A 72,089-nucleotide genomic window follows, 5' to 3' on the forward strand; every position below is an offset into this window, starting at 1 on the left:
CTATATGTCCATCAACAGATGAATGGATAAAGAAGATGTGATTCATACATATGATGGAATATTACTCAGCCATAAAAACAAAACTCAACAAAACAGGGTCATAAGATGGAGATGAGATGGACCTAGAGTCTGTCATACGGAGTGAAGTAAGTCAGAAAGAGAAAAGCAAATATCATATATTAACGCATAAATGTAGAATCTAGAAAAAATGGCACAGATGAACCTATTTGCAGGGCAGGAATAGAGACGCAGATGTAGAGAATGGACTGTGGACATAGACGGGAAGGGGAGGGTGGGGTGAACTGGGAGAGAAGGATTGATATACACACAATTTCTCTCTTCTTAACTTTCCTTTTCTTTCACTGCTTTTCCTTCTGAAAGCATTCTCATTCTAGTAAATATATCTATCTTTTCACGATGTTCCTTCTAAGAGATTTCTATTTCCTTGAGACCCAGTGGGAGAATTTGGCCATTCTGAGGCTCCTGCAGTCTTCTTTCATTAACAATAGGTTTTTGGCTTGCAGTAGGATACTTAATTCCATTTTATTTAAATTTTGGCATAGTCCACAATTCATAACAATGTACACAATCCGAATTTAAGGTTTGCAAAAGTGCAATTCAAATACATTTTAATTGCTCCCACCTTGTATAGAACTATATAAATTGGTAATCAAACAACTTAAAAAAAATTGAGGTATGGTTGATTTGCAGTGTCAGGTTAGCTTCAGGTGTAAAGCAAGGTGGTTCAGTTATACATATATCATCTACTCTTTTTCAGCTTCTTTTCCTTTAGGTTATTACAAAATATTTATTATAGTTCCCTGTCCAGTAAGGAACAGTAGGTCCTTACTGGTTATCTATCAAACAATTTCTATTTTACATACATTAACTTGTTGATGGATATGTGTAGGAATTTTTATCACTGGGACCCTCTATTCTTCGGGTTATCTTACTGCTTTTAGACAATTTTGTGTGCAGACTCACTATGCCAATGTCAACGTTATAGGTTGTTTCTTCTGGAACTACTGTCAGGAAAGACGTTGAGTAACAACAACAGTAAAGCTTGTTGAGTAACAAGTTAATGCATTGCAGAAAGCACAGAATGCCACACAGACACTTCAGATGCACATGGTACTGCCACAGTTTTGCTCTATAAACACAAGGATTCTTATAAACTCGTATTTGCATGATTCCCACAAAAAAAAAGAAAGAAACGTATAGAGTATTTAAAATTGTATATTCTGAATTATTTTATCTGTCCCTGACAAAACTCCCATTTGCGTAGGTATTGTAGCGAGCCAAATCGTCCACTAACAATTTTGCTTTGTGGGTCTGATAATTAAAAGAGATTTCTGCAGACTAGCTTCGGTCCATACATCATTTCTCCCACATGACCCACATATCTAGGGCTGAGCGGTTAGGGCACTTTCATGTTGCAGCCTCATCTCTGACCCTACACTTTGTATTACCGTTGGGTGAGTCAGCCTGGTGGACAACGGTGGGTTTCCTGGAAGTCATCTTTATACCTGGACACCTAGCAATAAATAACAATGCGAGAGGAGACCATAAGCTACATAAATATTAAATATACTCCATTAAACCAAAAATATATGCTTCCTTTGCTCAGCTCCCTTTATCTGTATCTCCCAAAAGCTGGGCCATTCTAAAATCCCTGATATCACAGGGCAAGTATGACAAAGGAAAAATGAGTAGAAAGAGACAATTGTCTTAACCAGTGAAACTATCTTACTTTGACATATTTTAGAAAAGCACATGACTAGGTGAACTCATTTCTAGGTTCTCTCCCAGGCCTTGGAAATGGTCCATTAAAAGTGAGGGGCTCTGACATTTTGTCAATTTTATAGTAAACCTGCTTCTGACCCCATCAGCAAATTACATCTGTAAATTACAGTTCATTGATTACTCTTGACGTGTTGCTGAGGACATTATATATACAATGAAGAAAAAACTCAGAATTAGAAACTTATTTAACTCATGATTTAATGGTTTTAGATCAATCATAACAATTAATCATATAATTACAAAATTATTTAATAATAAATGAACAGCAGTAACTAACACATGAAAAGCTCTTTTGCAGGCTGTATGATTTACACTTCAACACTATGAGACAGGTGTACTATTACAGGTATTATCATCCCTGTTTCAGAGATGAGGAAACAGAGGACGGAGAGGATACATGCTTTGTTCACAGTCATATAGTTTTAGTGGAGGATCTGAAACAATTTCTATGAGGAATGCTATGGGACTTCTATGGAGGCTCAGTGGTAAAGAATTTGCCTGCCAATGCAGGAGATGTGGGTTTAATCCCCTGGAGTAGGAATTGGCAACCTACTCCAGTATTTCCAGTAATTCCATGGATAGAGGAACCTGGCAGGCTATAGTCTATAGCTTTGGGGTCCCAAAGAGTCAGACATGACTGAAGCGACCGAGTCCTCATCAGGAATTCTATGACAGGGACCCAAATGTCTTTTTGTCCAGGCAGGAAGGATGCATGGGGAGAGGAGGGGGTATAGTTGTAATGAGACCAGTCGCTCACTCCCTAGGGACTGGTGAGACTGTCTTGAACTGGAAAGCTCAAGGCCATCTAAGGATCAGTAATCAGACCCAAGGGATTGTGGCCCCGTGCTAACACTGGCCCAGACTTTCTGATATTTCAAGAGAATACAAAAACATAAAAGTTTGTGTGTCACTATGTATAATCTCGAAATTGTAAAATACTGAATCCATTTAATTTATTTTTTGTTTGTTTCTGATCTCACTTTTTAATCAACACTAAGGCCTTTTAACATTTAGCTTCCTTCTTTCTTGAATGTTTCTGAAGACATTCAATTCCTAGGGCCCTTGGAATAATAGAATACACCTTCCTTTGTTTCAGTAGTTTAGGAATGATCACCACCCTCGCCCATGTCTTCATTTGTGCCAAAACAACAACCTATATAGAAGTGACGAGAATTTCACCGTCTCTATTCAAAGACCTTACCAGGGTTTGTTCTTACCAGAAAGAACAAAACCAGGGATGACATGTCTTTATCAACAACTGCCAACTCAAAAACTCTTCTGTTTTGGGCAAATATATTAATCTGTGTACTTGCTGAGGCTGCCTTGGACTCTAGCTTCTGGAAATCAGAAGTGCTGATGAGGGGGGTCAGTGTCAAATGGCAGGTGGACCCGGCTGCCTGTTGCAGTTTATTGTTCTTGAATCAATTTTTAAAAATAAAAACAAGTGGGCCAAAAAAAAGGACTGTGCTTCTAGCGCTGCTCCAAGGCCAGGACTATTCAGCTACAGTTAGTTCTTTGCAAAATCGCAGTGTATAATCTGTATTCCTACACTCTTTTTTCCTTTGCTTCCCTTCTGGCTCAGCTGGTAAAGAATTTGCCTGCAACGCGGGAGACCTAGGTTTGATCTCTGGGTTGGGAAGATCCCTTGGAGAAGGGCAAGGCTACCCACTCCCATATTCTGGCCTGGAAAATTCCGTGGACTACAGTCCATGAGGTCACAAAGAGTCGGACACAACTGAGTGACTTTTGCTTTCACTTTCACTTTTTTCCTTTTACTGCTCAAAGTTTTGTAGGTTGCTTTCACTGCTCAGCATTTTGTTTTTCCTAGAGCAGTTGCTTAAATAAGTTGGTTTGTAAGATTCTCTGACTCAGAAGTGGAGCTTGACCTTTCTAATCAGGACGCTTTATGGTAGGGAACACAAGACAAGGTAACATACAGCAACATTCAACCGTTTACCACGGTAGATATGGTGCTATCTACCTGTAAAAAGTATTAATTTTCCCTCTGGTTACTCCTTATTGGTCAAGTATCAGATCAACCTGGGAGTAAAGAAATATAGAGAAGGACATAAAATACTGATCAAAGGGGTGGGCTGGAGTGGGAGGCGGGAGGGAGCTTCAAGAGGCAGGGAACATATACACACCTGTGGCTGACTCATGTTGATGTATGGCAGAAACCAACACAATATTGTAAAGCAATTATCCTCCAATTGAAAACAAATAAATTAAAAATAAAAAAGAATCAGAAGACCTCTGATCTATTACCACTTCCAAAGAAGCATTTAGATATGCTACAGTTAAGTACAACTAAATATTAGTAATTATTAAAGTTAAACATTAGATTGTTCAAGTTTACTTTAAACTGAACTATTATAATAATTGATATAATAACTTTGTGTATAGAATACTGTTTGAAATCAAGTGGGTTATAGATAAGTAAATATGTTTTTGTTATATTTACTTTTTATGCAAATGGTACTGGTAATAAAATTTCATATGTATTTTTTCTACAAAAAAAAATCAGTAATTAGCAGTCATAAACATTTCAGGCGCCAAGGCACCTGTCCCACTTTAATATCCACTGTATGAAATATGGAATTGTTTTCTAAAAGCACACAGCCAGATCATTCAATAGGATCCCCAACAACCTTTGCCCCAGTTATCTTGCAGCCCAGAAATCAACACTGTTAGCAGCAAACCTCAGAAATAAAAGCTTAGTATTCATACTATAAGAAGTGTAAGTCCCTGAAAGCACAGTGAACTCAGTAATGTGATTCTTTCCATTCACTTCATTTTATCTATTATTTTTTATTTTTGATTGTATGTTTCATACTTCCAGTGACCAAATGCTCGTGTCAAGTGATTGAAATTATTGGTCCCAGAAATTCCAGTGAGCTGGCTTTACTGACATCTGCCTGATTTTTGAGCTCATTGTATCTGTGTGTATCACTGGGGTTCACACACATACAGAAAGCCAGCTTTTCCAACATGGAAGACAGAGGGAGACTCACCTCCTGTCCACACGGCCTTGGACATTTGCATTCGGGTCTCTTCTGTTTCTTCAGAAACAGCCCAAGTGTGTGATTATGTACTTCTGGAGCCTCGCCAGCTCACTCAGGAGTTTCTGGCCCTCTGGTGTCTGTCCCCTAAGGCAGCAAACTCGATCGACTCAGAGAGCTGTTAATTAAGTGAATTATGTCTGGTCAGGAATTTATGAACAAAGAAAATAGGACTGGAAATGATAACTGTGCCCTCACAAAAGACTGAGTAAGCGATATGCAAATTAAACAAAAAACCCCAACCCAACCTTATAAAGAATCTCTTTATAAGGATTTTCCTTCTCCTCTGAGTTTAGTTTTTTGCTGTAACCCAATTTGACAGAATACACTTGTTCTTTAGTGAGATTGTTCTCATCCCAAATATGCTTATAATCTTGGGTAAAATGCAGAGAAGAGCTGAGAGGAATATAAACACTGTGTATTCTCTTTACAGAACCGTTGAAGGAAATGCTGTTTACTTGGAAATAGAGTTCCAGAAAGTATGTCTGCCATCTGTAGTCCAGATGATGGTGGCTGTGGTGATGAATTAAACATTTAGAAATAAAAGCTAGTGGTTGTTTCTGTTTTCGAGGATAAGGCAATTGAAATATTGTTTCATTACTCTTAATGCACAAAATAGCTAGAACTTGTTTATGCATTATATATTCATAACTTAGAAGACACTTAAAGAAAGACACAATGATTGTGGATTTTTGAGCGTGTGTCTTGGCACAATTTCTGCATAAGCTCTGATGCAGACGTAATATGCTAAGCCATGGAGACTGCTAGAAATTTGAAAGCACTCTCATTAGCACCATGACTTACTCTTTAATGAGGGCTCCTGCTCTAAGATTGATTGTTTCATATGCTGCCACTCACTAGCACGTATCAATCAGTTCACTGTGAATGTCCCCATTCTTGAAGCTATGAAAGGACATTTAGAAAGCTATCCATGATTCGTTACTAAGTGAGATGCAAAGAAAGCTAAATGGGTATGATTCCTGAGCACTGCCCTTCAAGAACAGGCTGTCTAAAAGGGACTTGTACAAGAACAGGGCAATGAATACAGTACATTCATAAAATATTCATAAAATCAAGGCACATAGAAGAGTTTTGGTTTTTTTTTTTTAAATAAAAAATCCTCTTTGCTTGGAGAAGGCAGAACAAGCAGAGTAATGGTCTTTGTCATCATGCTCAATCACGTCTGACTCTTTGCGACCCCAGGGACTGAGGCCTGTCAGTCTCCTCTGTTTATGGTATTATGTGACCCCAGCAAGAATATTGGAGTGGGTTGCCATTTCTTACTCCAGGGGATCTTCCCGATCCAGGATTCGAACCCGCTAACCGACATCTCTTGTGGCTCCTGCATTGGCAGGTGGATTCTTTACCACTGAACCAAGCCCAGAGTAATGGTAGAGGAATCATTATCTTTCATCCAAAGTCAAGAGACAATTCTGGTATTTAATGAGACTTCAAAGGCTGTTTGTAAAATCAAGAAGATTGGGAAGGAGATATACAAGCCAGAAAATGAACAACTGAAAGCAAGTTGGACTTGGGAGGTGGTGATGTGTAGAAATGGCCAGGATGCAGGGTAGCGGCAGGGGCTGGGGGCAGCCATGGTTGTAATGGGACCAATCATTCACTCCCCAAGAACTGGCAAATTGGAGAGATTGAATTGGAGAGCTCAAGGCCATTTAAGGGTCACTATTCAGACCCAAGGGGTTGTAGTCTTATGGTAATACTGGCCTAGACTTTCAGATTTTTCAAGAGAATATAAAAATATAAAAATGTGTGTGTGTGTGTGTGTGTGTGTATAAACTCTGAATTGTAAGACACTGGGAGGTGGTGAGCCAAATACAAGAATGTGAAATTGAAGCAGGCTGTCTATCTGTAACTCAAGATACTCTTTATGGCCCTATGGACTGCAGCATGCCAGGCTTCCCTGTCCTTCACTGTCTCTTGGAGTTCGCTCAAACTCATGTCCATTGAGTTGGTGATGTCATCCAACCATCATCCAACATCCATCTTCTGTTGCTCTCTTCTCCTCTTGCCCTCAGTCTTTCCCAGCGTTAGAGTCTTTTTCCAATGAGTCAGCTCTTTGAATCAGGTGGCCAAAGTATTAGAGCTTCAGCATCAGTCCTTCTAATGAATATTCAAGGTTGATTTCCTTTAGGATTGACTGATTTGATCTCCTAGCTATCCAAGTGACACTCAAGAGTCTTCTCCAGAACCACAATTTGAAAGCATCAATTCTTCAGTGCTCAGCCTTTTTTTTTGGTCCAACTCTCACATCTGTACATGACTACTGGACAAACCATAGCTTTGACTATATGGACCTTTGTTGGCAAAGTGATGTCTCTGCTTTTAAATACAATGTGTAGGTTTGTCAGACCTCTAGGTAACTAATAAGGACCTAATGTATAGCAGAGGGAACTCTATATAATATTCTGTAATAACTATATGGGAAAAGAATCTAAAAGGGAGGGCAGGATATGTGTATATGTATAACTGATTCATTTTGCTGTACATATGAAATTAACACATCATTGTAAATCAGCTATATTCCAATAAAAATTTTTTAAAGAAAGAAATAAAATTTGGAAAGTAAGAAGAGAAAGGAGATAAGTAAATGCAGGAAGGGGATAGGAAGCATTACTGCTCAGTTCCATTGGTCCCTGAGATGGGTCTGGAGCTCTGAAATGATGATTAAATTCTCATCCAATTCCTGAATAAATGCTTCTAATATCAGGCGACTGAGAAGTAAATTGAAATGACATTATTAGAAATAAGTGTCTATGTATAATTTGCAGTCTCTTTGCCTGAAAGAAGAGATTTCATCATCTGTATTCATTGCTTTTGAGACTACTAAACTGAATCTGATATTTCTTCATGTTAAATTGAAGGCTGTAGTTATCAAAATGCTGACAGGTTGAGTTATTGGCTATTTTCAGGGCCCATGAAAAGAGTCTGCCATTAATAACATTCACTGTGTACATTGGTAGCAGAGAATTACTTAGAGCTATCAAATGTGTTATTACAACTTATCCTGTATGCCCTAAAGAAGACATTTTTGACTTGTGGGGGGAAAAAGGATATTTTCAGGGAGTTGACAAATGACAAAATAGCATGGCCTATAATAGGGGGAAAAATGTAGTAATGCAATTCTATAATAACTCAGTTAGAATCTGCCACTCCTTTTTCGGTTGTTGTTTTTCAACAAGGTTTACAATGCTCATCTCTCTTGTTCTCTCCCTCTCTCTCTCACACACACACACAATGAGATGAAACCAGAAAACAAGAAGTCAGATGAAGAAATTTGTTTAAAATGTTGATTTATCATGTGGGCTTAAAACTCCCTACCAAAAAAATTTGACCATTTCCTTTATTTTCTACTAAAAATATCACAACTGTCAGTTTAAGTATACAATCGTGTATTATATGCCCTTAATGCACATTAAAAAGAGAGAGAGAGAAAAGAAAATCTTTTTAAAAGTTCTGATTTTAAATACAAAAGCAATGGTGTAGGGATAAACATGGGATTATAGCTACAAGGTATGGGTAGCCTTATTTGGCAAATAAGGCTCTCACTCTTCCTTTTCAGGGTGTGATCGCCTGCATAAATAGTTCTCAAGCCTTTTGTATATTTCAGCCCAAGAACTATTTTCACAGATTCTCTATGGACTATTACGGACACACCCTTCATATCCAATGGCTACATGGACATAACCGTATTCCGTACTCCCACAATACAGAAACACACATGCACAACCCAAGAATGAGTGGAGAAATGACGATGCCTTTTGATGCCTCTCATCCATATGATTGACATACATGTTATAATTCCTGTGTCCCATGTACCCTGCTGGGCACTAGGAGAGACCCAGGAATAATATACCCAATTCCTGTCCTCAGCAAGGCATCTTTAAGTAACTGGTGAGAGACATTAAAAAAAAATGGCAAATCACAATATAGTAAGGGAAGTAATTTTGTCATAAAGATATGGAGCACAGTGCTGTGGAATTCCCAGAATGGAGAGATCCACCCTTCCCAAAGTCAGGGAAGACTTCACAGAGAGATGGACCCTTAAAGACATAGGATTTCACCAGACAAGAAAGAGGTCTTGAATGAATAAAGTTCAGTTAATTCTAAAAAGTAAATGCTCTAGAAACACAATCAAAGCTTTTCCCCACGCGGAATCTGCAGCAGGATGGCGGTGCTGCTGCGGGCAGGCTGGTACCCTGCCCGCGGAGATGGTCTGCAGCGGTGCCGCTACCAGCCGAGCGGAGAGCGGACCCTGTCCAAGTTCTGTGCCTCAGGAAACAGAAAAGGCTTTCTCTCCAACTGGCTCGGTAATATCAAACAGGAATTAGCCGAAAAGAAAGAAATGAACTAAAGTATTAAAAAAAAAAAAAAGTTCTGAGATGAGGCCAGGAAGCCAGGAGGAGATACAGAACCATCGAATCAGAAACTCTAAAAACAAGAGAGGCGACCAGGAAAGAAACTGGAGGCGATCACGGGCTCTGGGAAGGTGAGCCTTGACGAAGTCATTCAAAGTGATCTTGGCCGGAAAATCAAGGAGGGTGTGGAAGAAGCAGCCAAGACCACCGAGCCGTCAGCCAACTTGTTGTCCAAAGCCGGGGAGAAGCTCGACTGGACCGCTGCCTTCAAGGCCCCCTGCCAGGGCGTGGAGTCTAGAAGGAGATGGACCAGAGCATCCCGGGGCAGACCGGGCCTACCTGCGGCTGGAGAGAAATTCAAGGAAGAGAAATTTGTTTGAGGCCAAGGAGGAGGCGCTGGGGATAGCTGTACATGGACTCCAAGTGGGACCAGCAGTGGAAGGACTTCAGGGACAGCGACCCGGTGCTCCATCGGTTCTTCAAGGTGAAGATGAAGTGTGCCAAGAGCAACAACGCCTTAGGCTGGGCGTCCCTGCGTGCTGACAGTCAAGATCCAGGACTTGGTGACAGTCAAGGTCACAGCAAAATGATGGATGCAGAGGCCTGGCTAATCACCACCTTCCAGGCCCAGTTGGTGATGGTGATCAAGAATCCCAGAGGCAAGATGGTTGAGAGCGACCTGGACAAGGTACTGCTAAATGTTGTACGTGTGGGTGCTCTGCCCAGACCAGGATGAGCTGAAACCCTCTGTCACCTGGTGGTTCCCGGACATCTCGGCCTCCAGCACAGAGCAGCTCCTTTGAGCAGGGACCTCCGGGGCTGACCCTCACTGAGGACACGTGGGGGACTGGTGTCCACCTGCAGCAACCAGATCTCTGGGGACAGGACCGTCAGCTCTGTCGCTGCCCTACCAGGCTGGCTGCAACACCAGCTGAATGGGGCAGGGAGGGGACGGTCTGCACTGCCGCCCTGCCCCCCGGCAGGCTGGTCCCGGGAGGGCCATAGGCACACAAACCAGCCAGAGCCCAGAGGCCCCCAGCCCTGAGACGCCCTCCCAGGGCAGGGCTGTGGGGGCTGGGCCCATTGGCCACATCAGCCAAGCTGTTTTAGCTCCTTTTTTTTTTTTAAACAGTGCCCTGGTTATCCTGTATATAACTCAGATTTGGAAATAATAAAACACCAAAATGCAAGGGAGCAAAAAAAAAAAAAAAATCTTTTCCTGATACCGGGATGCAGAGCACACAAAAGACCTTTCCAGAACCCTGAGCCTTCCTGCTGAAATCTTGGGTTCTTTCCGCAGCGGAACTTAGATTCTTCCTTCCAGTACATTTATGTGATGGTCTTGCTGGAGTCACAGAACAGTTCACAGTATATGAAGGTGAGGATGGAGTTTCCTCAAAAGGAGAAGCAACTCCTGGAATCAGTCATCTTGGGAAACAGTCAGGCCTGGGATAAGAAATAAGGATTTTGTAAGGCACTTAGGAGAGAAAGTTTTCCTTCTCTCTGGGGCTGAGGGTCTAAGGCAGGGATATTCCTGGAGGTTTTCTGATATTGGGATGAGGGTAGGGCCTCGCTGATGGTTCAGAGGGTAAAGAATCTGCCTGCAATGCAGGAGACCTGGGTTTGATCCCTGGGTCTGGAGGATCCCCTGGAAAAGGGAATGGCTCCCAACTCCAGTATCCTTGCTGGAGAATTCCATGGACAGAGGAAAGAGCCTTCCAGGCTGCAGTCCATGGGCTCACAAAGAGTTGGACCCAACACACACAAGTAAAACTAAGACCCTCAGCACCAGAAGTAGCCTCTGTCGCTGGCCTGCCTTCTCAATCTCAGTGAGTCACAAGCTGCAATTTCATGCTGCAGACGGAAATTTTCCACAAGGGTTACTCGGTAGGAAACACGTCATTCTGTCTGCACGGTTGTCATCAGGTCCTGTTGTGTAACAGCTAGGCTGCAACATTAGCTGCAGTAACAAGCAGCCCAAGAACCTCCATGGCATGAAACGGGGAATGTTTGCTTCTTGTTTATCTACATGTTTAATGCAGGCGTGTGCATTGCATGGCCTCTGCTTAAAGCTGTTCTCTTTTCACGCCCTTAAAACTTCCCCCCAGCAGTGGTGGATGTGACTTCTGCTGGTCCAAAGTGATGCCACACATGAGCAAAGGCAGCAGAATGATGGTGGCCACGGACCCCAACCCCATATTCCAAAGGAAATCTCTCGAGTCCTTGGATGAAGGGTATACAGTTTTAATTAGGAAAATGATGATCAAATTTGAAATGTACTGAGCAGGCAGTTAACTTTCCTGACAAAATAACTCTGTAACAATGGTCTGGTCGTAGGAAGGCGAAGGAAGAGAGATGATGGAATAAGCAGAGAACAGAGGATGAGTGAAGCTTGAGAAGCAAATAGAGACATAAGAGAAATGAAGGCAAGAAGGAGATTCATGACAGTGAGTATTGCCCATGGCCTTGGTACAGCTTTCTCCTCCTCTTCCGATGCTCCATGGTTGTTCAGTTCTCTAGGTTCTGACTACTTAATTGAACCAAGATCTGTAGGTAAGAAGACCTACAGAGACCTGTAGGTAAGAAGAGGCAGAAGGGAAAAGCAGGAAGATGTGGGTACAGTAAGTCTCCTACATGTGAACCTTTAAGTTGCTGACTTTCAAAGATGCGAATGTGCGTCTGGTTCTAGCAAGAAACCAGAACCCGTGTCATCAGTGTCAGGCGTGAGTGAAACGGCAGCTCGCCCTCCGTCTCCTGTTGCTGACGATCCTTCACTCTCCCATCTCCCACCTCCTCTCCCGCCTCTGTTCCGTAGCTTTCTTGCCCGTTCACTGGATGCCAGCCCCTGTGTGCCAGCTATTGTACTTACTACTGTACTTTTCAAGGTACTGTACTATAAGACTAAAGATGTTTTCTTTCCTTTTGTTTTTTATGTATTGTGTGAAAAGTAATATAAATCTATTACAGCACAGTACTATAGTGTGTATGTAATATGCATTGTGTACATAATGTGTATATATGTGCATATTGTGATTGTGTTAGTTGGGTACCTATGGTAACTTTGTTGGACTTATGAACAAACTGGATCTAACAGACATGCACTCAGAATGGAACTCGTTCATATCGCAGGGTCGGGGGGAAGTCGACTCAAAGATGCCTGAGTGTGGACTCTCCAAGATGGGTAACTGGAGAAAGATGAAGGAACAGAAAGGGGCCAAGGAAAATGGAAGTGGCCACGGAGAGTCTAAAATTCAGAATCTGCTTAAGCCGGGAAGACACTGCAGCTGATGAAACTGCTCATCTTCTTGAAATATCAGATTCTTCCTCTGCTGCCCTCTGCCTGACGATGATGCTGAAGTTCACCCTCCCGAGACTGTCTTCTGGGAAGAAGATTACTAATAGGTTGGGAACTGGTCATCCCAGAATAAATCCATGGAGCCCTTGGCCTTGTGGTTTGGGGTTTGAGGATTGCCCTGAATAAGGCAGTCTGGTCATCCTCCAAGGGCAGCCCGCTTCGTCCATCATTAGACACGCCCAGTTGTACTACCTCCATGAGGACCAAGGCTTTGGAGAACTGGCCGGAACTGCTGGGTAGAGGTGGGATGACTGTATTCCAGAGAAAACCTTGCTGTGATCCATGAGAAATCACTAAAGTTTGTTTAAAAAGTAAGAAAAAATTGAAAATAAAGCTTTTACAGCTTCACAAACCTGGTGTTAAAAATATCATTTTAATGCTACAGAGCTGCTTTCTGTAGCACTTTGCTAGCAGAGACCATCAGATTAATAGGCATCTCTATGAAATGTCAAACTGTCTTTTCATATAAAAACCATTAAATTGTTTAATTGAAATCCATTGCAAGAGAGGTTCTGAATTCTCAAAGAGAGGACATGTATTTGCCTAGGAAAGTAACAAGACACTCCTCATGATCTGTTAAGGCCTTGAAGGGGCAGTTGGATTTTGCTCACATAATAGACTCAATTTATCATCTTCTTTCATGACTTAATTGTGGAATTGTTTTTTTTTAATTTACATGAAATAGAAATAGTTTTCCACTCATTGCTCTGTTGAGTATCTCCTCTGTCCTGAAATTAATACTTGCCTTTTCTTCCTCCATCTACAAATATGGTATTTCCTTGGAAGTGGTCATATTTTACAAAGGGCAGCCACAAACCTAATCAATACCTTTGTGTGGCAAAAAGGCAGAAGGGCTCATTCATAGACAACAAATGGATGGTTGCCGGGGTGGGGAGTGCAGGGGAGATTGAAATGGGTGAAAGGGTTTTAAGGTACAAACTTCCAGTTGTAAAGTTAGTCAGCCCAGGGGATATAATGTACAGTATGGTGACTATAGCTGATACAGTGCATATTTGAAAGTTGCTAAGAGAGTAGATCTTAAAAGTTCTCATCACAAGAAAAAAAATTTATAGCTAAGGCAGATATTAACTAGACTGATTGTGGTGCTCATTTCACAAGATATGTAAGTATTACATCCTTACATTTTACACCTGAAACTAACATAATGATATATGTCAATTATAGCTCAATTAAAAAAAAAAAGACCCAACCCAATGGGTGCCCAGCTTGGTAAGTCCCAGTGTCTGAGAGAAATAGAGGGCAACCCTGCCTCTGGGAAGATCTCTGCTCCAGGCTGCGTGGTTTGGTGAGCAGAGTATTGGCTTGATTTCATTCTCACACATCCTTCAGGCAGGCACTTTGTGAAATGCACAAACTGCACAGCCCTGAATATTCATTGGAAGGACTGATGCTGAAGCTCCAATACTTTGGCCACCTGATTCAAAGAGCCAGCCCGTTGGAAAAGACCCTGATACTGGGAGAGATTGAGGGCGGAGGAAAAGAGGGCAATAGAAGATGAGATGTTTGGATGGCATCATCGACTAAAAGGCCATGAGTTTGAGCAAACTCTGGGAGATGGTGAAGGACAGAGAAGCCTGGTGTATACAGTCCATGGGGTCGCAAAGAATCAGACACAACTGAGCAACTGAATAACAAAAACAGCAATACATGTCAGTTCTTACATGTTCTTATGCGATGTGTCTCCTTAGCTACATTTGACCAGTCCAAGGGTGGCTTCTTATATAAGCCAGGCCAATCAGAGCTCTTCAGTGGGATTTTTTTCTGACTAGATCCAAGAGAGTCAGACCTTCTTTGTTGGCAAAAGTCAAATGATGAATTTTGTAAAATACTGGTGACTAGGGTTCCTACCATTTGAAAAAAACCATTGGCAGTGAAAAAAGAATGGAGCCAGTGCACAAGAAAACAAAGGCAAGAGATGACAAACACTCAATGAGCACAGAAGTTCCTGGGTCCAGCGGCTCCTGAGACCAGTGGCATCCTTGTCCTTCTCGTGGTGGGTGGTCTGGCTGTTCAGCCCTCACCTGGATTCCACGAGTCAGAGACATCCTTTTTGCGTCACCTTCTTTGAGTCGGGTTTGCACCATGGCAACTTGAGAGTCATGAAAAAATGCAGCGATGGTGCAAACAGAGCCGTATATCCCGGCAGCCAGTCGTGGCTCCAGCGCCCATCTGTGACCAGCTCCCGTAACCTATGCACAGACAGGTTGTGTTTGTTACATGATCAGGAGCCAACAAGCCCCCATTTCTCACAATGTGACCTGATCCCAGACTCTAGACCTCAGTTTCCACATCTGCAAAGTGGAAAATTCAAGAATTTCTGCTTCATAGTGTTTTTGTGAGGATTAAATGAAGGAATGCATGTAAATATTTAGGACAGTGCCTGGCATCCAGTGCTCAGTAAATGTTAGATCTGATTACTACTGTTTTTCTTATTTCCAGGTCAAATGAGGCTTGACATAGGATAGGCGCTAGTAAGAGTTGCAATGGGTGTGACAATCTCATTTTAGCCTTAACTCCATCGCTAATGTTCTGTGACCTTAGGAAAATTATTTATATTTTTGAATCTCAGTTTTCTTATCTGTAAACGGGAAAAAAATATTTTTGACATGTTAATTAAAAGCTAACACAAAATGATGTGTATAAGCAAATGTCATGAACTCAAACTCTATCCAATTATAAAAGATGAAAGATTAGAAAAGTGAATTTAAGTATGCTTCTATATGGTGATGCTAATATATCAATATTTTAGCAGCTAAAAAAGAAGGGAAACCACGACAGCGAATAATAAAAATATTTTCTTGAATTGTTTCATAAGAAAGGGAGAACTTGTAAACTGATATTCTTCTATTGAATGCAATAGGCACCATATGTCCTAAAAAAAACAGACTTTTTCTCCATGGGGATCAATAAAACTATTTTCATTTTGATTGGGAAATATGTGTTTTTTAAACATTCTTATTTTTCTTAAATTGGCCCTCATGCACAAATTTTGCTTTCCCCTCATGAAGACTGTCTAAGAATTTTGATAGTGTCCCAAGCTTAATCTGGGAAAACAACAATTTTAAAATTTCAAATCAAATCTTGGCATAATGTTTAAAACATTAGCCTGCCTCCAACAAAAGAAGCTTTAGATCAAACCATCTGTTTTCTTAGCATGCTAGCCTTTGGTAAGTGGAGATTTTGAAAATAAAACTGAATATAATCATCTTTGGACCATTTCAGTGAGAGAGGGTAGCTCCACCAAAAAAAAAGAAAAAAAAAGCTCTATTGCTTTTTCTAGCAAGTTTGCAGATTTGATTAAAGAAGATGTTTAGCAGAATAAATTCAAGTTGAAGAATTAAAAATATGAGAAAATATAAAAACAGGCAAGTTCTTATATGTGCAAGTTGAGCACAGTGCTACAACATCTCCTTTCTCTTTTAATTTAGAACATCGCCATTTGATGCTTTCAAACTGTGGTGCTGGCGGTCTCTTGATAGTCTTTTGGACAACAAGGAGGCCAAACCAGTCAATCCTAAAGGAAATAAACCCTGAATATTCATTGGAAGGACTGATGCTGAAGCTGAAGCTACAATACTTTGGCCACTTGATGTGAAGAACTGACTCACTGGAAAATACCTTGATGCTGAGGAAGATTGAGGGCAGGAGGAGAAGGAGTGATAAAGGATGAGATGGTTGGATGGCATCATCAACTCAATGGACATGAGTTTGAGCAAACTCCAGGAGATAGTGAAGGGCAGGGAAGCCTGGTGTGCTGCAGTTCGAGGGGTCGCAAAGAGTCAGACACGACTGACTGAACAACAGCAATCTGTTCTCTGTCACAGCCTCCTCCCCTCTTAACCTGAACATTTGCAAGAAAGGAATGGAGGGAATTAGAGAGAGTCCAGGTGTCTGACTCACCTATTTTCCAGCCTGGCCATAGACCTGATCAGAATAGCTTCTTGGTGATGTGGCTGCAAGACTGTGGTGGACACCCTCCAGGCCGGACTGCCTTCCAGCAGCACTTTCCCTTGCTTCCTTGGTAGCAAAATCTCTGTTTTGATCAGTTTCCAGTATGCCTAACCCTAGAACATAACTCAGGATTGGAGTGCATGCGTACTAAGTTGCTTCAGTTCTGTCTCTTTGTGACTCCATGGAATGTAGCCCGTCAGGCTCCTCTGTCCATGGGATTCTCCTGGCAAAAATACTGGAGGGAGTGGCCAAGCCCTCCTCCAGGGGATCTTCCTGACCCACGGATGGAACCCGAGTCTTTTACGTCTCCTGCATTGGCAGCCATGTTCTTTACCACTAGTGCCACCTGAGAAGCCCATAACTGAGGATTGATCTCTATCAATTCTTTGCCCCTAGAGGTGGCAGAATGACCCAGTCTTGGCCAATGTGATTCCTGAGGATCTGCTGGGGACTCAGAGAGTTTCCTTCCAGACAGAAGGGGAAGGGCCCATGAGTCCACCCCTTTGCCCTCCCCTCGATGTCCTTCTTTGAACACTTTTTTGAGGATATGATGCTTGGAACCATGTGGTACCTTTGGGAACCACGATGAGAAGACAAGCCCAGCAGAGAGACTGATGTAGTATCTCAACTGTATGGCTGACTCACTCTTGAAACTCCTACCCCTAGACTTCTTGTTACATGAGTAACTAAGTGACTTTACTGGTTAAAATGTGGTTAGGTGTTTTGTTATTTGTGAGGATGCATGCAGGCTAAATCAATTTAGTTGTGTCTGACTCTTTGCGACCCTATGGAGCATCCTCTGTCCATGGGATTCTCCAGGCAGGAATACTGGAGTGGGTTGCCATTTCCTTCTCCAGGGCATCTTCCCAACCCAGGGATGGCACCCACTTCTCTTAGGTCTCCTGAATGGGTAGGTGGGTTCTTTACCACTGGCGCCAACTGGGAAGTCTCCTTTAAGGAAATACTTGTAAGGAAAATCACCCTAATTGAGAATAGGGTCTTCCACAAAGAATTTTACCTGCAATGTTCCCTCCTGCCTGCCCACTTCATGTTGATATATATTTAGAACCACAGAACATCAGAGCTGAAAGTCACTCTAAACTTCTGATTAATAGGTGGTAAAGGAAGTTCAGACATGATTCTACTTGACTGAAGTGATGAGTCTTGTTAGTAGTGTAAATGCCTATGGAAAAGGAGAAAGTCACACCTGACATTTGAACTTTGGTGTGACTGACTCTAGCCAAATCACCTCCTAAAAACAGATTTGCGTGTGGACAAAGCACATGAAGCTCCAGGAAACTTAGGAGGTCATCTTTAAGAAGAAAGGTACAGAAAGGGGAATTGGAGGTTCTTGATCAATATCTTTGTTTTTATTATTCTTTAAATTTTATATTGGAGTATAGTTGATGATGTGGGTCAGATGGTAAAGAACCTGCCTGCAGTGTAGGTGGCCTGGGTTTGATCCTTAGGTTGGGAAGATCCCCTGGAGAAGGGAATGGCAACCCACTCCAGTATTCTTTCCTGGAGAATTCCATGGACAGAGGAGCCTGGTGGGCTACAGTTCATGGGGTCACAAAGAGTTGGACATGACTGAGCAACTAACACACACACATACACGTATTTGATTAACAATGTGTTCATTTCACATGTACAGCAAAGTGATTTGGTGTCTTTTCAGATACATGTTCAGATACACGTGTCTGTTCTTTTTCAAATTCGTTCCCATTTTTTTAAGGCCAGGTCTGAAGTAAGTTTTTCCACAAATGTCATGTGAGATGGAAAATGCATACTTACAAATTGCTTCCCAAACAAGCATGGTAAACATTTCCTCCAGAAGGCGTGGGACCTTTGACCTCCTCATTCCTGAGCTGCTAGGCCCTCTCTGGGTACTGGAAGCTCTGGCAATGGGGAGGTCACTAGGTCCCTAGAACCTCAGGAAGAGATTTACAAAACAAACCACGGATATGAAATAAATGCTGTTAAGAGGGGAATCAGAGGCCAGTTTCAAAAGCTGCAAATATTTCCTGAACTTCTGCCATCTGATTCTGCAAGAGTCATGTAGATACAACCCAACTATCCAATTTGTTGCAGTGGTTGGTTTATAAGACTTTTTTTGAAATATTGATAACCCCTTCTATTTTCCCCTCAAACTTTTATCAAACTCAAGCAGATTTTTGTCAGAGAAAACATATTCTCGTAACTTAATTGATAAAAGCAATACATGTATACATCCCTACCTGTCCTCTGTATGGCCTAGCTCTGGCTCTATTTAGCAAAGCAAGTGAAACATAATAGATGCTCAGTAAATATTTATGTGCTAGATGTATGAAGAAATGCAGGAAACTTACAAATACTGACAAACAGAATTTGAGAGACACACACTCTTTACACATGCATTTGTACATTTGTACACAGTCAAATCTTATTCCATAAATATATTTTCTATTTATGTTTTGAGTTGTCTGTTTCTTTTGCTATAGAAGGGGAAGCGGATGAGACTTGTTATTTCCTGAAAATTGGATCTGGGGAAGTTTTTAACGATATTATCCTCCATTATAAAAAGGGACAGAAGGGAGACAAGCTGCTTCCACAAGTTTACACATCGCTGGAAACAAATCTAAGCTTTCTAACTGCCACTAAAAAATTCCTCCACTCTGCTATGTAGGTCAGTCTAAGACAGTTGATAAAGCTTTATAGTCCAACTAGAATGATTTAAAAAACTGAAAGAACCCAAGTAAGTAAATAATAAATGTTCACCTTCATTTGCTATTACACAGGGTAAACATGAGTCATGACATAATTTCTTTGCTCAATGGAAGAGGGATTTATGCCTTTATGTTGTCAAGCTTGTTCCAGGGGCTGTTGGAGTTGAGTTTGCAGCTCTGGAAGTAAATGAGGAGTCTGTCATTGAGACTCCCTGGAAAGCCCTCATTAGCAACATAATTTAGCAAATACGACGTTGACATCACTGTGCCAGTCCCAGGCTGGCATATACACCATTCCAGTAAATCACCTCCTGCACATCCTCTGCATGATCAGGTCTGGGACTGTTACTCAGAGACTCTAGAGGGAAAGAATTTAGAGTTTAAAGTTTCACCTGGCAGATTATTATAAAATGTTATTACAACCGCCTACAGGGAGCCAGAAAGGGACGCAACAGGACTTGAGTTCAAATTACAGTCAGTTTCTGATCATGGACCTCCACGTTATTTGCATACTGGATTATCATTACCTTTGGCAGAATTGTCCTTGGGGAAAACAAAGCAGAGAAATAAGGACTGTTTGTCTTAAGTTCCAGTTTGCCATCTAGTCATTTTTTCAACAAATACATATGAAGCACGTATTAGATGCCAAGCATTGTCTCAGTGTGGTGATCCCGCAGACAACAAAACAGAGCCCCTGCTCTCATGGGTCCTAGTTTATTAGGCAGATGCAATAAATAAATTAATAAATTATTAATACATAATATGATACTGGATCACCATAAATGCTATGATAAAAGACAAAGAAGGATGAGCTGATGGGAGTAACATTCTAGGTAGAGCTCTCTATAGGAGAGAAGGGAGTGAATTGAGGGGCCAGCCTTGGGCTGTCCAGAGGCAAAAGCTCCAGGCAGTGGGAAAAGCAGGTGCAAGGGATCCAGGGCAGGCTTGCACAAGAGCAGATGCAGGCAGGGGATGTGCAAAGACCAGCCAGTGTGTCAAGCAGAGTGAGCGAGGGATTGAGTGTGTGAATTGTGTCAGAGAGACACCCAGGAGAACAATCACATGGGGCATGGAGACCCCAGGGAGGACTTTGGCTTGGTCAGTGCATTTAGAGTATTGTCACAAAAGAGTATCAGAATCCACATTGCCATTTAAAAGGATCCTCTGGCTGTAGTTTAACACACACACTACACTATCTGTGTGCTGAGTCTGGGAGGGACATAGAAATAGAAACGGGAAAACCACATAAGATTACAGAAATCCTCCCCAGAGATGACTGGTTTGGACCAGAAAGGACTTCTGGCTGGGTTGAATACAGGATGGGAAAAAGAGAAAAATGAAGGAGAACTCTGGTAAAGAGCCTCATCACCTGAGTAGGATGACAGTTATTCTCATTTGGGGGGATTATGAGTTATTCTCATTTCCAGTGCCCCCATCTCCACCCTGTGAATACCAAAATCCAAGGATGCTCAAATTCCTCACGTAAAACAGCATGCTATTTGCATATAAGCTACACATATCCTTCTGTATACTTTAAAACATCTCTAGATTACTTGAAATACCTAATATAATGTAAATGCTATGCAAGTAGTTACCAGAGTGTGACAAATTCAAGTTTTGCTTTTTGGAACTTTCTGGATTTTTTTTCTGAATACTTTCAATCTGTGGCTGGTTATATCCACAGAGGCAAACTCCAAGTTTAGAGGGCTAACTGTCTTTATTAAGCTGGGCAAGATTGTGAGAGAAGCCGGTTTGAGTGAATGTGAGCAGGTAATCCAGAGGCCAATCATAGACTGACGAAGTGTGAAATCTTTGGGGGAGCCCTCTTAATGAAGGTGATTATGATGGCAGTAAGACACTTTGGACACTGCTCCTGTACAAAAGACATCAAGAGGGAAAAGGCCCAGTAAGTTTATCTCACAGTGTGTGGTGCTGGGAGCCCCAGCTGCTATCAGAGGCTCAGACAACTGTTAGTGCTGCTGCTTCGTTGAAGTGCCAGTGACTGGGGGATACACATGTGCTCAGCCTTCTGCAATAGTAGAGCACCCAGGAGGGGGCGCTGGAGGCAGACAAGGCGACTGGCAGGCCTTCTGGCAGGCCTTCTAGCAGCCCAAGAATACCGAGACCAACTGTGTGGTTTGGGAGACTGGAAAGGAAACCAACCCAGAGAATCCCACACACTGAATCCTGTCTTATTCCTACTTAACAATGTACACTTTCCTCATCTTGCTATTCATGTCCTACTGCAGCCACCGAAAACACTGCTGTGGTTAGAAAATCCAATTGGAAAGATGAACTTGGATATCCATGGTGAAACACAGTGAAACATGGATGAAACATGGTGAAACATGGGTGAAGTATAGATGAAACATGGGTGAAACATGGATAAAACACGGTGAAACATGGATGAAACATGGTGAAACATGGTGAAACATGGATGAAACATGAAAGATGGGTGAATCATAGATGAAACATGGGAAAACATGGGTGAAACATGGATGAAACATGGTGAAACATGGATGAAACATGGGTGAAACATAGTGAAACATGGGTGAAACATGGATGAACCGTGAAGCATGGGTGAAGCATAGATGAAACATGGCAAAACATGGGTGAAACATGGATGAAACATGGGTGAAACACAGTGAAACATGGGTGAAACATGGTGAAACATGGGTGAAGCATGGATGAAACATGGGTGAAACATGGTGAAACATGGGTGAAACATGGTGAAACATGGTGAATGTAGACGGAAGTGTCCCCTAGAAATAAGTCTTTGGAGATCTGCTCAAGTTGCTTGAGTAGCAAACAAGGTTTCAGCAGAAGCAAAGGAGCTATGAATTGAAGAAGAATGTGTAGCCTTCATAGAGACCGACCCACAGCAAAAAGGAATGAAATCGTGCCATTGGCAGCAACATGGATGGACCTAGAGATTATCATACTAAGTGAAGCAAGTCAGACAGAGGAAGACAAATATCCTGTGATATCACTAAAATGTGGAATCTTAAAAAAAGGTACAAATGAACTTATTTACAAAACAGAGAGAAACCTACAGACATAGAAAGCAAACTTATGGTTACCCAAGGGGAAAGGAAGGGGAGAGGGTCAAATTGGGAGTTTGGGATTAACAGATACACACTAGTATATATAAAACATAACCAACAAGGACCTACTGTATAGCACAAGAAACTCTACTCAATATCTTATTATAACCTACAAGGGAAAAGAATCTGAAAAAGGATGTATATATTCAGTTATCCATATATAACTGAATCACTTTGCTGTACATCTGAAACTAACACAATATTTGTAAATCAACCATACTTCAATTTAAGAACATTGTAATCCAAGCAATCATTTTCCTCATCCTTAAAAAAAATGGGTACATGAGATGGGACCAGTGTATGAACTCTACAGACAGAACAGGTTAGGTTTTTGTCCAAAGCTAAGCCTGTGGAAAATATTACTGCAAAGTCAAAATTAAGACTAAGAAATGATCTCCAATCAAGACAGATCTAGGGGCTTTCCCGGTGGCTCAGTGGTAAAGAATCTGCCTACCAGTGCAGGAGACATGGGTTCAATCCCTGGTCCGAGAGGATCCCACATGCCTTGGAAGAAATAGGCCTGTGGGCCACAACTGTTAAGCCTGTGCTCTAGAGCCCGGCAGCCTCAACTGCTGAGCCCACGTGCTGCAACTACTGAAGCCACATAGCCCAGAGCCGGTGATCTGCAGTAAGAGAAACCACTGCAATGAGAAGCCCGCCCACTGCAACTAGAGAGCGGCCCCCTGGCGGAAACTGGAGAAAAGCCCGTGCGGCAATGAAATGTGCAGCAATGAAGATGCAGCACAGACAAAAGTAAATAAATAGACAAATAAAATCATAAAAAAGAAAAAATCGATCTAGATGATATATATCTAGATGATAGATCTAGATGATCTAGATAATATATAAAAAATATATCTAGATGATATAACTGGCCTAAAACGGAGGTGTTTGTGGGATGCTGAAGTTAACTGTGACTCAAGATCTTGTTCCCAGGGGAGAAAGGAGAATCTGAAGTACAATCCACCATTTCCAAGAATCTCTCTGCAATTCTTTCATCTGTAAAGGCCAGAGAAGACTGAAATGTACCTGAAGAGTGAACTGGCCCAAATACAGCACCTGTAGATCCTGTGTTACCAAGTAACATTTCCCCGCTGCCTGCAACATAACAGGACTAGGAAGGAGTACAGACAAGAAGAAGAAAAAGAAGGCTTGAAAACTGACTCCACACCACCACCCCCAGGAGGCCACGGAAAACCTGTAGCAAAGCAGGATGCCTCTGCCCATAAGACTCAGACTCCTGACCGTGGTCAGCTCTGAGGCCAAGTGCTCAAGCCAGGCTTCCCCTAAACCAGAAGAAAGGATCTTGTGCACCCATCGTCCTAAGTCAGCCAGCTACATCTCACTGAAGACCTTGCTTAATGCAAAAGACTTTCTACAGGATCTGGAATTTGTCCCATCTGATGAAAAGCAAAAGCAAGTCTGCACTGAAAAAATGAAACCGTAATTCAGAGCAAGAAAGAGCGGAAACAGTCAGAGGGCGTGGCAATGACTGAGCTCTTCATGGAGTGGTAACCAGCCCTGTAAGTGCAGGTCTTAGGAGTCCAGGGGCCAGGCTGTAGCACTTTGGGTTCAGGGTCCCTCCTGGCAGTTCAAAGATTGGCTGTGGCTCTTGCCTGATGGTTCACTAGTTGATATATTTGCTAAAGGTAAGAACTGTCTCGAGGATAACGGAGTTTGTCTGGATCCAAATGTTCAGAAACGGGATGCAGTGGTACTGGAACTCATCTATCCCAAACGTCCTTGGGATAAATCACTTTTCTTGCAGTTCTGAGAAACCTTTACAGCTTCATGGTAAAGTATTCATCGCACTTGAGATTCTGAATTGGTTGGTCTCTCCTTTGTTTGGAATTTGGGATTAAAAAACATAGATATACCTAGACCTAAAGGCTATAAAGTCAAGGGTTTTTTCTAACCTTTTAATTTTTATTTATTCATGCATATTTTTGGCCATGCTGCAAGGCATGTGCGATCTTTGTTCCCTGACCAGGGATCGAACCTGCACCTGATGCAGTGGGAAAAATGGAGTCTTAACCACTGGACCAACAGGGAAGTCCTGAAGTCAACTTTTATCAACTTACTGAAAACTCAGATAAGATGAAGTTCACAGATTGCTCTCTTTACCAGACCTGATTTAACCCTTTGTGGAGAACTTGGATGAACACATCTAGCTTCTGTGACTTTTATCTTTTTCCATTAACTCCTCCGATACTTTATTTCTTCATTCTCCCAGAAGTCCCTTCCCTCCTCCCACCCCTGGGTTGGGGGCCTGACATGGAGTAGACCCTCTTCCCAAACTACCGACTATGTGATGCTACAGAGAATGGAGGTGCAGTTTGCAAAAAAAGATTGTTTGTTATTCTTATTGCAAGCTTTGCAATGGCCACGATGCCATTTAGAAGATGTTGGCATCACCCCTGGCCCATAGACCACCTCCGAATTATCAGTGTCTAATCACAGAGCAGAGTTGCAGTGTCATAAATGTCACCACACTCCACGGCTCTGATATATGCCCTCGTTAAGGTCGAGAACAGGAAATTTAAATATCAGGGTTGAGCTTCTGAGCAATCATGTCATTTCTATTGACCACCTAATGAAAATGAATGACATTTAACAGTGAAAAGATAAGTTTACCTGGGGCTCCCAGCTGCCATAGCTGTGCTTCTGCCGTTGCCAAGAAAGGCTTTCACCATACGTTTAATTTTAAGATTCTCCTGTTACCAGGGGGATAGGGGGCAAGGCATAAATTGGGAGTTTGAGACTGACATATACACCCTACTATATATAAAATATACACAGTCCATAGTGTTCCAAAGAGTCAGACACAACTGAAGCAACTTAGCATGCATGCATATATAAACCAGGGGCGTTCCTGGTGGCTAGGTTGTAAAGAATCCGTCTGCAATGCAAGAGATGTGGATTCGATCCCTGGGTTGGGAAGATCCCCAGGAAGAGGGCATGGCAGCCCACTGCAGTATTCTTGCCTGGAAAATCTCACAGACAGAGGAGCCTCGTGGGCTACAGTCTGTAGGGTCACAGAGTCAGACACAAAGCAACCGAGCATACGTGCGCACGTATTTAAAATAGATCACTAATAAGGACAGACTGTACAGTACACGGAACTCTACTTAATACTTGGGGTACATGTATGTGTCGAACTGATTCACTCTGCTGTATACCTAACACCCAACACTGTTAATCAAGTATACTCCAGCAAAAATTAATTCTAAAAAACAATTGAAGAAAGCACAGGAAGACTGAGGACATGTTGGGGGCTTTCACTCTTCAATTTCTTTACCAAGCCACATACATAAAGATTTAGACACTGGTAAGCATCATAAGAACACTGACAGATTAACCATAAAGGCCGAAGTAAGGAGAAGATGAACGCTTTGGATAATCTATCTGGGTAGATAATGCCTAAGATATTTTCCTGGGGTCCTATAGATTCGACGTTTAATAGCAACTGTAAAAACATCCAAAGAGGGTGTGTGAATATGAACATAGAAATAGCCACATAGTGATAAACCATTCGCACCAGAAAATGAAGCAAAGGTGTGTCATCACATGTATGAAACGGGGCAAGAGTTAATTGCATTGGCGGAATCTAATTTATAGTCGTGAGAGGGAAAAAAAATTCCCAAGAAACCACGGTAACCATTGCTGGCAAGGGGATTGCAGACACGGCTCCTGGCAACTGTGGCCTTGACTAATTTAAGGAGTCTGACATCACTTGTTAAACAAGAAACTTTCTATTCCTTTTGAAATTAATCATGAGGGTGGAAAGCAAGAAAAGACTCCCCTTGACCATGAGATTTTGCAGAGAACTTTGAGCTCCAAAGCCCATGGAGAACCATTCAGACGTATTGCCCCGACACGCATGTTGAAAGCAGCCCATGCCCCACAAGACTCTCCAGCTCCTTGATCTGCGCCGGGAGGGCAGGCCGATGGCTGGGAAGGTGGCAGCCTTTGTGTGCAGCCTCCACCTGTGACTTACCAGCTGTGGAACCTTGGAAAGGGGACTGATTTTTCTCTGCCTCAGTTTCCTCTTCTGAAAAATGGAGATGTTAATTTGCTGTCATTGTTTAGTCCTGACTCTTTGCGACCCCATGGACTGCTGTCCACCAGGCTCCTCTGGCCATGGAATTCTCCAGGAAAGAATACTGGAGTGACTTGCCATTTTCTTCTCCAGGGGATCATCCCCACCCAGGGATCGAATTCGTGTCTCCTGCATTGCAGGCAGATTCTTTACCACTGAGCCAACAAGGAAGCCCTGCGGATGTTAATATGCCTATTTTATAGGACTGTTGGGAGGACCAAGTTACTCTTTTAAGTCCTTGGAGCAGAATGTGGTACACAGCCATGTTATATGTTTGTGAAATAAATAAAGCAGGTAAGGGAGATGTGTTTGCTTGCTTAGCGTCTCCCCTCCTAGAACACGAGGTCGGTGAGGAAAGGACCTATTTTGCCCTCTGTGCATTCTCAGTGCTAAGATAGTGGCGGGGGGGAGGAGGGGAGCGGTCCCTGATCTTCTGACGTGCAGTCCTCCTGGGTTTCCCCAAAGTGTTTCAATGCCACCTTTGTCCAGTAACCTTGTTTGGGTGATTTGGCTTCTGTGTTTAATTGTGGACTCAGAAATATTTTAGGGCAACAAATTCTCTGGGAATCCAATTTTGTTTTTTTGTTTTTTTTTTTTAATAATTTTTCTGATGTGGACTATTTTAAAAGTCATTATTGAATTTGTTTCAATATTACTTCTGTTTTATGTTTTGGTGGGGGTTTCTTTTGCCACAAGGCATGTGGGATTTTTGCTTCTTAGCCAGGAGTTGAATCCCCACACCCTGCATTGGAAGGCAAGTCCTAACCTCTGGACCTCCAGGGAAGTCCTCCAATTTTTTTTAACATAGGTATTTGCTTATTGAGATCTTATAGTTTAAGGCCTAGAGCTCCTCCTGGCCCAAATATATGGTCCAGAAATAGTACTAAGCAAAATTTTTTTTACATATTGAGATATTGGGAAAATTCTGACTTATACATGAGTACACACTTGTGGGCTAAGTTACTTCAGTCATATCCAACTCTTTGAGACCCTACGGACTGTAGCCCACCAGCCTCCTCTGTCCGTGGGATTCTCCAGGCAAGAACACTGGAGTGGGTTGTTACGCCCTTCTCCAGGGAATCTTCCTGACCCAGAGATCAAACCCTCATCTCTTATGTCTCCTGCATTGGCAGGTGGATGTTTTCTATCACTGAGCCACCAGGGAAGCCCCTCTTGTTGGTTATCTATTTTAAACATAACAGTGGTCTCATGACTTCTTTATGTCATTTCCTCCTTTCCATGCTGTCTCTTCTCTTTAAGCAGTTCTAATTATTGAAATTTACCTTCCAGTTTGGTGCTCCGGCTTCCCTATGGTTTCTTTCCTATTTTCCTCTTGGAGCTCTCTTGGGTGTGCCGTGGTTGTTGTGACGGTGGTGGTGTTGCTTTTACGTTGTGTTACTTCCTGGTCTATTTCCTTAAGTTTATCTCCTAGCGGTTTTACTGACTTTTTCCATTTCAGCTTTCAGATTTCAAGAGCCCTCCAGTTCTTGTTTTATGGATGTAACATATCCTCTTATCATCCCTGGAGGAGTTCAATTACAAAATGTTTGGGGGAGTTTGTTCTTCTCCTTTCTGTATGGTCCCCAGCCTGTCTGGGCTCCTTTTCATTTTTACTCTTTTGTCTCTTTCATGTTAGCAGCATTGACCTGCCCTCTGTTCTCTTTTTCCATCCACATGAGAGAAGCTGGGGGAAGCCCCGTGCGGGGCTGGCCTCATGACCTGTTGAACCTCACTGTGGGGTTTTGGGAAGAGGTGGCCATTTTGTCAAGTGACCTTCACAAATCTGTTTGAGCATTCTTTGGCACTGCCTTTCTTAGGGACTGGAATGAAAACTGACCTTTTCCAGTCCTGTGGACACTGCTGAGTTTTCCAAATGTGCTGGCATATTGAGTGCAGCACTTTCACAGCATCATCTTTCAGGATTTGAAATAGCTCAACGGGAATTCCATCACCTCCACTTGCTTTGTTTGTAGTGATGCTTCCTAAGGCCCACTTGACTTCATATTCCAGGATGTCTGGTTCTAGGTGAGTGATCACACCATCATGGTTATCTGGGTCACGAAGATCTTTTTTGTATAGTTCTTCTGTGTATTCTTGCCACCTCTTCTTAGTATCTTCTGCTTCTGTTAGGTCCATACTATTTTTGTCCTTTATTGAGTCCATCTTTGCATGAAATGTTCCCTTGGTATCTCTAATTTTCTTGAAGAGATCTCTAGTCTTTCCCATTCTATTGTTTTCCTTTTTTTTTTTTTTTTCTTTTGCATTGATCACTGAGGAAGGCTTTCTTATCACTCCTTCCTATTTTTTGTTACTCTGTATTCAAATGGGTATATCTTTCCTTTTCTCCTTTGCCTTCCACTTCTCTTCTTTTCACAGCTATTTGTAAGGCCTCCTCAGAAAACCATTTTGCTTTTTTGCATTTCTTTTTCTTGGGATGGTCTTGATCCCTGCCTCCTGTATAATGTCACGAACCTTTTTCCATAATTTTTCAGGCACTCTGTCTATCAAATCTAATCCCTTGAATCTATTTGTCACTTCCACTGTATAATTGTAAGGGATTTTATTTAGGTCATACCTGAATGGTCTAGTGATTTTTCTACTTTCCTCAATTTAAGTCTGAATTTTGCAATAAAGAATTCGTGATCTGAGGCACAGTCAGCTTCCAGTCTTGTTTTTGCTGACTGTATAGAGCTTCTCCATCTTTGCCTGCAAAGAATAATTAGTCTGATTTTGGTATTGACCACCTGGTGATGTCCATGTCTAGAGTCATCTCTTGTGTTTTTGGAAGAGGGTGTTTGCTGTGACCAGTGCATTCTCTTGGTGAAACTCTGTCAACCTGTGCCCTGCTTCATTTTGTACTCCGAGGCTGAACTTGCTGGATACTCCATGTATCTCTTGACTTCCTACTTCTTCACTGCAGTCCCCTATGATGAAAAGGACATCTTTTTTTGGTGTTAGTTCTAGAAGGTCTTGCAGGTCTTCATAGAACCATTCAACTTCAGCTTCTTCAGCATTAGTGGTTGGGGTATAGTCTTGGATTACTGTGATATTGAATGGTTTGTCTTGGAAACGAACAGAGATCATTCTGTCATTTTTTTTTTTTTTCATTTACAGAACCATTCTGTAATTTTTGAGATTCCACCCAAGTACTGCATTTCGGACTCTTTTGTTGACTATGAGGGCTACTCCATTTCTTCTAAGGGATTCTTGCCCACAGTAGTAGATATAATGGTCATCTGAATTAAATTCACCCATTATAGTTCATTTTAGTTTACTAATTCCTAAAATGCTGATGTTTACTCTTGCCTTCTCCTGTTTGACCACTTCCAATTTACCCTGATTCATGGACTTATTGTTCCAGGTTCCTATGCAATATTGCTCTTTACAACATCGGACTTTACTTCCATCACCAGTCAAATCCACAACTGGGCATTGTTTTTGCTCTGGCTCCATCTCTTCATTCTTTCTGGAGTTATTTCTCCGCTATTCTCTAGTAGCATACTGGGCACCTACCCACCTGGGGAGTTCATCTTTCAGAGATCAAATCACCAACATCCGTTGGATCATAGAAAAAGCAAGAGAGTTCCATAAAAACATCTACTTCTGCTTTATTGACTATGTTAAAGCCTTTGACTGTGTGGATCATGACAAACTGTGGAAAATTCTTCAAGAGATGGGAATACCAGACCACCTTACCTGCCTCCTGAGAAATCTGTATGCAGGTCAAGAAACAACAGTTAGAACCAGACATGGAATAACAGCCTGGTTTCAAATTCGAAGAGGAACAACTCAAGGCTGTACATTATCACCTTGCTTATTTAACGTATATGCAGAGTAGAAAGAAAGAAGAAAGAAAGTGAAGTCGTTCAGTTGTGTCTGACTCTTTGCGACCCCATGGACTGTAGCCCACCAGGCTCCTCCATGCATGGTATTTTCTAGGCAAGAGTACTGAAGTGGGTTGCCATTTCCTTCTCCAGGGGATCTTCCCTACCCAGGGATTTGAACCCAGGTCTCCAACATTGCGGGCAGATGCTTTACTGTCTGAGCCATCAGGGAATCTAGATCATGAGAAACGCTGGGCTGGAAGAAGCACAAGCTGGAATCAAGATTGCCGGGAGAAATATCAACAACCTCAGATATGCAGATGACACCACCCTTATAGCAGAAAGTGAAGAGGAACTAAAGAGCCTCTTGATGAAAGTGAAGGAGGAGAGTGAAAAAGTTGGCTTAAAGCTCAACATTCAAGAAACTAAGATCATGGCATCTGGTCCCATTACTTCTTGGCAAATAGATGGGAAAACAATGGAAACAGTGACAGGCTTTATTTTCTTGGGCTCCAAAATCACTGCAGATGATGACCGCAGCCATGAAATTAAAAGATACTTGCTCCTTGGAAGAAAAGTTATGACCAACCTAGACAGCATATTAATAAGCAGAGATAATATTTTGACAACAAAGGTCCATCTAGTCAAAGCTACAGTTTTTCTATTAGTCAAGTATGGATGTGAGAGTTGGACTGTAAAGAAAGCTGAGCACCGAAGAATTGATGCTTTTGAACTGTGGTGTTGAAGAAGACTCTTGAGAGTCCCTTGGACTGCAAGGAGATCCAACCAGTCCATCCTAAAGGAGATCAGTCCTGAATACTCATTGAAAGGACTGCTGCTGAAGCTGAAGCTCCAATACTTTGGGCACCTGTTGCAAAGAACTGACTCATTTGAAAAGACCCTGCTGCTGGGAAAGATTTAAGTCTGGAGTAAACAGGGTTGATAGAGGATGAGGTGATTGGATGGCATCACCGACTCTATGGACATGAGTCTGAGCAAGTTCAAGGAGTTGGTGATGGGACAGGGAAGCCTGGCATGCTGCAGTCCATCGGGTCGCAAAGAGTGGGACATGACTGAGTGACTGAACTGAACTGAACCAAACTCAAAGAGCATCTGTTCCACTGGGCAAAAATAAGCTCATCTCACGCTTCTCACTGTGGAGAGCTGTGGTGAGTCATGTGTGTGTGTGTGTGTTAGTGGCTTAGTCGTGTCCAGCTCTTTGCGACCCCATGGACTGTAGCCCCCCAGGTTCCTTTGTCCATGAAATTCTCCAGGCAAGAATAATGGAATGGGTTGCCAGTTCCTGCTCCAGTCATCATATTTATGTGGATACATATGGATATCCATATATCCAATTTATGGATTTTCTTCCACCCATGCTTAAGTCATTGTCCTACTGGAAACTCAGAGAGCTGTGTTTTGAAAGGGATGATTTTGGAATGCCTCGAAGGGAAAGGAAGGTCAGTCAAAGCCAAGAGCAAGCCAACAGGCAGTGAGTCATAACCAGTCATAAATTCTACTTCAGGACGTTAAGGTGATAGGCTATGCAGACTCTGACTCATGAGTAACAGTAACGTCTCCTCCCGATGTGGTAGGTGTGACAGATGAATTAGCAGTGCTAGTTTGGGTGACAAATGAACAAGCCTTGTTACTTGCCCTCTACTTTGACAGTGAATTGAGCTTGTCTTTCAGGTATGGAGAGGTGAGAGCATAAAAATCTTTCTTTTAAGGCTTGTTAGGGTTGGAATGTCACATTTCTACATCTGCATCATATATTTAATAAAGCTGAATGAGACAAGCCAGTTTACATGGCTGGGGATAAATTGGAACATGTCATTAGACACATCACTTCTGAAGTCAGCTGCAGAAAGCAAGTTGATACAGTGCATGGGGTCTATGAGTATGCTGCTAATGTTTTGCTTGCACACGTGTTTACACACACACTCAAGACCTTGGAATTGGTCCTTGCAAATGCCTACGATGTACTTTGACATTCAAGGGAAATGTCCTTGTAATCAATCCTATGAGATACTGGAAAATAGTTCAGCAAAAGATAAAACACTAAGCAGAACACATTATTCCTCTGAAAAACTTGTGTCATTTAACAAGCTTAAGTCTTTTCCCCTATGCTGCCTTGGGATGAGAACTCTTTCAGCCAGAAAGACTCTTATCTGCAATTTGTAGGGGACCAGCTCCATCGTGGCTACTCTCACGCCATGTTCCCACATAAGCCTTGGAGGCAAGGCCCCGCTGCAGCCTGACTTGTCTCAGTGAGCATCGATCATCCTCTCAGGAACTCAGTGAGAGAGGCAGTCTTGAGAGGAGATATCCCCAAGCTGTGTCCCGTCCACTGCCCGACCTGTGGGAAATGCCACAAGGCAGTTTCTCATCTGTTCCCCTTGGTCCCCAGGAGCCATGGGACTTTCCACCTGCTCCCCGGCCTTCAGAAACAGATGCAGACTCTATAGCGACTTGGGGTCCTCAGGAACAGCGTCCCCCTGTTCATGTCACCTTCATCGTTGGGTCCTTTGGGTTTGGTGGTGTCCCGTGGGACAGAGACACAGATAACTAACACACGCTGATCTTATGAGGATTGTCTAAATCCACCTGGGTTTGTGTCCTTAGCAGTGTGGCAAGCCCATCTTCCTGCATTCTAAGCGGCCACACGCTGCTGCCTAGTGAACGCTTGACTGCTTGGAGTTGCTGTTATTTAGTGGTACAGTCATGTCCGACTTTTTGTGACCCCCATGGACTGTAACCCACCAGGCTCCTCTGTCCATGGGACTTCCCAGGCAAGAATACTGGAGTGGGTTGCCATTTCCTTTCCCAGGGAATCTTCCTGACCCAGGGATTGAACCCAAATCTCCTGCATTGGCAGGTGGATGACAGCTTGGTAGAAAACCTGCTCAACAGTAGCTTAAGAGGGAGAGGATGTTTACATTCCTCACATGCTAAGAAGTCTGGACATGGGCAGCTGCTACGTTAAGTGACGGACATGATGTCAGAGCTGGTGTCACTGCAATAGTTCAGCAGGCTTCTTGGTCCCAAGATAGCTGCTGTGGTGGCAAGCATCACATCTGTATTCAAGGCAGGATGAAGCAGTAAAGGCAGGTTCCAGCTATGCATCTGTTTACTTTAGGAAAGCAATAGCTTTCCCAGAAGCCTGCCTGCAGACTTCCACTTGTGCATTATTGGCCCTAACAGCATCACACCAACCTGAGCTTCAGGGGAGGCCAGTTTTGAAAGAGAGGAACTAGATTGGCATGATTGGCCTAGACTAGATCAGACTAGTGGTAGTACCCTGCTGGGTGGGTCTACTTGCCTCTCGGAACCAGGCAGGAACCTCATTAGTGAGACAGAGGGGAGAATGGATTGGGTAGGCAACAACTGTGTCTGCCACTTGAGCCAATGTGGCCAGTCCCAGCTTGTCAGCTCCCGAAGACTGATCAGTAGCTGACTCCAGTCTGTCCCTGCTTGTGATTCAACTGCAGCTCCTACTCAAAGTGGACAATGAAGAGGTGATTGTGAGGACCTTGTGAAAACAATTTCCAAGTCTGCAGAAACTGTGGGACTTACCTAAAAGCAAAAAAAAAAAGAAAAGAAAACTATGAGAGTTGTCACGATCAAAGACTATAGACACACCAGCCTTGAATGCCTTTTGAGGCCTTTTTTCTTTTCTTCATTCCAGAGGTGAAATACCAGAAAGTGAAAATTGCTGAGTCATGTCCGACTCTTTGCAACCACATGGACTGTACAGTCCATGGAATTCTCCAGGCCAGAATACTGGAGTGGGTAGCCTTTCCCTTTTCCAGGGGATCTTCCCAACCAGGGATCAAACCCAGGTCTCCCGTATTGTAGGCAGATTCTTTACCAGCTGAGTTACAAGGAAGTCTAAAATGTCAGAATTGACATCAAAGGGTTAGAAGAGGATGATATTAGGTGGATGTTAAGGGTCTGAAGCCACCGCAAGCTTATCTCCCTTTGCAGAATTCTAATCATGGTTAAGTTTCCTTCAGGTAAGAGTACTATATTGCCTCATTTAATTAAGAAATAGTTGGGATTGTTACCTAAGTTTTGGTAGATTGACGCAAGGAAAATTAACCTATCTGGTCAGGAGGGAAAACTTTCAAATGCTGCCAATGGCCCTAATGCCTAAGGAGACAGGCTATAAGGACTTAACCTACCCTCTCCTTTCCCTTTCATTTGCCAAACTCCTCAAGACCCTGCTTTAAAATAACTTGCTTTGTGAAATCATGCACAAATTTCTCAAAGTTAGTCCAGCCATCTGTAATCTAATAGTCCCTTTCCATATTTCTCTTTTCCCTAACATTTTACCACTGGTACACGGGAATGACTGACTTATCCAGCCATCTCACCCACCAGATTAGGAATATTCCCAAGGGAGAAGTTTTGTCCCAAACATTTAGTACAAGGTTGGAAGCACAGTAGTAAGTTCTCACCATGTTCTTATTGAATAAAATCTATTTAAACTTTGAATAATTATTAACTTATAACATTGAAGCCCTACACCTTTTTTAAAATTGAAGTATAGCTGCCGTACAATATAATGTCACAGGTGTACAACACTGTGATTCATAAATTTTAAAGATTACACTCCATTTATAGTTATTATAAAATACTGGCTATATTCCCTGTGTTGTACAATATATCTTTGTATCTTATTTTATGCCTAATAGTTTGTACCTCTGACTCCCCTAACCTCGATCTTGGCTCTCCTGACTGGTAACCACTAGTTTGTTCCCTACAAATGAGTCTGTTCTTTTTGTTCTTTTCGTGAGTCTGTTGTGTTTTTAGATGCCACATATAAGTGATATGATACAGTATTTGATATAAGATAAAGTCTTACATCTTAATTCAAGCACATAAAAATTTAAAAATACACTCAGAAACTCAAAATAGGAAGCAAATGCAAAGCAAGAAAAATATTTGCGACTCCCATCATGTGAAAAATGGTTTATTTTCCTAATATATATAAACCTCTAAGAGTTGAGATAAAAACAATAAACAGGCAAGGACACAGACAAATCACTTAAAATGAAGTATGCTGTGCTGTGTTTAGTCGCTCATTCATGTCCGACTCTGTGCGACCCCATGGACTGTAGCCCACCAGGCTCCTCTGTCCATGGGATTCTCCAGCCAAGAATACTGGAGTGGGTTGCCGTGCCCTCCTCCAGGGGATCTTCCCAAATGACCCTTAATCCAATGAAAACATGCTCAGTACTACTCATAATTTTTAAGATGCTAATTAAAAATAAGTTGAGGTGCTCTTCTCACTTATCATATTGGCAAAAATCCAAAAGTTCAACAGTATAGTCTGTTAGTGAGACTGTTGGAAAATGAACGATTTCAGTGTTTCTGGGAGTGGTACAAACGGTGTCATCTTGAGAGGATACTGTGTGGCACTATCTATGCAATCATGTTACAAATACTTTCACTCTTTAAACCAATTTTCCTCCTTCTAGGAACTCCTCTTGCAGAAATCTCTGCACAGTTACAAAATGATGCACACAGGCACGGGATGTGGAATTGACCAATACTGTAAGATGAGAGGGGTTCCCAGGTGGCGATAGTGGTAAAGAACCCACCTGCCAAACAGGAGATGTAAGAGATGTGGGTTCGATTCCTGGTTCGGGAAGATCCCCTGGAGGGGAGCATGGCAACCCACTCCAGTCTTCTTTCCTGGAGAATCCCAAGGACAGAGGACCCTGGCAGGTGGCTGGGGGGCTCCAATGCCGGGGGACACAGAGTCAGACACGACTTAAGCAACTTAGCACGCACAGCACAGCAAGATGAGAAGCAAGCCATTTCCGTAGGTGAAGAGTGGTTAATTAAACTATGGTAGGATTTCCCTGGCAGTCCAATGTTTAAGGCTCCACGCTTCCAATGCAAGGGGCACGGGTTGGACCCTGGTTGGGGAACTAGGATCCCACACGCTGTTCAGCGCAGCCAAAAATTATAAATAAATGAATTAATTAATAATCTTTCAAAAATAAATAAGTAAACTACGGTAGGTCCTCACAATGGAACACTATGCAGCTGAACTCAAAGGAGGATGCCTTCTCTGTTGTGCCCTGGGAAGGCCCCAGGGCAAATGGTTCAGTGGAAAAGCAAAGTTTAGCATAGTGACCACAATGCAATGCTTTCTGTTTCATGAAGGGGAGGATAAACTTTCGCATTTGTTTTTGTTTGTAACTGCAGAAAATACTGGTTGTGTGTACTGCAAGGGAGTGAGCAGATGGCAAAACTGGGTGGATGGAGTGGAACCAAAACTTCTCACTGTGTACCATTTTGGCTTTTAAAACCTGTGAATTATTACATATTCCAAAAATTAAAATTTTTAAATCCTACATCTTGCCCATAAGTTTTAGAGACAGTGTGTGTCTTTGTATCTCTGCTGCACCTTTTACAAAATCAGTGAATCTTGGCAAATCTCTTAACCCCTCTGAAGAAGAATTTGATGAGTAGACAAATGCAAAAAAAAAAAAAATCAGACTTGAAACAGAAGTAGTTCTGTGCACGTGTGGGCTGCTATTAGCAGCGAATTTAGTAAGAATTATTTTAAAGAGCTCTTGCAGGCGTGTGTGCTCAGTCACTTCAGTCGTGTTTGACGCCGAGACCCCATAGACTGTATCCTGCCAGGCTCCTCTGTCCATGGGATTCTTCAGGTAAAAACACTGGAGTGGGTCGCCATTCCCTCCTCCAGGTGAATCTTCCCAACCCAGGGATCAAACCCTTGTCTCCTGCATTGCAGGCAGATTCTTTACTGCTGAGCCACCGGGGAAGCCCAAAGAGCTAAGGTGACCTCTTCAGTGACTAAAGGTGGTTCTAGTGGCAAAGCACCCGCCTGCCAGTGCAGAAGACATAAGAGACGCAGGTTCGATCCCTGGGTCGGGAAGATCCCCTGGAGGAGGGCATGGCAACCCACTCCAGTATGCTTGCCTGGAGAACCCCATGGACAGAGGAGCCTGGCGGGCTGCAGTCCACGGGGTAGCGAAGAGATGGACACGACTGAGAACTTAGCAGGCACGCATGGTAAGAGCTTCAGAATCTTCAGTATTCTTGTGTGATAGGGGTAAGCTGTTTTCATTTTTGAAGATAATAAAATGAACGCCAAAAGAAAGAAGGTGATTAATTCAAGATAGCACTGAGTGTAGGACAATGCAGGAGCTGGCAACGGGGCTCTGTATATCACACATATGAACACAGCTACGAGCCAAGTGCATTGATGGCTACGCCGTTTTAGCAAATCCAAAAGAAAACACCGTCAACCTAATTTGGAGGTATTCTAAATACACAACCTGTTTCAAAACGCAAGATAGCTACCAAACACAACCCTTGCCAGTAACTGCCACAAATCTTGATGAAATCAATCGTTTGAAATCTTCCTTCTAATTTTCTAGAGGCCCAGAGAATGGGGGTCACCACCAGGTTGGGAGTTTCTAGGGAGAAACTTGAAATAAATATTTTAAAAAGCCTTCCTCTGCAGAACTTCGCACGTACAGTACAGTCCTACACATTCTCACCCTGTGATTGTTTATTTAAAAAGAAAATAAAGAATTACTAGTGCAGAAATGATATCATTAGCAGGGCACTGTCAGCAAATTCACCTACTCCTCTTAGCTGGCTTAGTTTGCCTTTTTCTGTGTAAAATGAATACGTGTGTGACATTCTGAGATCTGGATTATTTACCCGGTAGGGTCGATTTCAAAAACAGTACAAAGAAACAGCTTAGGTGGGCTGTTTCTTCACAACACATTGTGAAGAAATTGTGCCCCCTGCTGCTTTAATTCGATATTAACGTCGCCAGCTTAACAATTGTTTTGGAAAAATGTTCAACCTGCAGGGGTGCAGGATGGTGCTGTGACTTCAAGGTCATTTAAATGTCCTCTCAGATGCAGTTTCTTCCAGCAATTAGGAACTCTGCTTGACACCGACCTTGGGGCAAAGGAAGCAAAGAAGAAATGCTTCCTTTTGTGATGCTTGTAAAGACATTTGTCCTAAGAACCTTCGCGTTATTTCATGTATCTTTGTAACCTCTGAAGATGAAATATGAACAAGATGCAAAGCTTGGAGAGACGTGCTGGCTGACAGTGAGCACAGGGCCCCTTTATTAGGACACAAAGGGCATTTTCTAAGTGCTCAGAGAAATAAAAATGCTCCTTGAGACTGACTGACTTCCTTCAGTGTGAGAAGACTTAACACTGATGAATAGCAATTCATGACCGTGCACTGGGGGCCTTCGAAGTTACTGCTAACTTGCTATGAGCCACTGATTCAGATCCTCAGTGCACCCCCAAAAGGACTCCAGGCCTGGACAAAAGCATCAACTGGAAATGTAGCAATTGTAACCCCGGCCCCTTTTCTTGGGGTCCTCATTTCTTTTTTCTTCACACCTGGTTCCCTTCGTTGCCTGTTGCCTGTCAACCTGGGCTTTTAAATCTATACCTTTTTTCTGGCCTGGTACTGATTTCCCACAGGTTGCCCGGAGATCTTTCAGGAAGTTTATTGACAGAGCTTCCCTTCTTTCCCTCTGCCATGGGCTGAATGTTTTTATCCTCCCAGAAGCCGTATGTTGAAGCCCTAAACCCAAGGTGATGGTACTTGGAAGTGGGTCTTTGGGAGGTGATTAGGGTGCAATGAGATCGTGAGGCTGAGGCCCCATAATAGGATGAGTGCCTTTATATGGGGATGTAGGGAACAGAACTTTTTTCCCCTCCATGTGAAGACACAGTAAGATGGTGGTTGTTGCAAACCAAGAAATGAGCCTTCACCATGAACTCAGCCCTGCGGGCACCCTGATCTCTGACTTCTAACCTTGAGAACTGTGAGAAGCCCATGTCTGTTGTTTAAGCCACTCAATCCATGATGTTTTGTTATAGCAGCCTAAGCTGGGATGTTCTCTTAAAAAAATATTTACATCTTTTGGAGAAATTCTGAACATAGGAAGGACTTTGATGATCCATTTGTCCATGGAGAAGATCATGGAGGCGTTTTGGTGTAGAGAATACATATTTCTCCTAGCCACAGCTGCAGGGTGCAACTCTGCTTTTCTGTCAACCGCGGAGAGAATAAGGCTTTCCAGTCTGAAGGATGCAAAGCTTTGTTCTAGATTCAAGAAATAGGAAGGCAGTAAAAACTGTCTCCCCGACCCCGTCCCCTAGAAAGGTTTTTCATTCTTCCCAGGCCCCTTTGGCCTTTGATGAGGGCTGTCATATTTAGAGAAGAAAAATACACATGTGGTTAAATCTGAATTTTAAATAAACAATGAATGCTTTAACACTTGTATTTGTTATTTGTCTAAAATTCAGATTTAACTTGGGTCCTGTATTTTGTCTGGAAATCCTGTCTTTAACTGTTTTCATGCCTTCTGTTTCCAGGGCGTTCTAAACACACCTGAGGGACACCTGAGCCGGGTCAGAGGGAAGCGGGCCCTGGGCTCAGAGACCACCGCGGTCCCCCAGGCACCGTGGTTGTCCGGAGACTCATCGCCCTCTAGCGGCCACCAGGGACATCACACCAGCCGAGCGGGCAGGTCGGGTAAGATGCTCCTGAGTCCACATCCTCACGGTGGTCCTTGAGGACAGCAAAAAGGACCTGCCAAGCTTATAACTGACTATATCGAGATCTATTTTCCTCAGAGCCCTTGCGCAAGAAAGTGGCCCTGTTTCCAGTAGCAAAAATGGAGATTCCCTTTCTTCCATTAAAAGTACACTGGAAGAGTACCTCTCTGGAATAGCTTATGCTGATGGTGGCAGTCTAAACTTGGGTTGCCCTCACTCCGTCACTGATGACTGTGGGATCGCTGTTGTCATCTCCTTTGGGGGAGAAATCCAAGCCCTTCTCCCTATTGACCCCCAGTGATTTGTCAAAGTGTGTTCCTTTAGACTTCAAGCTCAAAAGACTTATCTATAATGTGCCTGGCACTCAGATACATTTAAATGAACTGACTTTGAAATTCACTAGTGGCTTTGAATTAAAAATATAGAAGAAACCTGCTCTTATCCTTGGGGAATGACTGCTGAATCAGGAGAGGAAAAAACCGAAGTGCTTACCATCAGCCATGGCTGTGGAATTTGGTCTTACATTTCATTTCCACCCTTTTTCCCCTTAACATTTAAGTTTTATTTATTTATTTGTTACATGTTTATATTTGGCTCTGCTGGGTCTTTGCTGGGTGGGCTTTTCTCTAGTTGCAGTGAGCAGAAGTTATGCTTTAACTGCAGCGTGGGGGCTTCTCATCGAAGTAGCTTGTCTTGTTGCAGAGCATGGGGCTCTAGGTCACGTGGGCTCAGTAATGGCAGTCTGTCTGTAGAGTACTGACTTAATAGTCGTGGCACACAGGCTTAATCGCTCTGTGAAATATGAATCTTTCTGGTCCAGAGCTTGAACCAGTGTCTCCTACATTGGCAGGCAGATTCTCTACCACCGAGCCACAAGGGAAACCCTCATTTCCACTCTTAACATGCTCAACTGATGACTGGAGTTGGACCTGCATGGAAGGATTGATAAATATGAGGCTGTTTTGCAGACAGGGCTGGCTTGTAGTGTTTCATGAAACAACAGTTATGTCAAGGATTGTGGAATGGAAGCAGAGCACAGTTTCTAGGATCCAGAGATGACTCCCAGATTACACCCTGAGTTCCTTGAAGGACTTCCTAAGTGATCAATGCAAAGAAATAAAGGGAAACAATAGAATGGGAAAGACTAGATATCTTTTCAAGAAAATTAGAGACATCAAGGGAACATTTCATGCAAAGATGGGCACAATAAAGGATAGAAACCATCCAGGCATAACAGAAGCAGAAGATATTAAGAAACAGTGGCAAAAATACACCGAAGAACTACACAAAAAAGGTCTTAATGACCCAGATAATCACAATGGTGTGATCACCCACCTAGAGCCAGACATCCTGGAGTGTGAAGTCAATGGGCCTTAGGAAGTATCACTATGAACAAAACTAGTGGAGGTGATGGAATTCCAGCTGAGTCACTTCAAATCCTAAAAGATGATGCTGTCAAAGTGCTGCACTCAGTATGCCAGCAAATTTGGAAAACTCAGCTGTGGCCACAGGACTGGAAAAGGTCAGTTTTCATTCCAATCCCAAAGAAAGGCAATGCCAAAGAATGCTCAAACTACTGCACAATTGCACTCATCTCACACGCTAGTAGAGTAATATTAAAAATTCTCCAAGCCAGGCTTTAGTAATACGTGAACCGTGAACTTCCAGATGTTCAAGCTGGTTTTAGAAAAGGCAGAGGAACCAGAGATCAAATTGCCATTCACTGGATTATCGAAAAAGCAAGAGAACTCCAGAAAAACATCTACTTCTGCTTTACCGACTATGCCAAAGCCCTTGACTATGTGGATCACAACAAAGTGTGGAAAATTCTTCAAGAGATGGGAATACCAGACCACCTGACCTGCCTCTTGAGAAACCTATATTCAGGTCAGGAAGCAGCAGTTAGAACTGGACATGGAACAGCAGACTGGTTCCAAATAGGAAAAGGAGTACGTCAAGGCTGTATATTGTCACCCTGCTTATTTAACTTATATGCAGGGTATATCATGAGAAATGCTGGGCTGGAAGAAGCACAAGCTGGACTCCAGATTGCTGGGAGAAATATCAATAACCTCAGATATGCAGATGACACCACCCTTATGGCAGAAAGTGAAGAAGAACTAAAGAGCCTCTTGATGAAAGTGAAAGAGGAGAGTGAAAAAGTTGGCTTAAAGCTCAACATTCAGAAAAATAAAATCATGGCATCCAGTCCCATCACTTCATGGCAAATAGGTGGGGAAACAGTGGCTGACTTTATTTTTGGGGGCTCCAAAATCACTGCAGATTGTGACTGCAGCCATTGAAATTAAAAGATGCTTGCTCCTTGGAAGAAAAGTTATGATCTACCTAGGTAGCATATTAAAAAGCAGAGACATTACTTTGCCAACAAAGTCTGTCTGGTCAAGGCTATGGTTTTTCCAGTGGTCATGTATGGATGTGAGAGTTGGACTATAAAGAAGGCTGAGTGCTGAAGAATTGATGCTTTTGAACTGTGGTGTTGGAGAAGACTCTTGAGAGTCCCTTGGACTGCAAGTAGATCCAACCAGTCCATCCTAAAGGAGATCAGTCCTGGGTGTTCACTGGAAGGACTGATGTTGAAGCTGAAATGCCAATACTTTGGCCACCTGATGTGAAGAGCTGACTCATTTGAAAAGAACCTGATGCTTGAAAGATTGAGGGCAGGAGGAGAAGGGGACAACAGAGGATGAGATGGTTGGATGGCATCACTGACTCAATGGACATGGGTTTGGGTCAACTCTGGGAGCTGGTGATGGACAGGGAGGCCTGGCATGCTGCAGTTCATGGGGTCACAAAGAGTCAGACATGACTGAGCAACTGAACTGACCTGGGGACAAGGTGACTTTTAGTCTCCACAAGTCTCCCTCAATCCACCTGAAGAGCACAGAAACAATCATCTTGCTTTGAATTTTCAAGACAAATCCCCTAGAAGTTGCCCCCCTTTAGCCAAATTGCCTCTCTGAAACCATTGCTACACAAATGTGCTGGACTTTTGCCACCTGGCATCCATCTTAGTCCAAATCCATCATCCCACAGGGTAGGGTGGTAAGTATTTGCACAGAAAATTGAAATATCAAGTACTCACCCTTTTTAGAATAACTCATAAGGAAGATAGTAATTATTGAGCGTCTAATATGTGCCAAGCACTCTCTGGTGTGATCTTCATGGTATATTAGTGAGCTCAGGCTCTTTCAACAAAATGCTTTAGCCTGAGTGGCTTAAACAACAGATATTTATTATTCACAGTTCTAGAGACCAGAAAACTGAGCTTGGGGTGTTAGCATGTTCAGGTTCTTGGTGAGAGTCCTCTTCCTGGCTTGAAGATACCCTCACATGGAGGAGAGGGAAAGAGCTCTATTCTATTCATCCCCTTATAAGGGCACGAATCCCATCATGGATGTCCCACTCTTATGACCTCATCTAAACCTAATTACCTCCCCAAAGTCCCATCTCCAAATGCTATTATATTGAGAGCCAGGACTAACACATGCAAGTTTGCAAGGGGCTACACAAACTCTCAGTCCAGAGCACATAGTAATGCTGTGAGATCATTACTGTGCAAGTGTTTACAGATGTGGAAATGACAGGTTAATGAAGTGGAGTAACTTGGCCAAGGTCATTCAGCGAGTGCCAAGACACAAACCCACGTCTGCCAAGTTCATCTCTTGCCAGTGTATGGCACTGGTCCTTGAATACCAGAGGAGGCTACTTGTATGCTTAGGAGGATCAACTCATTAGGGAATGGATGCTAGAAATCAAGAAGCAAGCATCAAGAGAAAATATGGAAGGGTTAGCTGAACAGTGGGTGGGAAAGAGGCAGAAGAATGGCTCGGTCTTGCCTGCCTGGAACTCTGAACTCTGCATCCTGGGTCTCATCAGCTCGCCCCTCTAGATCAAAGGTCCTTTAGATGACACAGGAGATGGCAGTGCTTCTGAAAATGTTTATTAGTTTTTAAAGTATGTATGCTTTCATGCCTCATCTCCTGAATATTCTGATCTTGTAGGTCTGGAGAGGGACCCAGGAATCTGCATTTCTTTAGCACATTCGAAACTCAGGGATGTGATGTTCTCTCACATTCATTCCTCTTCTAAATTCTGCTACATTTTTAAGGGAATTTTCTAGGTAAGGTTATTGTTATTATTTTAATGTAACTTTGTCGGGAAAGGAAAAGTTAAGGTACTTGGTGATGAAACTGGTGTATTTCTAGAGAGCAGAATTGATATGTGAACGTTCTGGTGGTGTTTTCTGTGACATTTCACTGGCATAAGCTCCTTAAACCAATAATTCCACTTGATACTAGATTATATAAGGAATAGAACCTGCATGCCTTCCAAGGAATTGTTAGCCTCATGAAAAGAATGGTTTTGGAACCAAAATATAGTAATGACAGTTTCAACTAGATTTTTCCTTAGTCATTTAGATCCTGTGCTGCTGCTGCAGGGTCACTTCAGTCATGTACAACTCTGCAACCCCGAGGACTGCAGCCTGCCAGGCTCCTCTGTCCATGGGATTCTCTAGACCAAAGTACTGGAGTGGGTTGCCATGCCCTCCTGCAGAGGGTCTTCCCAACCCAGGGATTGAACCCAGGTCTTCTGCATTGCAGGTGGATTCTTTACCATCCGAGCCACCAGGGAAGCCCAAGATTACTGGAGTGGGTAGCCTATCTCTTCTCCAGGGGATCTTCTCAACCCAGGAATCGAACTGGGGTCTCCTGCATTGCAGGCGGATTCTTTACCAGTTGAGCTACCAGGGAAGACCGTAGTTTCTATATTCATTCCTCAAACATGCATTTTTAAACTGCTTACCATGCTTCAGGCTATGCTAGGAGTTGTGAATAGGTTGAATAAGAATTGCTTGCTTTCATTAACCTTGGGCTTCCTGGGTGGTGCTAGTGGTAAAAAAAAAAACAAAAAAAAAACCAAAAAAAAAAACCCACCTGCCTATACAAGAGGCAAAAGAGACATGGGTTCAATCCCTGGGCCAGGAAGATCCCCTGGAGGAGGGCATGGCAACCCACTCCAGTATTCTTGCCTGGACCATCCCATGGACAAAGGAGCCTGGCAGACTACAGTCCATAGGGTTACGAAGAGTGGGTCACAATTGAGGCAACTTAGCATGCACACCTCTTCAAATTCTGTCCATAAGGAGTCTGAGTAAAATTAAATCAATAAATAAAAATGAAACAGATCATAGAGATGTTCCCGTTGTGACAGCAATCACTGTGCACACTGGGGCTTATGTTAATGGACACATAAGTGGAAATGGAGTCAGCAACACTCTTTTTGAATATCTTCAGCTTTAAGAAGTGCAGAATTTTTCGGAAGCAGATAAGGAGCTTTTGAATCCCATTTTGTTGACTCATGTGGTGGTCACCTGGTTAGACTTAAAATTTATAGATTGGATAGACAATAATGGCCTACTGGACCACACAGATGGGGCTTCCCTGATAGCTCAGTTGGTGCAGAAGCAATTCCTGCAATTCAGGAAACCCTGGTTCTATTCCTAGGTCAGGAAGATCCACTGGAGAAGGGATAGGCTACCCACTCCGGTATTCTGGCCTGGAGAATTCCATGGATTGTGTAGCCCATGGGGTCACAAAGAGTCGGACACGACTGTCAGGGAACAACATTCAATATCCTGTGATAAATCATAATGGAAGAGAATATGAAATAGAGTACATATATGTTTAACTGAATCACTTTGCTGTCCAGCAGAAATCAACACAACGTTGAAAATCAATTATACTTCATTTTAAAAAATTAATAAATTCAAAAATAGAACTAAAAAAGGATAGTTTCAAGCCCTTTGACTAAGTATGCTTTTTCCGCCAACAATCTGTTGCTTTTTCTATTTAATTCTTGGCCCTTCAGTTCTCTTCCTCCTTGGTTATTTGCACCATTCCTACTCTTAAATGATTACTGTTCTATTCTTTAATCATCACCCACAATATGTATACTTCATTATCTTATCTTGGTGTGAGAGACTCATCTAATACACCAAGGCACGTCCCTGTGAAGATGGTGTCATCACGTTAGCAATTTGTCTCTCTTGTAATTGAATAAGCTACCTGGAAAATGACTTTTACCTCTTGGTTTTATTTCTTTCCTTATAAAACTTCTGTCTATATTGCTGACATGTCATCTACTTAAATATCCAAGATTAAATCTACTTGTTGGGCTGGCAAGGAGTTGATATATGATTAACAGGCACTTCTTCTTCAAGAAACTCAAGATTGTGTAAGTATGCTTTACTTATGCCTGTTGCAATGGCATTGTGTAATAACAGAGAGACAACCAAGAGTGGTGATGATGACAGCCCATCCCAGCTGTAGTGACTGATTCTCTAATTCCATGAGCCAACAGGGAAATTATGACCTGGTGAAACACACAGCTCTCAAAATCATTCCAGAAATTCCAAAGAGTGATGTGATTTTTCTCCTCCTGGTTGCAGTGAAGACACTGTGTTGTTTGATGCTTTTCTTCATTTGCTCCATTGTTTCTATATCATGCAATCCAGTTTCTATCTAACAGAGATCTTTTAAGCCCATGGTACATGCCAGCCACTGAACTGGGAGCTGGGAATGCAGCTCTAAGTACCAGTAAGTGGACGTGAAACAGAGCAAGACGCTTTGGTCCTTGCCCCCCATGTCCTCAGCCTGCCTTTTTTCTGTGGAAGAACTTTAGACAAAGAATAAGTTTAATCGGAGAAGTGAGAACATGCAGGAACAAAGGAAAACAGTCAAAGGAGACCAAATAATAATAGTTTAGTCATTAAATATAGTCAAGGACCTTTACTTTCTTCTCAAGGGCTATAGATAGTACTCTGAGCCATATCCTGTGAGCTGTCTTAAAGATACTGAAGCCCCCACCAGGTGGAAGAAGTTAGCAACATGATGACCTGACTGTGGCTGTGACATAAACTGCCACCGTTCCAAGAACTGGCCTCAAGGAAATGGAAACAAACCTACTCTGGAACTGAAGATTAGTGGTAGTAGTGAGAGTCACTCAGTTATGAGCAACTCTTGCGACCCCATGGACTGTAGCCCGCCAGGCTCCTCTGTCCACAGGATTCTCCAGGCAAGAATACTGGAGTGGGTTGCCGTTCCCTTCTCCCAGGGAATCTTCCCGACCCAGGAATCGAACCCAAGTCTCCTGCACTGCAGGCAGATTCTTTACCGACTGAGCTATGAGGGAACTCAAGATTAATTGTACTTAAAGCAATCAGGATGACGCTGGTCAGACCACCGATGATCAATTTCAAGGCGATTGTCAGCTGACTGCTGTTTCTGCGTGTAGCCCTCTCCCTCAGCCCATAAAGCTCTTGCCCACTGACTGTCAGTGGGTGGAGTTGGCCTTTGAACAGACATCCTGTCTCCTCCCAGTCCCTGGCCACTGGCATCCAAAATAAAGCAAACTTCCCTTTCTGCCAACCTGGCCTTTTTAATGGCTTTTGAGTGGCAAGCAGCCAGCCCTGGGTTTGGTAACAGACACAGACGCTAGTCTCTTCTGTTACCTTCTTCTATTCATTTAATCAAATTCATTTCTCTGATATTTTGATAATGAGTCAGAGCATAAGAATGTGGAGCTAAATGTATGGGTTCTGTTGAGACAGATCAGAGTGTGAGGTTCAAGTTCATCACAGCCACCTGTGTGTCCATGGATGCTGGTAAAACACAAAAATCAACTGAGTAAACGTAAAGATCTATTTGGCTTTTTTAAAAACAATGCATGAATCAGGCAGCATCCCATCTAGCAAATAGAAAGGAACTCCGATGAACTGGACAAAACGGAAGAGTTTTCTACGCAGAAAGCAGGGAGGACCTAAGAAAGAGCAGATTGTTTCAGGCAAGGTCCCCTTCCTTTAGGGAACAAAAGAGGTCTATCAAGTGGCTTTTCTCGCTAATGTTGACCTGGAAATTCTAGACTGATGGGTGATTACACTCTGGGGAAGACTGAAATGACAATTATGTGTGTGTGTCCATGCTGAGTTGCTTCAGTCGTGTCTGACTCTTTGCGAACCCATGGACTGAGGTCCACCAGGCTCCTTTTCCATGGGATTCTCCAGGCAAGAATACTGGAATGGGTTGCCATGCCCTCCTCCAGGGGAAATGACACTTATATTAGGTATTAACTCTCAGTTTGGTGACATGCGCTTAGCACAGTGTCTCCATTTGGGACCGGTTGCCTTTTTTTAAAAACAATTCCCCCCCTTTGATCAGGCTCTTAGTTTCACTGAGATGTGACCAAAATCAAGGACATTTTTAAGGAACCTCTATGCTGTTCTCCATAGTGGCTGTATAAATTTACATTCCCACCAATAGTGCAAGAGGGTTCCCTTTGCTCCACACCCTCTTCAGCACTTATTGTTTGTAGATTTTATGATAATGGCCATTCTAACCTGTGTGAGGTGATATCTTATTGTAGTTTTGAATTTGCATTTCTCTAATAACTAGTGGAAGGAAAGTTATGACCAATCTAGACAGCATATTTAAAAAGCAGAGACATTACTTTGCCAACAAAGGTCCATCTAGTCAAGGCCAGCGGCCATGTATGGATGTGAGAGTTGGACTATAAATAAAGCTGAGCGCCAAAGAATTGATGCTTCTGAACTGTGGTGTCAGAGAGGACTCTTGAGAGTCCTTTAGACTGCAAGGAGATCCAACCAGTCCATCCTAAAGGAGATCAGTCCTGGGTGTTCATTGGAAGGACTGATGCTGAAGCTGAAACTCCAATAATTTGGCCACCTCATGCGAAGAGCTGACTCATTGGAAAAGACTCTGGTGCTTGGAAAGATTGAGGGCAGGAGGAGAAGGGGACGGCAGAGGATGAGATGGTTGGATGGCATCACCGACTCAATGGAGATGAGTTTGAGTAGACTCCGGGACTTGGTGATGGACAGAGAGGCCTGGCGTGCTGCAGCCCATGGGGTCGCAAAGAGTCAGACACAACTGAGTGACTGAACTGAATTGAACTGAATAACTAGTGATGTTGAGCATCTTTTCCTGTGTTTATTGGCCAACAATAGAACCACCATGTGACCCAGCAATCCCACTACTGGGCATATACTAAAAAAAAAACCCCACCATAATTCAAACAGACACATGCACCTCAATATTTATTGCAGCACTATTTATAATAGTGGGCTTCTGGGTGGCTCAGATAGTAAAGAATCTGCCTGCAGTGCAGGAGACCTGGGTTCAATTTCTGGTTTGGGAGGATCCCCTGGAGAAGGGAATGGCTATCCACTCTAGTAGCCTTGCCTGGAGAATTCTAAGGATAGAAGAGCCTGGTTGGCTACAGTTCATGGGATCACAAAGAGTCAAACACGACTGAATGACTAACACTTTCATTTTCATTTACAATAGCAGGATATGGAAACAACTAAAAGTTCGTTGAGAGAGGAATGGATAAAAACGTGCTGCGTCTATACAGTGGAATGTTACTCAGCCATAAAAAAGAATGGAACTGAGTCATTGGTAGAGACGTGTGTGGATCTAGAGACTGTCATACAGGGTGAATTAAGTCAGAAAGGGAAAAACAAATATTGTATATTAATGCATATATGTGGAACCAGAAAAACATTGGTACAGGCCATCTTATTCACAAAGCAGAAATATAGAGACAGATGTAGAAAACAAATGTATGGCTACCAAGAGGGAAAGGAGAGGTGGGATGAGCTGGGAGACTGATACACATACACGATTGATCCTGTGTATAAAATAGATAACTAATGAGAACCTACGGCATCCAACAGAGAGCACTACTTAGCGCTCTGTGGTGACCTAAACGGGAAGGAAATCCCAAACAGAGGGGACGTGTGTATGCGTGTATGCGTGTATGCATGTATGCGTGTATGCGTGTAGCTGATTCACTTGGCTGCCCAGCAGAAGCTGACATAACATTGTAAAGCAGCTGTTCTCCAATAAAACATTTAATACTATTATTGCAGTAAATAAAAATTCATTAAAAAAATTTTTTAAGGCATTAGTGAGCAGCTACTGCTCTAAAATTTTTCAAGTTCCTGCTGTTCTCTTGTTGTATTCACAGGTCATGACTTTTTCTTTTTTTGGCTTAATTTCTGTGGTAGTCACAGGCTATTACTTCAGGTTCACGATTTTTAAGTCAGGCATTCTGTTCATTCCTTTTCTGATGCTCCAGACTCAGGGGGATCATTTTCTTGGTGGTTATTGGCTGTGAACATGCCCTTAAAGTCTTGAGAGAACATATCACATTAGGAAGACTACTGTGAATTACATATATAAATATATAACTATCCTGTTATAAGCAGGATAATTCCCAATGTCCGGAGTGCTCTCTGGAGCCATGGTCCCCAAGATCCAAACCAATCAAAATCAAATAAGTCAAAGGCAGACCCTGTTGATGGAGTCATCTTTTAAAACCAAGTAACTTGCTCAGTGACCTTGTATGACTGAGTTTCAACTGCCCCAGAAGAATTAATCCAGGTGCAGCAGGTGGTGTTGGCCAGGGAAGGAGGGCCCCACTGAAGGAAGCAAACCCTGAATCATAAATGTTTCCTGAAAATTCCCATTTGAATTTGTGGCTCAGGACTGGAAGGGTGACAACCACGGATGCCAGTAAAATGTTAAGTGTCAGTAGACCACACAGGAAGTTTTATTCTGCTTACCCTTGTTCGGTGTCCATTTTTTTGTATGGAGTCTAGGTACAACATTCCCCAAGTTTGGGGTTGTTATCCAGAAACAGGAAAATGGGTCAGGGGTCTCACGCATCATGGACAGATAAGGGTTTCTGTTGACAAATCCAACAGTCTGAAAGATTACCCCCCACCTTAGCAATGGCCTGGGAGATATAAGTGGAGGCATTTCCAGGCCAACAACAGAGTTAAGGGAAAAAAGAGTTTAGTAAAACAATGTGTGTGCACAGTCGCTCATTCGTGTCCGACTCTTTGTGGCCCCATGGACTGTAGCCTGCCAGGCTCCTCTGTCCATTGAATTTTCCAGGCAAGAATACTGGAGTGGGTTGCCATTTCCTAGTCCAGAGCTTCTGTCCAACTCAGGAATCGAACCTGTGTCTCATTGCATTTCCTGTGTTGGCAGACAGATTCTTTACAACTGCACTTGCCTCCTGGTAAAATGCTAACTTTCTGTGAATTACAAAAAGCTTTTAAAAATGTCTCATGAGACAAGTGCTCGGACCTGGTGCACTGGGAAGACCCAGAGGGATCGGGTAGAGAGGGAGGTGGGAGCGGAGAGCAGGATGGGGAATACATGTAAATCCATGGCTGATTCATTTCAATGTATGACAAAAACCACTACAATATTGTAAAGTAATTAGCCTCCAACTAATAAAAATAAATGAAAAAAAAAATGTCTCATGAGAGTTCATTACAGTAGAATTAACGATGAAATTTGGTTATTTTGGTGACACATAACACTTTAAAATGATAACTGGAATTATTGTGGTAACATTATACTAGGACATATCAGACTTCAGGAATATTACACAATTTCTGGAATATTTATAACATATACAAATATGGCATAAAGAAGCCTTAGTATTACTTCATATTTGACAATACTTCCCATGTAATTTAGCAGGTCAAATAAGTCTAAGTAATCTTTGTTTTTATAAGAAGGGAGAGCAAATCTTTTAAAACTTTCCAGGGACCCTCAGGAAAACCCCGAAGTTAGTTTAAGTCAAAAAGACTTCATTTAGGATTTGAATTGGGGAATTTTTTTTAAGACATTTTAAAACTTGAAACTCTTTGTGAAATAAGATCATAAATAACTGTAAAAAAAAAGCAGAACAAAACACCCAGTTATACATCTAACCACCATGACAATCAAAGACTTCACAGGCCAACATGGAAAGTTAAATAATTGGATTTTTTTTTTAACTTAGCTCTTTTAATAGAGAAGATTCAACTTCCTTAAGTAATCAAAGACCTGATAAAGGCAACACTGGAAATTACTGTGACAAAGCACAGAATCTTTGTTTTCTAGGCAGATTGCTTTAAACGGCAAAGAGAACCTTTTACAATCTCTTATCAAGAGCGAACCAATAGTCTAAGAAAACTTTGTCTTTTTAACAGAGAGAAACCAATTTTTCACCAGTTTACTTTTCATATAAAACTCATTCACTCAATCAAATTCATTCCAATTTTAGCCAGTCCTGACCACGCATAAAATTCCTTACCAAAGATTACTTTTCTTCAAACCTTAATTAAATATGTTAGAATTTTTGGCTCTTAAAAAAACCCTTAATTTTAATGAAAATAAAGAAGTAAACAATTATGAACTGTTTCATACTAACATTCTGTGAACTGACAGACTTATAAATACTTTTCATAACTTCTGGAAATGTAAACTTTCTCATAGTAAATTTCTCAGCATGGCACAAACATGTTTACTAATAGACCCATAACCTTAGTTCCTCTAAAAGGAAGCCAAAAGTAGATAAACTCATGTTCAGTAATTAATGTTTCAGACTTTATCTTATTTGGAAATGACCTAGAAATTTACTGACCATCCATCATTTAATTAAACTTAGCAAAACTTTAAGCTCTCAGCGTACCAAAAAATTTTAAGGAAACTATTTAAAAATTTACTTAAAAATTTTATCCTACTTGTAGCTTTTTGATTCACTTGTTTTCAGTAATTATGTTTAGATTAGTTGTAAAAATTATTTGTCTTAGTGACAAATTTTGTAAAGGAACATGAACTTATTTGACTAGTAAACCCAAGTAGAATAAACGTTGTAAGTCAGCATTATTTTTGATAACCCTAAAGAGATGTCTATTTTAATTGTACCAGTGAACTTAAACTAATTTATAATTACTAAAAGTTATCTCATATCACATGAACTTGAAAAGCATTTAGGTTAGTTTTTATTATAAGAATTTTATAAATATGTGATTCATATAAGTGCTTAATTTTCTTTAGAAAAATTTTAAAAAATAGAGCTCTTTTACAAGTTAATTTCAGTAATACTGTCTAGAGGTAGAAAATATAACATATCACATATTTATTATATATATATATATATGTATACACATATATATATATATTTAGCACTAAGCCACCTGGGGAGATGATTATATATATGGCAGTAATTTAAAAATTACTGCCATGAATCAGCTACAGTGATACAAAACTCACTAGTTATAAAAGAAGTTGGTGGGGACGGAGGTAGGAGGGAATTTCAAGAGGGAGGAAACATATATATACTATGGCTGATTCATGTTGATGTATGGCAGAAACCAACCCAATATTGTAAAGCAATTATCCTCCAATTAAAAATAAATAAATTTTAAAAAATCATCAGATCCAAAAATAAAGAAGTTGGATCTAAGTTCTTTTTTTGGTAGATAGAATAAGTTAAAATACCTGCTCAGATAGCTAAAGGTTTTTACTAATATTTGTGGAGGAGATATTTATAAAAAATTTTATTCATCTAAGTTTCAAGTGATCTTTCTTTCCCGTTCTAGTTTTCCTTCTGATAAGAGTTACCTCCCTGAAGTGTGTAAGAGACTTACACTTAGATCTCAAAAGCACAGAGAAAGAAAAAAATGCAGTTTTCCCAAAGAAAGGCTTTGGTTTCCTAAGGCAAGAATTTTCACAATATTTACAAGCCTTTTGAGACAGAGACGCCTGGCATGCTGCAGTCCATGGGGTTGCAAAGAGTCAGACATGACTGAGTGACTGAACTGAACTGAGATAAATAGAGGAAGTTTGGGAATTGGTAAAAAGGAATGGATAGATTTTGAATTGCCTCTAGAGTTGCATTTCTAGTTTTGCAAAGATTTGTAAGCTAAGAACAGTTGCTCTCAATTCCTTAAACAATTGTATTGCAACCTAAAAGACATCATAGATTCATCCCCATCCAACTATATTATCTTTAATTTGTGGTGGTTGTGTTGTTAATATCAGGGAGATTTCTAACTAAGATAAAATCAAAAGATTTCTGTGTCCTGGATTTAGAGCTGTTTGTCTTTGGAATATTTTAGTAAATCCTTTCACAAAGGCTTTAGAAAGCTTTTCTTTCCCTCTGGGTACATAGTTTCATTTCCGGTTAGGAGAGGAAACCTAAAAAGATTCCTATCAGACCCTGAAGATCAGTTTCCAATTTCTGACAAATATGTATCTGACTATAAAGTTACTTTAAAAAAAAAACAAAAACTTTTATATATCTTGTCAGGTTTCAGCCAGGACAAACAGTATATATTTATGGCAATATTGAACAACATGTTGGACTCAAGAGGCATTCACATAGAGGGTGCAGAAAGTGTTTTCCTCCCTGCTGGATACTACAGAGATTTGAGAGAGCTCTTTGTGGCCCCATGGACTGTAGCCCACGAGGCTCCTCTGGTCATGGAATTCTCCAGGAAAGAATACTGGAGAGGCTTGCCATTTCTTCCAGGGGATCTTCCCAACCCAGGGACTCAATCCTTGTCTCTTAATGTCTCCTGCATTGGCAAGAAGGTTCCTTACCACTAGCACCACCTGGGAAGCCCAAACACTTTCACTGGATACTGCAAAGATTTGGGAGAGCTGACTCTGGTAAGAAGTGTCACCTTTATCTGATTTTCTACCAGTTTTCCCAGGATCCTCTTTCCTGTAGCTTCAGTATCTACCACAATTTGGCAAAGTTTTCCATTAATTTTAATTTAGCTTTTCCCTGACTGTTTAAAGGAATAACATAGCACTTTACCAGAAAATCCCAGAGTCCCATCAACTTTTGGAGGGATCCATACAGGGGTCCTTCTTCAAAGATAGATATCTGGAGGGGAGTCTGCAAGACCGATAGCTTGGTGGACTTCAGTTTATAGTCACAGTCTCTTCAGAGAGGAAGGATAGTTCAGATTAAGGATTTCTAGAATGACTGTATATGTGCAGTCTCTCAGTCATGTTTGACTCTCTGCGACCCTATGGGCCGTAACCCACCAGGCTTCTCTGTCCATGGGATTTTCCAGGCAAGAATACTGGAGTGGGTTGCCATTTCCTTCTCCAGGGGACCTTCCTGACCCAGGGACTGAACCCATGTCTCCTTGCAACTCCTGTACTAACAGACTACTCAAAGGGAAGTAGAGACGAGCTGTAGTTGTGATGGTCTTACAGCCTTTCATTTTGGGTACCTCTCACCTTATATGCCTTTTAATTTTTCATTACCCTTTTGCAAAGAATCTTTCAGTGAAGCTATTTTTGGAAACTTGAAGCCTTCTGGGGGAGTCTGCATACCAATTAAAATAGTTAGCCTAGGACTTCCACGGTGATCCAGTGGTTGAGAATCCCCCTGGCAATGCAGGGGACATGGGTTTGATTCCTGGTCCAGGAAGATCTCACATGCCAGGGTGCAACTAGCGCATGTGCCACATGCTGAGCCCATGTGCTGCAACTACTGAAGCCTGAGCACCTAGAGCCCGTGCTCCACAACGAGAGGAGCAACCGCAGTGAGAAGTCCATGGACCCCAACTAGAGAGTAGCCCCTACTCGCCACAACTAGAGAAAGCCCACACAGCAACAAAGACCCAAAGCAGCCAAACATAAATAGATAAATGAATAAATAACAGGGGGAAAAGAATGCCTTAAAAAATAGGTATCATATTCTACTTGTTTAATTTTGGAAGCCTTACTTTCAAGTGTCTTTCAAGGCCATGGTCTTTGGTCTTTCCAGTGGTCATGTACAGGTGTGAGAGCTGGACAGTGAAGAAGGCAGAGCACTGAAGAAATGATGCTTTTGAACTGTGGCACTGGAGAAGGCTCTTGAGAGTCCCTTGGACTGCAAGGAGATCAAACCAGTCAGTCTTAAAGGAAATCAACCCTGAATATTCATTAGAAGGACCGATGCTGGAGCTGAGCTCCAATATTTTGGCCACCTGATGTGAAGAGGTGACTCATTGGAAAACACTCTGATGCTGGGAAAGATTGAAGGCAGAAGGAGAAGAGGGCAATGAGGATGAGATGGTTGGACGGCATCATCGATTCAATGGACATGAGTTTGAGCAAACTCCAGGAGATAGTGGCGGACAGGGAGGCCTGGCATGCTGCAGTCCATGGGGTCACGAAGAGTCAAACACGACTTGGTGACTGAACAACAACAATTTTCAAGTGTACTTCTTAAATGAACTTATTTCATCGGAATGCTCCTGACAGCAGTTTCTTGGGACCCTTAGCTCCAAATGGATTTCAACCTACATTTATGTCTGGCCATACTGGGGGCTCTCAAGCATCTTCCCACGTGGCACAGTGATAAAGATCCCGTCTGCCAACACAGGAGACACAAAGAAATACGAGTTCAATCCCTGGGTGGGAAAGATTCCCTGGAGGAGGGAATGGCTACCCACTCCAGTATTCTTGCCTGGAGAATTCCATGGATAAGGGAGCCTGGCGGACTACAGTCCATGGGGTCGCAAAGAGTCAGACAGGACTGAAGGTCTGCACACTGACACACAAGTTGACAGTTACCAAGCTAAATTCTCAAGGCATGAAACAACAATATAATTCTAGGTTTTCTAAGCAAGATTTTGCCATTTATGTAACTATCTAGAGTTTCTGGAATTACCGTTTTTAAATATAAAATAAGCATGTGTGTTGGAAAATGATGTGCTCTTTTGAACTTAAAAATCCCATTTCTTTTGGCTAAGCCTTTTGGGTCTCTTGGAACCAGATTACTACCTAAGAAGGATGTGGTGTGGAGTTGGCAACTGTATGGAGCTTTGCAATGTACATCATTGCAAGGAAATTTTCTCGAGGTTAGAGTGTGACCTAGTGTCAATCTAACCCATTCCATGGTGAACGTATCCTAACACTGGGGCCTTGGGGTTAGGTGGCAAACACTCTTAACAGCTTTTAATTGCTTGACTCATGCCCACTGGTTTCGCGGCATTTTTGTTTTAAATGTTCCCATTAGCAATGACCTTTATCTGCACAAGACAAACAAACAGGCACTGCACCATGCCGGTAGTAACCAAAAGACGTTACTGCAGCCTGGTCAAGGGAAGGCGTGGTACACACCGCCATCAATGCTCAGCGTTGAACTTGGAACTGAGGACAGTACTGGATGCCAGGAAAGCAAACCCCAAGAATGGGGACCGTGAACTGACTCCATACAAGCGAGGACCTGCTTCCAGCAGGTCCCAACGTGAGATGTGGGAACAGAACCAAGGACTGAAGTGGGAAATTGTGTCCCTAATGGCAAGCAGCTTCCAACGTGGAACTCAGGATTCCAATCAACTGGGGGACTGACTGGAAAGCGAATTAGATCAAGAGCTTGACACAAAGAGACATTGGGAGGAACTTACCCACCATCTTGGGGAATGGTGAGAAACACGGAGAACTCAAAGGGTTGTCAGATATTGTGTATGTGTTGCTTTCCTGGTGGCTCAGACGGTAGTGTTTGCCTGCCATGCGGGAGACCCGGGTTCAATCCCTGGGTTGGGAAGATCCCCTGGAGGAGGAAATGGCAACCCACTCCAGTACTCTTGCCTGGAAAATTCCATGGGCTGAGGAGCCTTGTAGGCTACAGTCCATGGGGTCACAAAGAGTCAGACACGACTGAGCAACTTCACTTCACTTCATGCCTGTGTTTCTCACTGTTTCTCAAGCCATCAGAAGTTCACTGGAGATCCTGACACAGCCATCTAGTCTGTTAAAATATGAAATTTAGCTGAGTAAATTTAAAGATCTAACTAACTTTGTTCAGTGATTTGTATCATCGACTCAATGGACATGAGTTTAAGTAGGCTCCAGGAGTCGGTGATGGACAGGGAGGCCTGGCGTGCTGCAGTCCATGGGTTCGCAAAGTCGGACACGACTGAGTGACTGAACTGAACTGAACTGAATGATTTGTAAATTGGCCATCCTCCCATCTAGCAAATCTCTTAGAAAAGAGATCTAAGGAGTTGTATAAAATGGAAGACTTTATAGACAGAAAGAGCAGGGAACAGGAGGGTCTATCAGGTGAATTACCTCACTAGTGCTGACCAGAAAATTCCAAACTGGCTGGTGATTACATTCTTGGGGGAGGTTGAAGCTGCAGTTAGGTCAGGTACTATGTCTCAATTTGGTGATGTGGGTTTAGCACAGATGACTCCATTTTGAGCTTGTTGTCTGTTTCTTTCTTTTTTTTTTTTTTTAACAACATGCATGTTCTGCTGGACTTTCATTTTCCCATTTGTAAAATCGAGCTCACATTAGTACTTTCTCCCCATGATAGGCATGAGGATTAAATGAGATAGTGCTTATAAAAATACTTGCCCTGGTGCCTTGAATTTAGCAACTGCTTCAAATGTGAAGACTCCTATTAACTAATAATCTGATTTTCCCAAGCATGTATACACAGACTCAGCTGGTTCTCTGCCAGAAGTTGAGGGCCTCCTTGAACTATCAGCTGGGTTCAGCTCAAGAAAAAAATTTGATGAGAGTTGAAAATGGTGTGTGACTCAATTCATAATAACCTTGTTGTTGTGTAGTCAAGCAGGGGATGGTAAAGTTAAGATTTCTCTTGGCGAGTGAAACAGATTAAGAACTAGTGCTGCGATCTAGAGTTCCCATTTTCTAGGATGACATTTCTCAGATTAATTCTGGTGGAAACAAGACCTGAGAAGGGCTATGAAGCACTGGTTCTCTGGCCAAATACCTCTGGAAAATGTTATATAAGATGGTGTCCATTGTATATTCACAATGTACACTAGCATGTCAAAGGTTCAGAGGGTACTAGCAGAAAAGAAATCACTTATACTTCCTATATTTCCCAAATTTATGTTTCTGGTGGTTTTTTTCAAACAGCATCAGTTAACATCTCACAGCAGGGAGATCAAATCAGTCAATCCTAAAGGAAATCAACCCTGAATATTCATTGGAAGGGCAGATGCTGAAGCTGAAGCTCCAATAATTTGGCCATCTGATGAGAAGAGCTGACTTGTTGGAAAGGACCTGAAGCTGGAAAGATTGAGGGGAGGAGGTGAAGGGGGTGACAGAGGATGAGATGGTTGGGTGACATCACCAACTCAATGCACATGAGTTTGAGCAAACTTTGGGAGATAGTGAAAGGCAGGGAAGCCTGGTGTGCTAACAACCATGGGGTTTCAAAGAGCTGGACACGACTTAGCCAGTGAACAACAACATCTCAAGTAACATCCTTCTGGAAATGCTAAGAGAAGCTGAAAAGAATTTACCTCAGGATCCTCAAGTAGTGAAAAGAATCCATACTTGGGAATGAGGAAAACTATTTTTCTGGCCCTGATTATTGCCAGTAGTGTAATCTTGAGCAAATCACTAAATTTCTTCACATATAAAATGAAATGAGGTCTCACACCAGTCAGAATGGCTGCCATCAAAAAGTCTACAAACAATAAATGCTGGAGAGGGTGCAGAGAAAAGGGAACCCTCTTACACTGTTGGTGGGAATGCAAACTAGTACAGTCACTATGGAGAACAGTGTGGAGATTCCTTAAAAAACTGGAAATAGAACTGCCATACAACCCAGCAATCTCACTGCTGGGCATACACACCAAGAAAACCAGAATTGAAAGAGACACGTGTACCCCAATGTTCATTGCAGCACTGCTTACAATAGCCAGGATGTGGAAGCAAGCTAGATGTCCATCAGCAGACAAATGGATAAGGAAGTTGTGGTACATATACACCATGGACTATTACTCAGCTATTACAAAGAATGCATTTGAATCAGTTCTAATGAGATGGATGAAACTGGAGCTTATTATACAGAGTGAAGTAAGTCAGAAAGAAAAACACCAATACAGTATATTAATGCATATATATGGAATTTAGAAAGCTGGTAACAATGACCCTATATGTGAGACAGCAAAAGAGACACAGATATAAAGAACAGACTTTTGGACTCTGTGGGAGAAGGCAAGGGTGGGGTGATTTGAGAGAATAGCATTGAAACATGTATGGAGAAGGCAATGGCAACCCACTCCAGTACTCTTGCCTGGAAAATCCCATGGACGGAGGAGCCTGGTAGGCTGCAGCCCATGGGGTCGCTAAGAGTCAGACACAACTGAGCGACTTCCCTTTCACTTTTCACTTTCACACATTGGAGAAGGAAACGGCAACCCACTCCAGTGTTCTTGCCTGGAGAATCCCAGGGATGGGGGAGCCTGGTGGGCTGCCGTCTATGGGGTCGCACAGAGTCGGACACGACTGAAGCGACTTAGCAGCAGTAGCAGTAATACTTCTCTGTGGGAGAAGGCGAGGGTGGGATGATTTAGAGAATAGCATTGAAACATGTATATTACCATATGTGAAACAGATCACCAGTCCAAGTTCAGTGCATGAAACAGGGCACTCAAAGCCGGTGCACTGGGACAACCCTGTGGATGGGGTGGGGAGGGAGGTGAGGGGGGTTCAGGATGGGGACACATGTACACCCATGGCTGATTCATGTCAATGTATGGCAAAAGCCACTACAATATTGTAAAGTAAGTAGCCTCCAATTAATATAAATTAATTAATTTAAAAATATATATAAGTGATATGTAACTATGTGAGGGTGAATTGACTTGTGGTTCATATGTTGACATAGCTGTATTTTCTAGACATTTAGTTAAACATTTATTAATTTTGATTTTGCAAAAAATAAAAAAAAAATGAAATGAGGGATTTCCCCAGTGGTCCAAGTGTTAAGACTCTGTCTTTCAATGCAGGGGACTCAGGTTCCCCTGGTCGGGAAACGAAGATGTGCACATGTGCACCCGGGGGCTGATTCATGTCAATATATGGCAAAAACCACTACAACAGTGTAAAGCAATTATCCCCCAATTAAAATAAATTAATTAATTCAAAGTGTCTGTGACATAGTGGAAGTTTAAAATGTTTGGAAAACAAATCAACAGATTAATTCTCTGCAAATCTAATAAATCAAAGTAGATTGCAAGTCAAATGGCCAGAACAAGGTAACATATGAAGTGAATGAATGAAATGACAGTTGAAACCATGCAATTGGAATGATCAGCAATTAAAGGCATACAGAGAAAAAAGAAGGACACCAAGGATTAAGCCAGTCATTAGCACTACAGAAAACAGAGGGAGTCAGTGAGACTGAAGGAGAAACAACTGTTTTCCAATAAGACATGAAAGAAAGGGGGCAAGTGAGTGCTCAGCGGCAGCAAATGATCTGAGAGATCAAGTAGGATGTTGTTGTTCAGTCCCTAAATTGTATCTGACTCTTTTGCAACTGTAGCCCACCAAGCTCCTCTATCCATGGGATTCTCCAGGCAAGAATACTAGAGTGAGTTGCCATTTCCTCGTCCAGGGGATCTTCCCAACAGTTCACTTATTTCAGCCATGTTTTTGGGAAGATCAGCTTGGCAATAATCCAAAATCCTGATGTCTGAGATGGAGGTGATACAGCCTGGGTAGAACAAAAGTCTCCCCCACATACCCACATTTTTAGGATGTGAAAGCAAAGAACTCAGTGATGGGGGGAAAAAACATAACTTGGTTCTTTTAACAGAGCCTGATTCTATTTTATATTTTTGGAGGGTAATTGCTTTACAATTTTGTGTTGGTTTCTGCTGTACAATAACATGAATCAGCTGTAAGTAGACATATATCTCCTCTCTCTTGAGCCTCCCCCAACTCCACCCCAACCCACCGCTCTAGGTTGTCACACAACGCTGAGCCGAGCTCGCTGTGTTATAGAGCAGCTTCCCACTAGCTATCTGTTACACATGATAGTGTATATATATCAATGCTACTTTCCCAATTTGTCTCTCCCTCTCCTTCTCCCACTGTGTCCACAGCTCTGTTCTGTACATCTGTGTCTCTATTCCTGCCCCGCGAGTAGGTTCATCAGTACCATTTTTGTTGATTCTCTATATATGCTTTAATATACCATATTTGTTCTTCTCTTTCTTACTTTACTCTGTATAACAGGCTCTAGTTTCATCCACCTCACTAGCTTTATTTTATTTATTTTTATTGGAGTATAGTTTGCTTACAATATTGTTAGTTTCTGCTGTACTGCAAAGTGAGTCAGCTATGTTTGCATATACCCCCTCCTTTTTGGATTTCCTTCCCATTTAGACCTCCACAGAGGTCTAAAGTTTCTCCACAGAGAAGTAGAGTTTCTTGTGCAATATAGTAGGTAGGGTCTTGTTAGTTATGTATTTTATGTATCAGTTCAGTTGAATTCAGTCACTCAGTCATGTCCGACACGTCCCAGCTCCCAGCCTGAACCACTATCACTTCCTGGTCAATTTTGCTTCGTCTATACCTCCACCTACTTGCCCTGACACATGCTGATTATTGAAAAGCAACCACTACATACCAGGTTACCTCACTCAAATATTTTTGTATGAGACGCAAGGTATATACCAGGGCTTCCCTGGTGGCTCAGATGGTAAAGAATCTGCTTGCAATGAGGAGGCCAGGGTTCAGTCCCAGAGTCAGGAATATCCTCTGGAGAAGGGAGTGGCTATCCACAAGAGTATTCTGGCCTGGAGAATTGCATGGACAGAGGAGCTTGGCGATCTCTGGCCATGGGATTGCAAAGAATCAGACACAACTGAGCAACTAACACTTTCACTTCACTTTCAGGGGTTTAAGGGTAGGCAGTGGAAAGAACAGAAGTTTTGTGTGGTAGGCTCTCTCCTGGAGCAGATGAGCACTATTAAAAAAAACCCAAACTCCAAGGAGGAAATTCCTCTTTCTTCTCCAAGAGCATGTGACTATAACCAGCAGAAAGTCAGCATAGTGAGAATTTTCTCCGAATGACCAGAGAAAAACTGCTAGATTTATTAAAGGAGAGAATGGCTTTTGATAAAACTGAGATTCCTTTCTTCTAAATAGATTCACTCAAAGAAAAAAGAAGCAATTTTGGAAATTTTCTAATTTGAGATAAAATTGCATCTATGAAAGTAGGGTGAGCAGTCATGAAGAAAAGAACAATCTGGAATCAAGAATGTATGGTACTTGAAGAATTAAAAAACATTTAATGATGTGTATGGAGAGATACAGAATGTTCATGGATCAGATGATTCAATATTGTTAAGGTGCTAACTGGATGTTTTCCTACATTTAACCTATAGATTCAAAATATTCCCAATTAAAACCATAGCAGGATTGTTTGTAGTAACTGACAAGAAAATTCTAAAATTTATTTGTAAAATCAAAAGGCCTAGAATGTAGCTAAAAGGATTTTGAAAAAGAACTAAGCAGGAAGGTTATAGTATCTGACTTTAAGACTGTCTGTATCTTTAAACAGTAATAAAGACAGAGTGGTATTGGTATAAAGATAAACATTTAGGTTACTAAAATGGGATAAAGAATCCAGTAATAAATCCATGTGTATGTACTCATTAATTTGTACCATTGGTGCCAAGGTAATTAAATGGAGAATGGAGAATCTTTTCAGCAAATGCTATTGAACCAATCAGATATTCATATGGGGAGGAAAAAATGAGCAATCACTCTTACCTTATATGACACACAAAATTTAACTGCTATTAAGATAGGAAATCTAAACAAAATATAAAAGTATAAAGCTTTTTAAAAGAAAATATAGGGGAATATCTCTGTGACCTTTTGACATGGAAAGATTTCCTATCCAGGATGCTAAAAGCATTAAGCAAAGGAAAAAAAAAAATCAATGAAATGAACTTCATGAAAATTTTAAATGTCTGCTCTTCAAAAGCCACAAACTGAAAGAAAATATTTGCCACACATATCTGACAAAAATTCATATCCAAAAAGTGAAAACTTACAACTCATTAAAAAGACGGTAAACAACACAATGTAAGAAATAGGCAAAACATTTTGAACTGACACTTTACAAATAAAACACATAAAAGATGTAAAATATTATCAGCATGATGAAAATACAAATTAAAGTCAGCATGAGATACCACAACATACCCATTAGAATGACTAAAATAAACAATGAAAACTAACAGAAACAAAACAAGACAATGCTGTGAAGATATGGAATAACTCTTGGGAAGATAAAATGATACAGTCACTCTGGAAGACAGTTCAGTAGCTTCTTTAAAAATTAAACATACAGTATCATACAACTTAGCAATTTTACTCTTAGGTATTTAGTCAAGAAAGATGAAAATATAGGTTTACACAAAGACTTGTACAAGAATGTTCTTAACAGTTTTATTTATAGTAGTCAAAAACTAGAAACAATCCAAATGTTCATCAACAAATGAATAGATAAATGTGGTATATCCATTCAAAAGAATGCTACTTAGCAACAAAATAGAACAAACTACTGATGCACAACAGGGATAATTTCAAAAACCTCCTTTGCAAAAGCAGGTAGACACAGGTGAGTATATTATTTTATTTATCTGAAATTCTAGGTAAAAAAATAAAATCTAATATGTAGTGACAAAGCAAAGCAGTGGTCACTTGGAGCCCATTAGGGTGATAAAACGCTCAAAGGAAACCTTTGGGGTGTTGAAAATGATTGAGTGATGGTAACAGGGTTATAAAATAGGGGCAAGTAAGTTTTCTAAAATTGGAAGCTAATCACTAATAAAATTTGCAGCAAACTTTTCAAAATATAAGAATTTTAAAATCATAAAATAATATTAAAAAGAACAAGGAAAATAAAAATATAGACAAACTATAAAATACCAAGATTATAAAAATGTAAAATCCATTTTGATATTTTTTATGATTGATAGTAAATGGATTTTAATCTTTTACTAAAACTGAAAGGGTTTCAGGTTGGATCAGAATCAGTTCAGTTCAGTTCAGTTCAGTCGCTCAGTCGTGTCCAACTCTTTGCAACACCATGAACTGCAGCACACCAGGCCTCCCTGTCCATCATCAACTCCCAGAGCCTACTCAAACTCATGTCCATTGAGTTGGTGATGCCATCCAATGATCTCATCCTCTGTCATCCCCTTCTGCTCCCACCTTCAATCTTTCCCACCATCAGGGTCTTCTCAAATGAGTCAGTTCTTCACATCGGGTGGCCAAAGTATTGGAGTTTCAGCTTCAACAACAGTCCTTCCAATGAACATTCAGGACTGATTTCCTTTAGGATGGACTGATTGGATCTCTTTGCAGTCCAAGGGACTCTCAAGAGTCTTCTCCAACACCACAGTTTAAAAGCATCAATTCTTTGGAGCTCAGCTTTTTTATAGTCCCACTCTCACATCCATACATGACTACTGGAAAAACCATAGATTGACTAGATGGACCTTTATTGACAAAGTAATGTCTCTGCTTTTTAATATGCTGTCGAGGTTAGTCATAACTTTTCTTCCAAGGAGCAATGTCTCTTAATTTCATGGCTGCAGTCACCATTTGCAGTGATTTTGGAGCCCCCAAAAATAAAGTCTGTCACTGTTTCCACTGTTTCCCCATCTATGTGCCATGAAGTGATGGGACCAGATGCCGTGATGTTAGTTTTCTGAATGTTTAGTTGTAAGCCAACTTTTTCACTCTCCTCTTTCACTTTCATCAAGATGCTCTTTAGTTCTTTTTCACTTTCTGCCATAAGTGTAGTGTCATCTGCATATCCGAGGTGATTGATATTTCTCCCGGCAATCTTGATTCTAGCTTAGGCCTCATGCACCCCAGCGTTTTTCATGATGTACTCTACATATAAGTTAAAGAAGCAGGGTAACAATATACAGCCCTGACGTACTCTTTTTCCTATTTGGAACCAGTCTGTTGTTTCATGTCCAGTTCTAACTATTGTTTCCTGACCTGCATACAGATTTCTCAGGAGGCAGGTCAGGTGGTCTGGTATTCCCATCTCTTGAAGAATTTGCCACAGTTTGTTCTGACCTACACAGCCAAAGGCTTTGGCATAGTCAACAAAGCAGAAATAGATGTTTTTCTGAAACTCTCTTGCTTTTTCGATGATCCAGTGGATGTCGGCAATTTGATTTCTGGTTCCTCTGCCTTTGCTAAAACCATCTTGAACATCTGGAAGTTCCCGGTTCATGTACTGTTGAAGCCTGGCTTGGAGAATTTTGAGCATTACTTTGCTAGTGTGTGAGATGAGTACAATTGTGCAGTAGTCTGAGCATTCTTTGGCATTGCCTTTCTCTGGGATTGGAATGAAAACTGACATTTTCCAGTCCTGTGGACACTACTGTGTTTTCCAAATTTGCTGGCATATTGAGTGCAGCACTTTCGCAGCGTCATCTTTTAGGATTTGAAATAGCTCAACTGGAATTCCATCACCTCCACTAGCTTTGTTTGTAGTGATGCCTCCTAAGGCCCACTTGACTTCACATTCCAGGATGTCTGGCTCTAGGTGAATGATCACACCATCGTGATTATCTGGGTTATGAAGATCTTTTTTGTATAGTTCTTCTGGATATTCTTGCCACCTCTTCTTCATATCTTCTGCTTCTGTTAGGTCCATACCATTTCTGTCCTTTATTGAGCCCATCTTTGCATGAAATGTTCCCTTGGCATCTCTAATTTTCTTGAAGAGATCTCTAGTCTTTCCAATTCTATTGTTTTCCTCTATTTCTCTGCACTGATCACTGAGGAAGGCTTTCTTATCTCTCCTTGCTATTCTTTGGAACTCTGCATTCAAATGGGGATATCTTTCCTTTCTCCTTTGCCTTTTGCTTCTCTTCTTTTCACAGCTATTTGTAAAGCCTCCTGAGACAACCATTTTGCCTTTTTGCATTTCTTTTTCTTGGGGATGGTCTTGATCCCTGTCTCCTGTACACTGTCACAAACCTCCATCCATAGTTCATCAGGCTCTCTGTCTGTCAGATCTAGTCCCTTGAATCTATTTCCCACTTCCACTGTATAATCATAAGGGATTTAATTTAAGTCATACCTTAATAGTCTAGTGGTTTTCCCTACTTTCTTCAATTTAAGACCAGAATACCAAACATAAATGCAATTTCTATAAGATACATTTAAGTAAATAATGCTTAAACATTGAGGGATGTATAAAGAAAAATCAAGAAAAGAAAAGCAGAGGTAGACAAACCAGATAAAGATGAAATAGGATTCAACAGCTACAAACACTGAACGGGATTTAGAGGTAATAAACAAAAGACGAATAACAATTTTAAAAATTTGAATAATATAGGGTTGGAGGTGAGAGGGAGGTTCAGGAGGGAGGAGACGTATGTACACCTATGGCTGATTCATGTTGTTGTATGGCAGAAACCAACACAATATTGTAGAGCAATTATCCTTCAATTAAAAATAAATTAATTAAAAAATTTTAAATTGAGCAATGTAATTAAAACTATGATTGAATAAATATTCAATTTTATGTTCTAGAGAAAATACACCATTCTGAAACATCATGGCAATTTTACAGACTTCCAATGCACAGTAGTTGCTCTGACCACATTCTCTGAGTACATTCAAACAGGCAGAAATTAACCACAAAATATTTAACAGCAGTAGAAATATAGCCCCTTGTGGGAATCTCAAATCACTCAAACTACAGGTTAAAATAAAAATTGTTATTACAATTGCATCTTGTTTAGAAAATGGATATAATTTTTAAAATTCTGAACGTTGCAATTTATAACATGGCAATCCACCTGCAATGTGGGGGACCTGGGTTCGATACCTGGGTTGGGAAGATCCCCTGGAGTAGGAAAGGGCAACCCACTCCAGTATTCTTGCCTGGAGAATTCCATGGACAGAGGAGCCTGGCAGGCTATAGTCCATGGGGTCACAGTCAGACACAATTGAGTGATCAACATACAAATGAGTAGAGTGGAGCCAATATATGCTTTTAAAGAGTTAACAAGAAGGAATCATGAGAGGTTCAGGCTAAGATGGAAGACTAGGAAGACGCTGAGCTTGCCTCTCCCAGGCACAGCAAAATTACAACCATTTACAGAGCAACTATTGGTGAGAAGGACTGGAATCTAGCAGAAAAGCTCTTATTCCACTAAAGATATAAAGAAGGAACAGTAATGAGATGGGTAGGAATGACAGATGGTATAGTCAAGACCCATATCCCCAAGTAGGTGACCCATAGATGGGAGAACAACTAAAACTGCAGAGGTCCTCCCCAAGGAGCGAGGGGTCTGAGCCCCACATCAGGTTTCCCAGCCCAAAGGTCCCACTCCTGGAAAAGAGTCCCCACAGCATTGGGCTTTGAAAGCCAGTGGGAAGACCCAGAGGCCTATGGGAATTGAGACTCCACTCTTAAAGGGCAAAAAGAAAATCCCACATGCTCTGGGACCAAGGGCAGAAGCAGTGTTTAATAGGAGCCTGGGTCAGATCTACCAGCTGATCTTGGAGAGTCTTCCATGGAGGCAGGAGGCAACTGGAGCTCACCCTGGGGACATAGGGGCGGAAGCCCTTTGGGGGAGTTTATTCTTCCACACTGGTGATGGCAAGTGCCATTTTGGACTCCTCCCACTAGCTTACTGGGCTTTCCTGGTGGCTCGGATGGTAAAGAATCTGCCTTCAATGCAGGAGATCCAGCTTTGATCCCTGGGTGGGGAAGATCTCCTGGAGAAGGAAATGGCAACCCACTCCAATATTCTTTCCTGGACAATTCCATAAACAGAGGAGCCTGGCGGGCTGCAGTCCATGGAGTCACAAAGAGTCAGACACAACTGAGAGGCTAACACACACACATGCACACACACACACACACCTGTAACTTTTAGCACCAGGACCTGGTCCTGTCCACTTGCCTGTTGGCATCAAGTACTGGGACATCTCTGGTGAAGCAGGCCCACCCACCAGCAGGCCTGCTGCCCTAAGACCTGATAAACTCATAGCCACCCCAGGATATAGCCTTGCTCACCAGGGGTCCAGGAACCAGCCCCACATACTAGCTCCAGGACCCCCTGGGCCCCAGCGACACCACCCCATCAGGCAGACATCAACCTTAGGATCCCCTGGGTCTTAGCCTTACCTTCCAGCAGGCCAACACCAGCTCTGAGACATCTTGGGCCCCTCAGCCAGCAGCTCCAGAGTCCAGTCGCACCCACCAATAGGCCAACACCAACTTTGGGCCCCCCTCCCCAGGGCCCTGCAGCCAGAGACCATAGAACCTGGCTCTGCCCACTGGGGAGCAGACACTAGCCTCGAGACTCCCTGGGTCCCAGTTCCGCCCACCAGCAGGCCAATAACAGCTCTAGGACATCTTGGCCCCTTCAGCCTACTACCCCTGGATTCAGTCTCACTCACTAGCTGGCCAGCATCTTCATGAGACACCTCAGAATCCACAGCCATTCAAATTAGGAACCAACCCCACTCACCAGCAGGCTGAAACCAGATTTGAGAAGCCCAGCCCCACAACCACCCATCCCAGAACCCACTTCTGCCCACCAGTGAGCCAACACTAGCTCCAGGACCATCCCCCCACCCACGGGAGTACACCCCAGCCACCTGATGATCTGGCCCCTCCAACCAGCGGCCAGCAGCCTCCACAAAAGGCAGGGCCTGGCAACTAAGTGGACGAGGGGACAGCCACGCCCACCAGACCGCAGTCCACATAGAGGGCACCCCTAGAACACGTGGCTCTGGGGACCAGAGGGGCGTGCGCTGCTAGATGCTCTTAATACCAAAAAAAAAAAAAACCACCCCAAACAATGCAATTTAGAAATGTGCAGAAAGCATAAATAGACATTTTTTCAAAGAAGATGTGCAGATGGCCAACAGGCACGTGAAAAGATGCTCAACATTGCTAATCATCGGAGAAATGTAAATCAAAACCACAATGAATACCACCTCACACCTGCCAGAATGGCTACCATCACAAAGTCTATAAATAACAATATCGGGCAGGATATGGAGAAAAGAGAGCGCTTGTATACTCTTGGTGGGAATTTAAATTGGTATAGCCACTATGGAAAACAGTGTGGAGGTTCCCAAAAAACTAAAAAAAGGACTACCATATGATCTGGCAATTCCATGCCTGGGTATATACCTGAAGAAAATGAAAACACTAATTTGAAAGGGTACACGAACCACAGTGTTCATAGCAGCATTATTTACAACTACCAAGATAAGGAAGTAACCTGCGTCCATCAACAGATGCATGAATAAAGAAAGTGTAATACATATATACAATGGAATGTTACTTAGCCATTAAAAAGAATAAAAATTGCCTTTTGCAGTACCATGGGTGGACCTAGAGAGTATTATTCTTAGTGAAATGTCAGGCAGAAAAACAGATACTGCGTGTTATCCCTTATACACAAAATCTAAAAAAATAAATATAACAAAACGGGGAAAAAAAGAGTTAATAAGAAGGATTTGCACTACATGACACTGAAAATTATAAACTCGTAATAATTAAATTAGTTTCCCTTTACTTACACTGGATACCTGGTCAGACTCAACCTGTCCTGTGATCTTTTTCTTCCTTTTCATCGACATCCTCAGTAGCAGCACTGCCTTCCTCACCGGATACCTGACTCTCTTAATTAGAACTGGTTCCCCCTAAAAAGCTATCATGGAATGATGGCACAGGAAAATGACAGTGGAAATGGCCAAATTTGTGTAAATTCCAGTAAGTGCTGATCTTCGGGGTGACTCTGAACACCTTCTAGTTACAGTGTAGTTTACTGACGGAATCATCAACATCCCCTGGAAACTTGTCAAATGTGTACATTCCTGGGCCCCACCCACACCTACTGAATCAACAATCTCTGGAGGTAGGGCCCAGCATCTGTGTTCCACAATCTCTCCAGGTCACAGATACACCTGCTAAAGTTTTAGAACCACTGCTCTAACCTATTCTCCCTTTTAGAGCTCAGCTTCATATAATACCTAACCAAGCTGATTTTCCACTCATGGGGCCAATATTTCCTTTAGATAATCAACAGGTGGAAAAGGTCAGTTTTCATTCCAATCTCAAAGAAAGGCAATGCCAAAGAATGCTCAGACTACTGCACAATTGCACTCATCTCACACGCTAGCAAAGTAATGCTCAAAATTCTCCAAGCCAGGCTTCAACAGTACATGAACCGGGAACTTCCAGATGTTCAAGCTGGTTTTAGAAAAGGCAGAGGAACCAGAGATCAAATTGCCAACATCCACTGGATCATCGAAAAAGCAAGAGAGTTCCAGAAAAACATCTATTTCTGCTTTATTGACTATGCTAAAGCCTTTGGCTGTGTGGATCAGAACAAACTGTGGCAAATTCTTCAAGAAATGGGAATACCAGACCACCTGACCTGCCTCCTGAGAAATCTGTATGCAGGTCAGGAAGCACTGTTAGGTGTAGGAAATGGGAAAGTGGAGACTTCCTATTTCACAAGGATGGAGAAACCAAACAATTCTTTTAAACAAAATTTAAACCCAGCATTGAACCAGGTCTCCAGGCAAAGGACAGAATCTCAGGTAACTATCTCCCAATTCCGCCTAGTTTATATGATCTTCCTTTCCTCTTCACTTCCTCATTCTAGTATCTGAAGATTACTAATGTTAGTATTAATACGTTATTGTATACAATGTATGCATTGTATAATGGCTTAAATAATTCTTCCACAGAGTGACAATTTTTTTTGCCTTAGATTCCAAAGTTCTGAAGAAGAGAAAAGTTATTCATGACACTGGGGATCCTCTATCCATATGTTATAGAGGACCATAGCACCTGTGTGAGCCCACCGTCTCAGAAAGCAGATGCTGTTAAAATAGTCTTGTGTGGGAGGGAGAGATTAGGAGTTTGGGATTAAAATACGCATACTACCATATATAAAAATAGATAGCCATCAAGAACCTACTGTATACAGCACGGGGAACTAAACTCAATATATAACCTACAATGAAAAGGAATCTTAAAGAGAATATATATATATATATATATATATATATGGTTTCCCTGGTGGTTCGGCGGTAAGGAATCTGCCTGCCAATGCAGAAGACAGGGATTTAGTCTCCGGGTTGGGAAGATCCCCTGGAGAAGGAAATGGCAACCACTCCAGTATTCTTGCCTGGGAAATCTCATGGACAGAGGAACCTGGTGGGCTACAGTCCATGAGGTTGCAAAGAGTCAGACACAACTTAGTGACTGAACAACAAATACACACACACACACACACATATACACACATATATATACATATATATATGTATATATATATAACTAAATCACTTTGTGATACACTTAAAACTAACATGGCATTTTAAATCAACAGTATTTTAATAAAATAGTCTTGTGCATTTCCTGCAGTAATATCACCTTTAAAAATTCCTGTCTCAATACTGCAAAAGATGCACCAGCTCTTCTTTTAAACTATGGAGAGAATATGAGTCACTCAAAGCAGGAGTA

At 42.0% G+C, this 72,089-nt stretch overlaps 1 pseudogene; it reads left to right on the plus strand.

The window, feature by feature from the left end:
- The first annotated feature begins 9,048 nt into the window (after positions 1-9,048).
- LOC122685247 lies at positions 9,049-40,054 on the plus strand (annotated as a pseudogene).
- Positions 40,055-72,089: the final 32,035 nt, after the last annotated feature.

This window comes from Cervus elaphus, chromosome 28, assembly GCF_910594005.1.
Source record: "Cervus elaphus chromosome 28, mCerEla1.1, whole genome shotgun sequence".
NCBI classification, from domain to species: Eukaryota; Metazoa; Chordata; class Mammalia; order Artiodactyla; family Cervidae; genus Cervus; species Cervus elaphus.